This window comes from Humulus lupulus, chromosome 7, assembly GCF_963169125.1.
Source record: "Humulus lupulus chromosome 7, drHumLupu1.1, whole genome shotgun sequence".
Taxonomy (NCBI): domain Eukaryota; kingdom Viridiplantae; phylum Streptophyta; class Magnoliopsida; order Rosales; family Cannabaceae; genus Humulus; species Humulus lupulus.
Genome location: NC_084799.1, coordinates 199,804,591 through 199,876,679, shown reverse-complemented (window position 1 = coordinate 199,876,679; position 72,089 = coordinate 199,804,591). Strand labels below are relative to the sequence as shown.

Below are 72,089 nucleotides of genomic sequence, written 5' to 3'. Positions count from 1 at the left end.
AGTGACACTATCAATGAGACACAAGTCGTCTCAAAGGTACTTGGTCAACGTTGTAGCCACAAGCGAGGTATTGGACGAAAGTTGAAGGGCACTAGTACACTCAAGCGCCACTGGATCCTCTTCACAATCAAAGGCATCACCATTTCCGTCCACCACAGTTAGCTCTTCAATGTTACCACCTGAGGTTTTCCAGTCCATGATTCAACACTTCAGTCAAGCCTTTATGATCCAAAACAACAACTTACAGCAAATGCAACAATATTTGCAAACAACAAATCTGAACATCCAACCTCCACAATTTCAGCCTGTCATCTAGGACATGAACATGATACAGTCCATGATGGCAAGCTTTCAACCACAACAACCACAGTAGCCACAACCACCACAGCCACCTCAACAGCCCGACGATAATGACTTTGGAATTAATTTTGATGACATTTAGTTTTATTAAATTACTATTTTTAAATTATTAATATTTTATGTTTTCTTTTTATTTTGGAGACAATACTACTTATGTTTTGTTATCTTACATTTTTTAGACTATGGACATTGTTAAATTGGTTTTATTATTTAATAATTTTATATTTTATATTTTATTAAATAAATTTTAATCAATATAATTAATTAAATATATTTTAAAAAATTGTATACCTACAACGATGCCATGTCGTCGCTGAAGGCATATAGACCCACGCATTCTTCAACGACGACATGGTGTCATTGTAGATGGAGCGGTTGATGGACCTACAACGATGACATGTCTTCGCTGTAGAAGTTTTTTGAAATTCAAATTTTCAAATACTGCACCACCAATAGCGACGACATATTGTCGCAATATCCCAGTCCAACCGAGGAAAAATATTTCCTACTACGACCGACATGTCGTCGCTGTAGTAAAACACTACTGTGACGACTACGCACTACAAGAAAAAATGCTTTTAATAACACCAAAAATGTGTTATCAAAACATACCATAACATTTTTTGATGTGTTAAGACCGACTCTGTTATCGTGGGTCAGGGTACTTTACATAAGACTTTATCATTGTTATACAGATGTGTTATTATACTGTCAACGATAACACACTTTCTGTGTTATTTTAATAAATAGATAAGTGTTTAATTATATTATTTATAGTCGATTATATAACACATTTCAATACATATAAATTTGCGTTATACTACACTTAATTATAACACATTTTTTGTGTTATACTACACTTTAGTATAACACATTTTTTGTGTTATATAATGAAGTTTGCATAACAAAATTCTTTACTTATAAAAAGTGTTATTGTAATAGATATTATAACACATTTTTCGTATTAATTTAATATTTAGATAAGTTTAAATTCTCATTATATATTCATTTATATAACACTAATTTATTCTATTATATTTTTATTTTTTATTTATATAATTAAAATTAGCTTTCTAATATATACTAGCATCATCAAATGAACTTGATTTTCAAATAACAAAAAGAAAAAACATTCAACATTGTATTAACAATCCACAAATTAGTTTAAAACATTCAACACTTTCATCAACAACAAAATGTTCTTTAAGTATTCAAGGAGTCTTAAATATTCAGCATAGTGAAAAGTTACTACTTTCAATACAAAATGTTCTACAGCTACCCAACACAAAGCCTTCAAAATTAAGTATCATTTCCTACTTCGCTTGTCACATCTGCAAAATAAACAAAAAAATATTTTGTTGTTATTATCTAGCATCACAAATTACTTCAAGAAAAATGCTGTGGAAATTATATCCAAGAAAGGACACCACATACAAAATAATGAATTCATAACTACACCAAAGCAAACAAAGAAACCAAACACTAAATTATAAGACATGGTTTATTACTTCAAGAAAAATGCTATGGAAACTTGAATCTCAAACTTTATGAGAGCAAACCACATGTCTGACCATTTGAACTACCCAAGAATTGATGATATATACATACAATGAGTTTTCTAAATATTGAATGTTCAGCTCTGTACCTGCAGCTTCTGCTTGTTTTGATAGGGTGCTGAAAGTGGTTGGATTTGGGCACCCTGGCTTAGATAATATTGCAGTAATGACTGATTTAAAGAGACTGAGAATTGGACTATCTCCACCATCTTGGGAATGTAATACTTGCAGTCAAGGGGCTATTTACATGAAGTGTAAGGTATCTACTTCTCCCCGTTTAGCATGTGAGATGGCAGCAATAAGATTCAAGTGGCCAGAAACACTTATTTCAACTTTAACTAACCAATTAGATGGTATACATCATGTTTCAGGCATCTCCAGTTCATTTTGAAGACTTCAGTAAAATTATATCAAAAGCAAGGACAACGACAACCTTAATTTTATAAACAAACTCTAAAGAAAAGTCTTCAATTTCAAGTATGATAATATCATATACCTGCCACACCTTCATCAAAAGGAAGCAATCCAATGGACTTTGGCAATAATTCTTGCAATCCAGTGATCATTGGTTCAAGTGTTGTTAGCTAAAGCAAGCAGGAAGAGATCATTATGCTAAATAAAATTTATTTTGTTTTGAAATACTGGATGCGAATAAGGACTTGTAATGGATAAGAGGAACACTGTAACGACCCAAATTTCCTAATAAGGTTTAGGACCTTGATTAGGAGGCCGGGAGGGCCATAATTGATTTATTGTTCCATTATATGATTATATGCATGATTATGTGGGTCATATTATTGTATGATGATAAAGGCATGCATGGGGCTATATACTCTGCTGTGAGGGTATTTTGGTAATTTGGCTCATTGAGAGCGTAATTGTGTACTTGTGTATATATTGGTAAGCTAATGTTGAGACCACATTATTATGTGGATATATCTGTGATCTGTGACTTGAGACGATCCTAGTGAGCAGATTAGCGAAAAAGTCATGGCGAGGATTTATACCCGGCTCGGGGTGAGCCTGGGGGTATAAATTGGAATTTAGTAAGTATATTGGGGTTTATTTTGACATCGAGGAATATTATTGGTAGTTAATTAGGTATTGGGTAGTAAGCGGTGAATATTAGAGACACTCGAGGAGTTAGCGGGAATTTGGGTGAAATGACTTAAATGCCCTTAAGTGGATTAAAGGGTTAGAAATAAGAGGGAGGGCATTAAGGTCATTTGACTTTTTAGAGATGGGTATTACTGAGGCCTTGTGTTAGTGGAAGTAGTAGAATACTATATAAGTCTGAAGAAGGAAAAGAAAGAAAAGAGAAAGGAGAGGAAAACAGAGAGTTTTCTCTAGGGTCGGTTTGTGGTTCTCTCACCACTTTTCTTTGGTTTTCTTGGAGCAAAGCTCAGAGGGGAGCTGGGCTAGGCTGAGCATCAAGGATCCTAAGCTAGGTTTGAAGAACTGGCAGGGGTTTAGCAAGAACACACCAGCACGTGAGGTAAGACTTTAGAGTTCATCAGTTTCTGGTTTGGGTTTTTGAAACTATGGTGTTTAAGTTGAATCTGATGGGGACTTTAGGGAATTCAGGCCAAAGGTTGAGGGAGAGAAAGCTAAGGTGGTGTAGAGGCTGTCTTGAAATCGAAACTCCATTAAAGGTATGAATTCTAAGCCTCTAACTCTGATGTTTTGACTGGTTTGGCTGAGTTTCTGAGCTTAGGGACAACTATGGTGAATTTTGGGATTAGAGATGCATGTGATTGGGTTTTGAGTATTTGGGGTGCTTGGCATGAGTGGAGTGTGTCAATAAGGTTGTTTTTGAGTTTGGGAAAGGTTTGGAGAGGTTTTGGTTGAGTTTGGCTCGAGGAAATCGCAGGAGGGAAAACAGGGGTATTGCCTGTCTGTGACTAGCACTACAGCGCTAGCCTTTGGGTGCTGTAGCACTAGGCCAAGCTTTCTGGGGGAATTTTTTTCTGTTTGTAGCGCTGTAGCGCCCTCCTAAGAGCGCTGTAGCGCTGCCCTGTTCTCAGAAAGGGATTTTAGGGTTATTTGCAAGGGTTTTTGACCAAGGGTTTGGGGTTTGGTTCCACCACCTTGTTTGGTGGAACTAGAACTTCCCAGGGGCTCGAGATTGGTCCCGAGGCTAGGTTTTGGACTTGAGGTTTGGTGATGACTTTGACCTATGGTTGTGTTTAGGTGAGCGCTAGGGCTCGAGAGGGATCGTTCTCAAGGAGTCAAGTGATCAAAGCTAGCGAATCGAAAGGTAAGAAAGCTGCACCTGATTATGTGGCTAGGTTGGGACTAAGTGTTCCCTATGTTTGTATGCATTGTTATGTGAATGTGATTAACCATGTGGACACGATGGGACTAAGAGCTCCCTACATTTGTATATCATGTCATGAGGTGGTATTATTATGCCATGGGACATGCGATAACCGGCCTAAGAGTGTCGGAATCAATATTTGCGCATAGGGCGTGGCTCGGCCACTGGTAGCTGAGGCAGCTTATTTATCACTGAGCTCGGTTTAGCTGGCCAGAGTCAGTGAATATTACACTGGGGGCGGTCCAAGAGAGCCGAAGACAGTGTGTTAAATAGAGGGTGCGATAAGGGCGCTGACCCTGAATATTATTTGATGGATGTGATAAATTGTTGATTGTGATCGTGAATATTGTGTTATGAACATGATTTGTTGGCTGTCTGGATGACAAACTGTTAACCTATTGTGTGTCATCACTGATTGAATAAATGCTATGAAATGCTGAATTCCTAGTTGTGCATTGTGGGATATTTGATAAATGATGTTGATCTTGCTATGTTATCATGCTTTCTTGCTAGGCCTCGGCTCACGGGTGCTACGTGGTGCAGGTAAAGGCAAGGGTAGGCTGAGTTAACCATGAGTTGGAGAGCTCTGGGGGTGAGGTGTACATTGTCAGCTGCTCGGCCGCCACAGTCGAGGAATTGTACAAGGACGGAAACCTAAAATGCATATTTTCCCATTAGAGTGGCTTGAATTATTTGTAACTCTTGGAATTTGTGGTAACTAAGACGTTTAAACTCTGTTATGAGTTTCCATGTGTTAAACTGCCATTTTTAATGAAAATAGCCTGTTTGTGACCAAAATCTTTTATTCCTAATCTGTTGATGACATTGAATACACACTTTGTTTAAATGACTTGGTTAGCAAGTCTTGCACTATTTTAAGTTGTAACACACAGTGTAACGGTCTTGGTTATCCAGGGCGTTACAAACACCTTATTTGATATATGATCGAGAAGTGCCCTAATAAGCCAAGGCAGATATCTCAATCCTAGAAGCTTGACAATGGAGAACAAATGAGGAATTCCAAAGAAACCACTATGAAGCCTGTAATGACCCACTACTCTAGACTTTTGGACCATTAATGAAACTATACATACAAACCTTAATAAGACTTACATTTGCAAAAATACCATAAATATATTAGAAACTTGTAAAGACAAAAGTTACTTTCATAAAATAAGTAGGATATGGGTACCCATTGTCTTTAAAACAAAACATAACTTAAAGTAAAAAGGAGTTACATAGAAAGTGCGGAAGATACATGTAAAACCATAAAAAGTAAAACAAAACTACATCCTCGAGAAATCGAACTCTCGACTCCTTGCCTCCATTCACCATCGATACACATTCTCTAAGCGTCCACGAACCTTACCGCCTCTAAGCTATTTTCCTGCACATAAAACAAAAATGAATGAGCCTAATGCCCAGCAAGGAAAATCTAACACATAGTCATAAACATAAATTTCGTAAGAAACATAAAGACTTAACATAATACTTATAACATACACTTATTATAATGGCCATTATTACTTGGGGTTCCATAGACTAAACAAGTCATATGCCCATGAGATTAGTGGGGTCCTACTAGCTAAGTAGGTCATATGCCCATAATCTTTTTGGGGTCTTGTTAGTCATATGGGTCATATGCCCAAGCCTACAAACATACACATTTCATAACATATTTATAACATATTTCATAACATATCACATAAGATAACACAAGCATAAAACATATAGATTCTATCCTATTTTCCTTACCAAAGTTACCGGGATATGTGGACTGAGTTGGGACTTTTGGAACACTCCTAAAACCATATATCATAGGGTGAGTCTAATGAAGAAAAAGAGATGAAAAGGAATGGGAAGACTAAACCATTGAAAAACATACTTACCAAAACTTATGTGCTCAAGAACTTAGATTTCCTAACCAAAATAAGAATGAGGTTAGAAGACTGAGTAGAAAACTAAGAGAAGGGTAACATAACATAAAACCAATGAACTAGAGTGTGTTGAATACCTTGAGGACTTGTAGATCAATCTAACCCTCGAACCGAAATACTATGAAATCTTACTTCCCACAGTGTTTGATAAGCTTAAGATGATTAAGCTTATGATTTCCCCACCCAAGTGTTTAACTCTCACACTCTCCTAGCACTTGCAGCTTCTGAACTTAGAGTAAAAGGTGAATAATGGCTGGGTACTAGGTCCTATTTATAGATTTTGGGAATGAAGGAATCTTAATTTTACTTGAATAAAAATAATAGCTTTTTAGGTGAAATTAATTTGAATAATCGTTCAGCAGAGGCTGAAGACTCGTTCAAAAGATGCTGGACTTATGAAGAAGTTGAATGGCTGAAAGGAAAAAGAATTCAAAAACATTTGAATTATGCTGAAGGAGGCGATATATCGCCCCCTGTAGGCGATATATCGCCCCCTGTAGGCGATATATCGCCTGGGCCAGTATGCCCGAGGCGACTGTGCATTGTTTCGTGTTTTCCGTATCTACGTGCTGCGATATATCGCCCCCTATAGCTGCGATATATCGGCACACGCTGAATATTTAAACACGAAATTACACATTTTTAGCTAAGTTTGAATGGAAGAAACAGCCTTGACTAAGCCCTCAACGTATTCAAAGCTGCTGACTGACCTTATAACATTCAAACTTTACTCCTTATTAAATTTAATCCTCAAAATACTTAATTCTTAATCATCCATTCATAACATGTGCTTAAAATCCTGTTGGTCCTCATCTAAACCTTATAGTATAACAAATATTATCCTTAATATCAGTCATATAATCAAACCTTAGGTTATACTTAATATTCTTAAACTATAGGTTAAACTTAGAAAATCTATAAGTACTACTATGAGTGTCCAAATAATTCCCGGTCTGAACCAAAAATCCACAATTACAAAGATAATACTATACATACTATAATACTACTAAGTAATTAGCTAAGTAAAGTTCATGGACTCTACAAAGCCGTGCAAAGCTTTGATGAGCCAAATTTAATTCCTATCACGCCAAAAGCCAATGTAGCAGAAAATAAGATTATCCAGGGAAATCAAATATATGATGGAAAACATTATTATACTTAGTTATTAGTAAAAAACATAAAAGTGGATCTCTGATATTACTTGTGGTGCATGGGAAATAGATTAGTACTTGAGTGCCACAATAGAAATTAGACTTTGCATAGGGAACTAATGGCTATTGCACAGGAACATGTGGAACCTTCGATGATCTAATAAAACGCTGGGTAGTGTTGCAAAGGATAAACTTTGGCAAGAAATCATTTTGCATCTCTGACCATATCTGAAAGACAAATTGATTAAGAGAAAACTCACAATAAACGCTCCAATATTTTAAAAAAAATTGCGTCTTATATTTTCCCACACAGTAAATAAGATCCTTGTGTGTGTGTGTGTGTGAATACTCGTTCTATTAATTTGATGCTAAGAGAAACTACCTCTACTCGTTCTATTAATTTGAAGCTAAAAGAAAATGCCTCTCAAGATATGTTGATAGCAAATCATGAGCATGCTTCAAAATATCTACTAACTTTTCCAACTCCTAAAACCATAAAATCACATTTAATGAGCAAAAGAAAGAAAGAAAGGAGGTGTCTCTCAATGCTCCATGACAAAGACAAATAAAATCAATCAACTTTGCATCAAAAGTAGAAAAAATTACTTTAAAAAAGAAACCAATTTCTCTTATTATTAATTACGATATAGCTTAGCGTTGTTTTTTACATTTGAACTTTTGTAGGTACGATATACCTGCAGAAATCTGATTCAGAAACTCATTTCGGCCAAGTTGAGTGGTATCTGATTTTAAACAAGAAACTTGGAGAGTATTGTTTACTATAACATCCTCCTACTCTCGCTCTTGCTCTGGCTCGTTCTCTCCATTTCCCATTCCAACTATTTCATATATATATATATGTGTGTGTGTGTGTGTGCGTGTGCTTACAGATTCATATGGATATATGCTTGAAAATTATACAATATAACAAATAGGTTCAATCTATGAAAAATAATTCTTGCAACTAAACAAATAAGATGTCAAAACCATTATCTTACCATAAACAAATAAATGCACATAAACAAGAGACTATGGAGGTCACCATGTATCAAAACAGATATACATGCTTAATAACTTCAAAACTAGAAGATGCTTGTGGTAAAAATATAGTTTTTGTTTTTTTGCTCAAGTGAGCACATCAAACACAGGGGGTCACAAAATCTATTTCAGCAACACAGACGCATACAGCTTAGACAATACACTACTTGCTTTACATACATTAACTTTCAAAAAGCAAGAGAAAGCATAAAAGTATATGAAGCCTATTTAAGCTAACCTACTACAAAGCACATGCTTGGGTCCAATCAAATGCAGAACAACATTAGAAAAACCTTATAAGCAGAGGAAACTAATCACATCTTAGTGCCAGAAACAAAATAAGAAAGAAAAAATAGAAACTAATTTAAACAACATATCTAGACAAACTCTGGAAAATACAAATAGAAAATAATTTAAACGAAGAACTTAGACCAAATAGAAATAATTTAAATGGAAACTAACCCAAATATGGAAAATACAATGAGAAGAGTACCCATACAAGTGAAATGAAACCCTTTTCCACAAAGACAAAGAATAATAAGAAATTTCCAAAAACAATTAGTAGAACAACATATGATATTTGCGTACCTTTTCTAATAGAACAAACATTTGGAACATGCCTCATTTGATTTTATTCGCTACTAAAAATATGCTGCAATCACCATGGAGCTCACTGAAATAGTCACATTAGCATACTAAAAGACATCATCAAAATATCTATATCTTCAAAGACAATCATTTCCAACTACTAAAAATTAAATCCATTATAGCCTTTGATTAGAACAAGCTATATAATTTTAACTCTAAAAAGACTTTGTTCTATAATTTTGTGGTTCATCTTTATAATGCATGAAATATGATGATGAATGAGGCATCACTGACACAAGTATAAATTAATAAATAAATGCAATTTCTTGTTCATTCATGAAATGAAAGATTAATTCATAAGAAAGTTCCATTAGAATATTTTTTTATTAAAAGTAGTCATCTTTAGTAGCTATACTAGAAATGGTAACTTATTAGGACAATAATAAAAAATAATGGTGGTGTTAAAGCAAGATTACACAGTGCACAAACTCCCATGCTTACACATATATATGTTAGATATTATGTTTTTCAAAATGGCTAATTGTACAATTACAAATAAGAATGAAGAATGAAAACAAAAGAGTACTGATTTTAACTCAGACTTTTCCTCAAATAGATGGTATGCAACAACACTTTGAGTATACTTTAATGACTTAATCGATGCTATAAACGTAAACACTAACCATGCCAGGTCAATAATTCAACAAGCAAGAAAAGATCTATAGACAACATATATATATACATATAAAAATTTATAAGGATAGCTCTGCCATCTTTTGCTTAAATAAAACCCCTTTATTTTTGTTTCTTTAGATATCACTCATAATGCAAAACAGGGGCAATAAGAGGAAAAAGAGAAGAAACTTGCAGATGGCATCATCTTAGGAACATGGACTCGATAAGTTAGTGCACTTTTCATCTAAACAACTGGAATGACTATTTGAACATAGTGTTCATTTTCATCAAAAAGAACATTCTAGGTTCCAATTCCTTCAAAACCCAAGTCTATGATTTCATGTTATTTCAAATATCAAGAATTCCATATTACAATTAGTATAGATATAAACTCTATAAAAATAAGTAAAATTTGTTTTGATAATTCAAACTACCACAAAGCCCTCAACAATTTTAAGAATATCAATAATAAGAAATATGTGTTCATGTCTATATGCGTGAGAGAGAAACTTGGGGAAAAGGATAGAGAAGTTAAACAAAATTTACTTACAATACTAATCCAACCACAACAGTATTAAAATTATTGAGATTAGCTTATGGGATATAGTAACAATAAAAAAGAGATAGTAATTATCATAATATTGTACAAATTAAAGGCACCAAAATCATACTTTCGCGGGTTGATTAGAGGTGAAAAGTGCAACTTTATTGATCGTAAATGTCAAAATAAGTTAAGTTTTGATTATTATTTTCATTTAATTAATATGATATATTTTATGAATGAAAATATTTGATTATAATTTAATTTATTGTTATTTTGTAGGAATTAAAGTTGCATTTTGGCATAAATAAAAGGAAAGAAGAAATAAAAAGATGAATCTGAAAATCAATTGAAAAATGGCATTTTTGAAGCCCAAAAATAGGCCCAGAATTCGGCCCAGCAAGCTCAGGCTTTTCCCTCTCTCCCAGCACCACTTGGCGCACTCAAGGCTCGCCACACGTCCGCCTGCCAGCCAACCAGAGGCCGCCACGTCGCCAGCCAGCCAACCTGCTCACCTCAAGCCCAACGTCATCCTCCTTTTCCTTCAGCAATTCTCCAGCAGCCCAAAATGTAGAGTCCAAGAACTTTACTTAGCTAAGTAGATAGTAGTATTATAGTAAAAATAGTATTATCTTTATGACTGTGGATTTTTGGCTCAGATTGGGATTTATTTGGACACTCATAGTAGTACTTGTAGATTTTCTAAGTTTAACCTATAGTTTAGGAATATTAATTTTAACCTAAGGTTTGATTAATATGACTGATATTGAGGATAATATTTAGTATACTATAAGGTTTAAATAAGAACCAATAGGATAATAGCACATGTTATGTATGGGTTTATTAATGATTAAGTATTTTGAGGATTTAATTTATTAAGGTTAAAATTTGAATACTCTAAGGTCAGTCAGCAGCTTTGAAAACGTTAGAGGGCTTAGTCAATGCTATTTACACAATTTAAATTAAGCTAAAAATGTGTAATTTCGTGTTTAAATAATCAGCATATGCCGATATATCGCAGCTATAGGGGGCGATATATTGCAGCACGAAGATACGAAAAACACAAAACGATGCACGATTGCCTTGGGCATACTGGCCCAAGCGATATACCGCCTACAGGGGGCGATATATCGCCCCTTTTAGGATAATTTGAAAGTTTTCGAAATCGTTCTCCATTCAAACCTTCAACCTCTTGATAAGTCCAACATCTTTTTGAACGAGTCTTCAGCCTCTGCTGAACGATAATTCAAATGTTTTTCACTTAAAAAGACATTATTTTTATTCAAGTTAAATATGGATCTCTTCATTCCTAAACTCTATAAATAGGACCTAGTACCCAGCCATTATTCATCTATTACTCTAAGTTCAGAGGCTGCAAGTTGCTAGGTGAGTGTGAGAGTGTAAACACTTGGGTTGGGAATCATAAGCTTATCAAACACTTGGGAAATAAGGTTTTATAGCATTTCAATTCAAGGTTTAGATTGGTCTTACAAGTCTTCAAGGTATTTCCACACTCTAGTTCATTGGTATTATTTTATTTAAGTTCTCATAGTCTTCTACTCAGCCTTCTAACCTTATTCTTTATTTTGGTTAGGAAATCTAAGAACTTGCACATAAGTTTTTGGTAAGTATATTCTCAATGGTATAGTCCTCCCATTCCTTTCATTTCTTTTCTTCAATATACTCACTCTATTACAAATGGTTTTTAGGAGTGTTCCAAAGTCCCAACTCTGTCCTTATATCCCAGTAATTTTGGTAAGGAAAATAGGATAGAATTTATATGTTATATGCTTTTTATATGTTATCTTATGGTTTTTATGTTATGAAATATGTTATGTTAAATATGTTTGTAGGCTTGAGCATATGACCTATATGACTAACAAGCCCCAAATAGATTATGGGCATATGACTTGCTTAGCTAGCAAGACCCCACTAATCTAATGGGCATATGACTTGTTTAGTCTATGGGACCCCAAGTAATAATGGCCATTATAGTATGTATGTGATATAAGTGTTATGTTATGTTTTTATGTTTGTATGAAATTTATGTATATGGACTATGTGTTAGATTTTTCCTTGCTGGGCATTAGGCTCACTCCTTTTTGTTTATATGAGCAGGAAAATAGTCTTAGTGGCGGGAAAGGTTCTAGGAAGCTTGGAGAATGTGTATTGAGGCGGAATGGATTCAAGAACCGAGCGTTTCGATTCGAGGATGTAGTTTTGTTTCTTATGGTTTTTACATGTATTTTTCCGCATTTTGTTATGTAAATCTCTTTTTAATTATGTCATGTTTTGATTTTAAAACAATGGGATCCCATATCCTAACTTGAATTTTATGTAAGTTTAACTTTTATTTTTACAAGTTTCTTAACAAAGTTATGGTCTTTTCACTTGTAAGTTTTATTAAGGTAGAAAAGATACCATTTTGGAGGAGTTTGAAGAAACAAATCTCTATATGTGAACAATCGTGGGTACTGTTGGGGGACATAAATGAGATACTCTCGACTAGTAAAAAAATAGGGGGTCGATGAATATCAGGTAGTGATACTCATATCCCCAGAAGTTTCCTTCATGACACAACAAGAGTTGATTTGGGTTTCAAGGGATGCCATTTCACAAGGCAGAAGAAGAGGTTTCAAGGAAAGATGATAAGAGATCGTCTGGATAGAGAGATTGCCTCTTATGATTGGATAAACACCTTTCCAAAATCGGGAGTCACTAATCTTCCTGTTGCCGTATTTGATCTAAGCTCGATCATTCTAGACACCATTTTGAATGGATCAAAGGGGTATAGTCTGTTTCATTTCTTTGAGTTCTAAACCAAGGGACCATCTTGTAAGTAAACCATAATGACTGCCTAGACTGCAGCAAACAGGAAAAACGGTGGGAAACTAGGAAGATATATGGAGAGCCCTTCAAGTGTGGAACAAAGAGGTATTTTTAAATGTATATGAGAGGATCAAATTGATTAAAAATAGACTAGGTTTTCTGCAAAACCAACAAGATAGTCTAGAATCCTTTACAGAAGAGTCAACGCTTCAAAAAGAAATTGAAGAACTGTGGATTCAAAAAAAAAAAAAGTGGCGCCAGTGGTCTCGCGAGTTGTGGATGCTAAGAGGAGACCGCAACACAAGATTTTTCCATGCATCAACCATAATTTGAAGTTGAAGAAACCACATGTGTTCCATTAAAGAAGAGACCAGGAAACTCCAAGACAAGAGAGAGACAACGAACCAAATTCTTGACAAGTATTTCATGCATCTATTTGAATTAGATTACACAATGATTCCAAGGAAATTTGATGAGCTATTCCAGGAGAAATTTTTTGTCGAGGAAAACCAAAGATTGGGCATGGTATCAAATAAAAAGGAGATAGAGGTGAAAATTGCGAGTATGCATCCTTTGAAGGCTCAATGATTAGATGGGATGTCAGGGTGCTTTATAGAAATTACTCGGAGATTCTTGGTGGTGAAGTGATTAGGATTGTGTAGGAATTCTTTACCACAAAAACTTTTGATCATAAACTAAATTACACATTCATTTGCATCACCCTGGAGGAAGAGAATGCCAAACAGGGTGGATAGATTTAGACCAATCAGATGATGCAATTTTGCCTGGAAAATTATGTTAAAAATTATCACGAACCGATTGAGACAATTAATGGAAAAACTAGTGTCTCCTCTGCAATCAACATTTATTTCAAGGCAGTGGATAGGTGAATCATCAATCCTAACATAGGAGATGGTGTAGACAATTAAAAAGATGATAGGGAAATGAGGACTCATGGCGATTAAACTAGACATGCTTAAAGCATATGCATATGGAATGGTGTTTTCTACTTAGAGTGTTAAAGGAAAATGAGATTGGGGACCACATTTTCAACCTAATCATGGCATGTGTCAAAAGTTTTTGGTACTCAGTGATTCTGAATGGACTACCACTAAAGAAATTTCATCATAGATAGGGGGACCCACTATCTCCATTCCTGTTCCTCATATGTAATGCAGTCCTATCGAAACTTATTCAGAGGGAACAAAATAGGGGGTCTAAACACGACATTTCCATTATAAGAATGCCGAACCTATATCACACCTCATGTTTGTAGATGACACTATTTTCTTCACGAGGGCAAATGAGAGGGAGGCCCAAAACCTAATGAATTGCATCTAGACCTTTGAGGGATGATCATGTCAGAGACGCAGTAGAAAAAAACCAACTGCACTGTTCTCAAATACTCTGGACAAAAATGTGAAGCAAAGGGTTCAACATATCCTAGAAGTGTCACCCTCTTCGGGTGATGAAAGGCATTTGGTAAACCCTTTTGTCTTCAAAAGAAGTAAGAGAAAGGAATACTTAGCACTGAAAGAGAAGCTTCACAAAAGATTGGAAGGGTGGAACTAAAACTCTTGTCGTATGTCGAGTGAACCATATTATTGAAAGCATTGGATGCAACAATATGAAAGTTTTGGTAGATAGGAAACATGGCAAAGGAGAGTTATAGAGCAGCTAAAAGCTGGGATAAAATTGTGCCAGCCTAAAACAACAAGGGAGCTTGGATTCAGAAGGTGTGAGGACATGAACAAAGCCCTCATGACCAAATTGTCTTGGAGTCTAGGTAGAGGTGAGAACAAGCCATGGGTCAATAGCCTTTAAAAGAAATATTGTAACAGAGGATCATTTTGGGAAGTTGAAAGAAAATCCAGCTACTCGACAATCAGGAGGAGTATTTTGGATGCTCGAAGTATTTTAAGGAAAATTTTGTCATACTGTGGTGAGCGATGGGCAGTCTGTAGATGTTTGGAAACACTCATGGATACCATGGCTGAATTATAATGAATTTAGAGGATTGATGGAGATACACAGAGTTAAAGCACCAAATTTAAATTCAGTGGTCGATCTATCAATTAAAATATAATGAGTGGAATAATCCCTTACTCAAAGAGATCTTTGGAGAGAGTATGAGAAGATGAATATCAGAAATTGGTAGACTTCCTGAATCCATCAGTGATATCTTAATTTGGAAGAGTCATAGGAATGGAAGATTTTTCTATCAAAGAAGCCTATGTGGAAGATAAAAAACATAGGTTCAGAGAGGAGAAATGGATTTGGAAGAAAATATGGCACTCTCAGATCCATATGAGATTAGCATGGCATTTTGGAGGAGATTGGATGATGCTTTTCCGATATGAGATAAACTGGAATTTGTGATGGATAAACATTGTCTCTTTTGTGATAAGGAGGTTGAAACAAATATGCATGTATTTAAGGAATGTCCTATGACTCGGGCTTTATGGTTCCCTGGTCCTTTTAAGATCGTGACAAGAAATATAGCAAGCAGGTACATGACAGATTTCCTGGAAGAAGTGGCAAAGCGTTTAAAGAGGATGAAATGACTCGGTTCATGCCATACGGGGGATGCCTAGTCCAGACAATTTTTTGAATTTGAAATAAAGTGTTGATGTATGGTAAAATGGTCTCAATCCAGGTCCTAATTCAAAAGATAGAAGGTAGATGTCAAGAATTTGTCATGGGAAAGATCGACCCCTCAAAGATAAACTTAGAAGATTGCTGGTGGAATTGATAGGATCTTCTTCACAGATGCATCTTGTTAGGAGCGAATAGAAGGAATCTTAGTGGTGGATGTGAACAAGGACACAAGGGCTTGGGAGACATGCTCTAAAAGGATTAGTGCAGGGTTAGCATTTGAAAGAGGCTAGGCGATCCAACTTGCTCAAAATTTCTTAGCCCAGCTATCTGCTCTCCAAATTCAATATATTTGTTGGTTAACTTCTATGACATGCTAACAAATCATACATCTTATTTCCCTCATTAACATATTACATCATAACATACATATGATTTTAAATTGTCTTAACATCCTACGCCATTCTAGGCATCTCGACTCTACACAGTCAGACATATCGTAAAGGGTAAGCTAACGCAAAAATACAAAACATTAAAGAACAACCTTACAGTGCAATCTACTGAGGCCTTCCCGATCTTCATATGCATACTATGAGGGTCCACATGACCCTAAACAACATAGGCCACTAATACCAAATCTAACGACGCAAAATCCTAAACAATTGATCCACTAGGAAACGATATTGTTTACCTAGTGGTCAATTCACTCTTAAAAGTCAACTTTTGTAAACCAGGCCATTAAAAATGTAAAATACTTTCATAATCTATAGTAAAGCATATAAGTAAACCATATTTAAAACATAATTGAATTTGAGATCTCAGTAATTAAAAACAAAATCCTGTTGATAAATGGTGAAAAATAAAGTACTTGGCCAATTGTTCATCTTGGCTTGTTTAGAAACATGAAACATACGTAATAAAGACATATGACATAAAGCAGAATTCTCTTGGATACCCAATCAATCCTACAAGTCGGTTGAACAACATATGCATACTCGGACAAGATTCCCTCTAGCCCACCAACACTAAGGACATGTGTGCCTTATTCTTACCTTCACACACAAAGTAGCTGATTAGCTATAACACCTTATTAGGAAGCAAAAACATACATCTAAACATAATGCTAGCATAAAATAATATTAAAATTCGACAACATATCTTCTTAGCATATCATACATACATAAATAGTCTAATAAAGATAACATCAAAATATATGAGTACTTGTAACCATAACATAATCTCATAGTTAGCGGATTCAGTAAAACTTAATCTGTTTCTCCACCCAATACTGCAATATATATAATATCATGTAACAGAAACCACCATGTTCATATCATATAACATAACAAAACATAACATAGGGATCACATCAAAACATAGGGTATGGTTGTTAAATTTTGTGGCTTTTGGCTTTTGGGCTTATAAAATATCTTTTAGAAGAAGCCACAAAGTTTAGCTTCTTGTAAAAGAACTTTTATAAGTAAAAATGCTATTTTAGTTATGCATCCAAACAATTCTATAAAAGTGTTTTCAAATAATAAAATAATTTTTTTTTGCCAAAAAAGTCAAAAAGTAATTTTGGAAGTGTTCCCAACCAAGGACATAATATATCATAACATAAGGATCATATCATATCATAACATGGCAAAACATAGGGATCATATCATATCATAACATAAAGCCATCGAGATCATAACATAACATAGACTAAGAAGGTGATCAGCCTCAATACCTCCGTAGTCAAGAGAATAACCACTACTCGCACTAAGTGGTAAACTCTGCGATGACTTCCCTATAAACTGAGTCTACCGTAGTACAATTTCATGGTCACTTACAATTACAGAACCTTAACATACATAACACATAGCATTTGTATTTATAACATATCCTGCATTCAGAGAATTTCATAATCATAACAAGACCATATAAAACATATATACATACATACATATATATATATAATCTCATAACATTTTTAGCATCATACATAGCATTTCAAAGCATATTGGTTCTACATATCCTAACTTACTCTTGGTACAAAACTTCCTTACCTCGAGTCCTTCGCTTCCTTTTCCTTTTTATTAGTGAGATTCTTAAGTTCCTATAAATCCAACCAAGATGCATAGCATAGCTTATAATCATGCTACATCTTATAAGAAAAAAATTTAAAGGACATAATTATCGCAAAATCCTATTCTTGACACTTGGCCCAAACCCGAGCCCTTAGGGTAAAATGACCAAAATATACACCTAAGAAACCTGAATCAAACATAGAAAGATATTAACCTCAATAATTTATTTTTAATCTATGCTTGAAATCTCGAGCCTAAAGTCCAAGTATTTCTCAAGTTATGAATTCCCGAGCCCCGAGTTCAAAATCTTGAGCCTTGATGTAACTCGAGTACTAAACATAAATCATGTCATTACTTAATTATTAAAGTATTTTCTAAACCTAGAAGATACTTCCCAAGCCTTATGTCTAAAACTCAAACCTCAATTATCATTTAGTCTAAAGTCCTCAAGATCCCATCTGAGCAATCCACTCATTTTCCTTTAATTAAAATAATATACCCAATATTATTTTAATTATTATAACAATTTCATTCACATATTTAACTAACAATTAATTAAAAAAAATTACACCGATAACATCTCACACACCTCTACAATTGATTCTCATTTTTCCTCTTCTACTCTTAGCATCTTTCATGAACTATTTCGAGAGAGACTCCTTAACTTCCCACGAAAGGCGGTACCACCTCTAAGTCCACATAGGTGAAATTATTACAATGTCTTTGTTACCCTTATAGATGATTGTTGCACTGAACTAAATTTCATTAAAATCTTCTTAGGCTTAACCTTCTTTCAAGTAATAACTAACAATAAGCTCTTGGATGGGACCTAATTTTTTTAAGTTAGTGTTGCACCAATTCACTTATTAATGGCTTTTTACTATCCATTGAACTCTAGATTAGGTTTCCTTAATTTTTAGTTGGTTGCCATTAATAGTCAATATTGTTCTAGGAGTTTCAATATCATCCCTTGTGTTGTAGAACTCACTATGTCCTTTGTGAGTGGCTTAGTAAAGGGATCCACTAAATTCTATCTAAATCTCACATAAGATATAGAAATAATTCCATCTTGAATCAATTGTCTCACATAGTCATGTCCAAGACTTATACATCTATACTTTCCATTATATACACTATTATAAGTTCTAGCTAATATTGTTTGAGGTAATAAGTGAATGCCTCACGTAGTACAATCTTTAGGGTACTTATTTCATTGACAATAATTTGTAATTCATGATGGAATTTGAGGAAGTAATAGCTTATCATCATAAAACTTAAACTCCATATACTGAGTAATTAGGAACTTTTTGGTACCTTCTTCTTCAACTTTGTATTTGTTCTCAAGAGCCTCCCATATTTCTTTAGCACCACTAGGGTTCGAGTTGAGATCATAGAGCTTATATGATAAAGTGTTGAGAATGTGACCCCTAGATATGAGCTCATCCTCCAAGCTTTCCTTCTTAGGAGTTTGGAGACCTTCCAATTCCATATCGAAAAAATAGGATACTTTGAGAGTGGTGAGGAGAAACCAAATCTTGTCTTGCCAACACACAAATTTTCTCAGTCAAAGCGATCCAATCTAACCTAGTCTTGATGCATGAGTTTGAGAGCCACAATACATGTAGAAACTTCTTGCATCGTTAATGATGATGGAAATCACAAGAGTAGAGCATTAAAGATTTTGATTGTTGGGGTTAGGTGGTATGAATCAACACTGGGGTTCGTCAAAACTTAAGAATAATAACACAAAAGTAATGGAAAACAGTAACACAAAATCTTGCACAAGATGAGAATCTTTGTCCAAAACATTTATTCCTAAACCGCCATTAAAGTTGCTTGAGGTTTCTATAAGCACGAATAAGGAATGAGATATAACAAGCCTAGGAAATTCTCAAGTCAAGTAATCTTGATGATACTTGGAGAGAGAGAGAGAGGGAGAGAGAGAGAGAGAGAGAGAGAGAGAGAGAGCGAGAGAGAGAGAACCATTTAAATAGGGTAGTAACCACCATTAGGTCTAACAATTAGGATTAGAGCTTTTTAAATTGAGTTTTTGAGCACACGAATCTATATCTGGTCTTCTCAGGTGACATGTCACCTGGTAGTAAGCTACATGTGGCCTGTCAGGTCACATGGCACTTGTCACCTTTTCTTGAGTAGGTACAAGCAAAATGTCACATGTAGTTGTTTAGCAAAAGGTGACCAGTGTCGTGCGACTTGTCGCGATAAGAGCTCCAACATCTCACGGGTCCCTTGGTCAAATTACTCAAAATAACCCTAAATTGCTCCAAATGTTCCCAACTTTTGGGAAACTTATATACCTCATTGAATCATTTTACACCCAAAAAGACAATTTTAAAGTGCCTATAACAAAAAATCAAATTTCACACACCAACATTATGTAAATTTATTAAGTTTTTTTCACTACTTTGTGAATTTACACTTAACCTTATATTTGACCAATCATAACATATACTTATTTTTCTATTACTTCAATTATTTTGATTTACAGACGTGTGAAAGATTTGAATCTCACTGGCATGCTTCCACTTGAACTTGTTAATCTTCCTTACCTTGAAACAATGTGAGTTTTTTTTTTAAATTATTATAATTATATTATTATTATTTATTGTTGATGTACTGTGCTTACCCACTTTTTATTTGATAAATTCTCCAAACAAATATAGTTGTTATTTAAGATTTTCCTAATAATCGAAGTAATGGCTGATGTATTTCTGCCTTGATTGATAAAGAGAAAATATAAAGAAAAAGGAGAAGAGAGCAGAGAGAATGAATAAACCAGCTCAAGGAAATATGGCTGGTGACCTTTTGTATTTATAGTGCACAGAATTGGTACAATCATTACAATCATTACACAATAACAATATGGGAATATTCTAATAGAATTCCTGCCACCTAATCATTTGGTTACAACAGAATGGGACCACTAGAACAAATTGTATACACCAGAATTACTAAAACTAATTAGGCAGAATACTATTTCTTAACATCCCCTCTCAAACTAAGTGGGGTGTCAACCACACCTAGTTTGCCTGTTAGAAACCGAAACCTTTCACCACTGAGGCTCTTTGTAAGACAATCCACAACTTGATCATGGGAAGGCACATATCTGATTTGTAATGACTTCTGCAGAACCTTATCACGTACAAAATGAACATCAAGTTCTATATGTTTCGTTCGCGCATGATAAACCGGATTAGTAGCTAAAGCACTTGCACCCAAGTTGTCACACCAAGTTACAGGTACACACGGTAAGGGGAAACCAAACTCAGCCAATAAAGCTTGAATCCAAGACAGTTCGGCAGAAACCTGAGCAAGAGCTCGATATTCCGATTCTGTGCTTGAGCGAGACACCACAACTTGCTTTTTAGATGACCATGACACCAGGGTATCTCCAAAGTATACACAATAACCAGCAACGCTTGATCTATCATCCGGGCAACATGCCCAATCCGCATCAGAAAACCCTGTGAGAGCAAGTCTGTCAGCATATTTGATGTGAAGTCCTCGATACACAGTACATTTCAAGTAACGAAGCATTCTCTTGACATCATTCCAATGAACCGTGGTAGGTGCATGTAGGAATTGACTTAGTTTATTCACAGCAAAACATAAGTCAGGTCTGGTATGTGTTAGATATTGTAGTCCTCCTACTATGCTTCTGTATACTGTGGGATTTTCAAGTTCATTCCCATCTGATTTTGACAGAGGATTACCAACGATCATAGGAGTATAATAAGGTTTCAAGTGTAACATACCTGTTCTAGATAACAATTCTTTAATATATTTACTTTGACTAAGATATAGGCCTGTAGAATCTCTGTGAACCTCGATACCTAAGAAGAAATGAAGAGGGCCTAAATCTTTCAGAGCAAAAACTTCATTCAATCTGGTGGTGAATTGTTGAAGCTTCTTAGCATCGCTGCCAGTGACTATTATGTCATCGACATAAATGAGAACCATGATGATTAAGGTAGGGGTCTTGTAGAAAAACAACGACGAATCAGCTCGTGAATTATGAAAGTTCCAATCCAGTAAGGTAGCTTCGAGACGATCGAACCAAGCTCTTGGTGCTTGTCTTAGGCCATAGAGAGACTTGGTAAGTTTGCAAGCCCACTCCTTTATGTTTTTATCCTCAAAACCGTGTGGTTAGCTCATGAATACCTCCTCCTTAAGCATCCCATTCAAGAATGCATTATTAATGTCCAACTGACGAATATCCCATGACTTAGCAACAGCGATAGTAAGGACAATGCGGACAGTGGCAGCCTTAATAACAGGGCTGTAAGTTTCACAAAAATCAATACCATGGCATTGTGTGAATCCTTTGGCCACCAAGCGTGCTTTAAATCGTTGGAATGAGCCATCTGAGTTCCTCTTGGTTTTAAAAACCCATTTATTTCCCACAATATTCATACCTTTCTGCCGAGGGACCAAGATTAATGTTCCGTTTTTTTGTAAAGCAGTAAACTCCTCATTCATGGCTTGTTTCCAACCACTATGTTGTAGAGCCTCTTCAACCGTGGTAGGTTCAATGTGTGTGTCTGTCCAATTCGCTTGACCAACATATACTTTTGGTTTGAAAAGGCCTGACTTAGATCGAGTTGTCATAGGGTGTGTTGATGCAATTGAAATAGGACCTGTTGGTTCAGGTTCAGCTGGTTAAGAATCAAGTGAGGTGCTGACCTGAGATGTTTCAGCTGTAAAGTGAGGACTATGGTGGTCAGATTCAGATGAGTCTGGTTGTGTTGGTGAGGTAGCAGATGATTCTGCAATGGACTCTTCAGAATGGATGCCTGGTGTGTTATTCGGATTTGGAGTCTGAGTGGAGTTCACATCTGATGAGTGTTGAATGGGTTCAGTAAAAACACACCACGATGGGACCATGACAGAGATAGTTTGCTCAGGATGTTTAGTATTTAGGAAACCTGACTTGAAAGGAAAGTGAGTCTCATCAAAAACCACATTTCGAGTAATATATAATTGACCACTAGAGCTGATGCATTTATAACCTTTATGCACATCACTATACGAAAGATTGACACACCTAACAGAATGAAATTGGAATTTATGGGATTGGTATGGTCTCAAGCATGGGTAACATGCAACTCCAAAAACTTTAAGAAATTTATAGTCAGGTTTCTTTCCAAACAGAGTTTCAAAGGGTGTTTTATGATGGAAGACTAGTGTGGGAAGTCTATTTATTAAATAGACAGCAGTTTGGAATGCATCCCACCAATACTTAAGTGGCATAGATGCTTAAGTGAGCAGTGTTAATCCCATTTTGATGATATGTCGATGTTTACGCTCTGCTCGTCCATTTTGAGCAAAGGTATGAGGACAAAAATGACGAAAGATGATGCCATGATCAATCACACACTGTGAAAAAATTTGGAATTCTCCTCCCTAATCTGTTTGGAGAGATTTGATTTTACAATCAAATTGATTTTTATCCAAGGTTTTAAACTGGACAAAGGCAGCCAAGGCACCACTCTTAGCTTTGAGTGGATAAATCCAAGTGTATCGGCTGAAGTCATCAACAAAGTGGATATAAAAGCGAAAATTAGTGTTGGACATGAAGGGGGCTGGACCCCATAAATCAGTATGAATTAATTCTAGTTGTTTTTGAGCATGGCTGGAACTAAGATTAAATGGCAAAGAATGTGATTTGCCAAATTGGCATGCTTCACAGAAGCTTTCTTTTTCATTTCTCAAAAGTTTTACATCAACACAACTCAATACAGATTGCAAAACTTTGTTAGACGGATGGCCTAATCTCCTATGCCATAGATCTTTCTTGGAACTAGAAAACTGGTCAGTAACAGGTTGGCTTGACACAGAACTGGAAAAACAGTGAAAGCGGCTGGAATTTGGATGAGATCTTGAAGTGCTTGAGGCTGTACTGTTGAGTTGATAAAGTCCATCTTTAAGACTCCCTTGCAGAACCACCCTCCGAGTTGCTAGGTCCTTCACAAAACAACAATTTGGAAAAAATTCAACAGAGACATCATTATCTGAGGTTAGTTTAGATATGCTGATAAGGTTTTTGGTAATAAGAGGAACATGTAATAAATCATTTAGAACCAGATGATGATCATCATTTGTAGAGATATGTCCTTTCCCAACATGAGCAATATTTAGCTTATGACCATTACCAACAGTCAGATATTCCTTACCATTGTAATCATTTTTCTTGGTCATATGGTTTGTGGTGGCAGTGATATGGTTACTAGCCCCGCTATCGGCATACCAAGCATCGTCTGCAACCATTTCAAGTGTAGCAATAAATGCAGTAGCATTACTTGAACCATGTGAGAGCCCTTTGTTTTGTGAATTTCCAGCATTAGGAGGAATCGATCCCATATAGTTCTCATCGAATCGGTTGTAGCAGTGGGCAGCAGAATGTCCATATCTCCCACATATTTGACAAGTGGGTCTGTCTCCACTCCAACCACCACGACCACGTGAACGACCACCACTATTGTAGCCACGTCCAGGTCGGCCTCCTCTCTGTCCTCGTCCACCATGTGAGCCACGACCAGATGATAATGGCGAAGAAGAATGACCTTGAGGCTTCAATGCCAGATTTGCAATAGGGCCACTCAACTTGGATGAAGCACAAAAAGAATTGAGGCGCTCCATTTTGCTATTGAAGCTCAGAAGGATGTCCTGCAATTCCTGCCAAGTAACAGATGAACGAGCCTCAATAATGGACACAATGGTGATATACTCAATATCTAATCCAGATAGCACATTTGTAATCAGATGGCATTCTGGATATGGGTCACCAGCTAGAGCTAGAACATCCGCCCATTGACGCTTTTGACGGAGATAATCCACCATACTCATTGATCCCTTGCGAGATGTCTGAATCTTAGTGCGATACTCGTCCATCTTCTCCCTAGAATGAGCCCCAAACAACATTTCCAAACCTTGCCATAGAGAAGCTGAGGAGTCACAATCCATAACATTTGTAGCGACACTCTCAGTCATTGAACCATACAGCCAGCCAAGGAGTGGCTGGTCACTAACAATCCAGTTTTCAAACTCAGGATTGGGAAGCAGATCGGTCGAACCAGCAGCAGCAGGAAGACATTCTTCTGGTCGACGTCGGGTTCCATTTAAGAAGCCGTCAAGATGATGCCCTCGAACAATGACATACACCATTTGTTTCCACAGAGGAAAATTGTTACGATCCAATTTGAGGGCAAATGGTTGAGATAGTGTACTGCCCACCGGAGATACCATAGTAGACAAAGGAACAACACTGCTAGGGGAGCTGGTATGAGTGGTCGATGCAAAATTTTGAGGGTTCGCAACATTGCTACCATGGGAAGGTGATTGGTCAAAAGAATCTTGTTCTTTTCCAGATGACATGAGGCACACGCCTAGCCGAAACTCTGATACCAAGAGAAAATATAAAGAAAAAGGAGAAGACAGCAGAGAGATGAATAAACCAGCTCAAGGAAATATGGCTGGTGACCTTTTGTATTTATAGTACACAGAATTGGTACAATCATTACAATCATTGCACAATAACAATATGGGAATATTCTAACAGAATTCCTGCCACCTAATCATTTGGTTACAACAGAATGGGACCACTAGAACAAATTGTATACACCAGAATTACTAAAACTAATTAGGCAGAATACTATTTCTTAACAGATAATATTGAGAGGCTTTGTGTTTGTGGAAATGACTGAGTTGTTGGTGAGCCTCAAAATCATACATCATTGGTTTTTATTTATATTTTACTGTATTGGAATTTGTAGTGAGTTCACTCGTACCTATCTTCAAGGTCAACTTCCACCAATATGGGGTACCATGAAGAACTTGAAGACCATGTAAGCATGATATAAGTGGGACAAGGAATGACTTAATTTGATTATTTTTTTTCTCGCTTTCCGTTTTGATGCTCACCCAATAATCCTTGTGCAGTTCTCTCACTGCAAATCGCTTAACGGGAAATATTCCGAAAGAGTGGGGAAATTTATCGAGTCTTACGTACTTGTATGTTTGATTTCATATCTCTATTTTTGAATAAATATAATTTTTTTGGTGATTATATTTCATTTTATAAAAGTAGTGCTTGTATAGCTTACGCATGTTTATTATTTCAAATTCTTCCCATCACAAATTGGTTGAAAACTAACAAATATGCAGAAGTCTTGAAGCCAATAATCTTTCTGGTAATATTCCTGAGGATCTTGGGAAATTGGTCAACCTAACTAACCTGTATGTCATCATATATAATTCATTAGGTTATTTTTTTATTATTCTTTATCATTTCAAAATCAGATTTCATGTTAGAATAATGAATGTGATTTTTTTTATTAATCTCAGGTTCTTGTCCTCTAATAAGTTTGTGGGAAGGTTGCCGAATACATTAATGAACCTGAGAAATTTGAAGCAACTGTATAGTTTTGGCTGAACTCATCTTTAGAATGTGTACTGTTCTCTAGAAATTTTCTAGTGGTGCTAATTTAAGATGCATATATAAAAGTAGACCCTTTTATTTGTCATGTGCAGTAAGATAAGTGATAATAGTTTTGAAGGCCCTATACCAGAATTCATTCAGAACCTCACTCAACTCCAGAAACTGTACGTAATGTTCCCCTTCATAGCCTTATAATTTCATTGAAATAGAAATACATAGTGGGGTTTATGAATGTAACTTTCGTTTTATATTCTTACATATTCACACATCAATGAAGGGAATTATATGCATCTGGACTAGAAGGACCTATCCCTACTGCCATTTTTCAAAATTTAGAGAACTTGAATGATCTGTGAGTAAACAAAACTTGTTGATTTTATTTTTACTTCTTAATCATTACCATGAACTAATTAATCATTTATGAACTCATTATAATAGGAGGATCACTGATATGGCAGGAGAACAGTCTGACTTTCCTACCCTAAACATCCAAACCTTTGGCAAAAACAACAAATTGTATGAAACTTACATTCCTTCCTACGTCATGTCACTGATGTAGAATATTTGTTATTTGTAGCATATTTCAAATATTGACCTAATATGAAATTTTTGTCAGGATCTTGAGAAATGTGAGTTTATATGGACCTCTCCAACCTAAAATTTTGGGTATTATTAATGCAGAAATGGAGATGTTGTAAGTGTTTCAAACTTCTTTCATTTGATTTGCTTTGAAATTGTAAAATAACCTAGGAACTTTCTTATTGTTAGTAATCATGTTGTCTGTTTTTATTAGCTGATACAAGAGAAAATGAATCAATTTGTGTTGATCTGAATGAATGACCAAAGTTACATAATGACTTATATAGCCATGATACAACTTATCTGTTAGTAACAACTTAACTAAGTATTAACTAACCTAATTAACTAACTAAAAGAACATAAAGTAAATCTAACATAATCCTCAAGATGGAGTGTATAAATTTACTAAACCCATATTGGATATAAGCTGTTGGAATTAAGCTGGGAATAAAGCTTTGCTCATTAAATTAGCTACATTATTTTTAAAAGTGACATGAAGGAGTTTTAGGTGGTCAAGTTGAACCTTCTATCGAACAAGATGACAATCTATCTCAACGTGTTTGGTGCGTTCATGAAAGATTGGAATTTTATAAATATGTATTGCCGGTGTGTTATCATAAAATAAAGTTGTGATAAAGCCACGTGTTCTCACATATGGCATTGGCCATAGATCTATATTCTCCTTCAGCTGATGATCCAGATACTGTGTTTTGCTTCTTGGATTTACAAGAGATGAGAGAATTGCCAAGAAAGATACAATAACCAGAATTTGATCGGCGAGTGTCCACACAAGAGCCTCAATCAGCATCAACATAATTCTTAACTAAAAATCAGCATCGATATTTGTTTCTTCATATCCAATCAGCTAAGAAGTCGATGATGTAGGAGAAAAGAGAACTTGTCCAATTGTTCCTTTGAGATATTGCAAGATACGTTGAGCAGCTTGATGGGGAAGTCGTGGTAGCTAAAGAAATTGACTTAGACGATTAATAGAATATGAGATGTCTGGTCTTGTGATGGTGAGGTATGTGAGTTTGCCAATCATGCTACGATATCTTGTAGGATCAGAAAGAAGCTCGCCTTCGTCTTTGCTAAGTTTGATGTTGGGATCCATTGGTTTAGTGACCGATTTAGCTCCAAAATAACATGAACCAGTAAGCAATTGGAGAGCCAAAGTTCTTTGAGAGACAATTATTCCCTCATTAGTGCGACCAATTTCTAAACCAATAAAGAAACGTAATGGACCTAAGTCTTTAAGTTTAAATCGTGTATCTACTGAAGTTTTAAATGTAAAGAGGCATCCTTATGTGAATGCTAGCTATTATAATATCATTAACATAAACTAGAATTGCTAAGAATGCACTTGGTTTTTTTAAATGAAAAGTGAATGATCAGATGGTGACTACTTGAAATCATCTTGGAGAATAGTAGATCTGAGTTTGGCATACCATTCCCGAGAAGCTTATTTTAATCTATAGAGGCTTTTGTTGAGTTTGCAAACTGGATTGTTAGGAACCACCCCTTGTCGTTGATATCCTTTTGGTAATTTCATAAACACATTTTCATCTAAGTCACCATGAAAAAATGTATAATTTATGTCCGTTTGATGTAAAAACCAATTGTTAGTAGAAGCTAAATCATGAAGTATTGTAAGATTATAAACTTGCTATCGGGGCATAAGTTTCAAAAAAATCTACCCCATGTTCTTGAGCAACTAATCTTGCGTTGTAACGATCTCACCATTGGCTTTGTATTTAATTTGGTATACCCATTTACTACCTACTGAGTTGCAGCTAGAGGAAGAGAGATGATTTCATGAGTGTTGCTAGCCTTTAATGACTGTAATTCTTCATCCATGGCATGTTTCCATTCAGGTATTTGACAAGATTTGGAAAAATGCCTTGGTTCTTCAATCTTTTGAGTTACTCAGACATCAACTTTGTAAGAATCATGTAGTTTATTATAAGAAAGACAAGATTGAATAGGGTAATTAGTAGAAGCTTTAACAAGGACATAACCACATAAATAATAATCCAAAATGAGCTGGTTTGGTAGAAATAGGTCCTGTTCATGCAATTACTAAAGACTTTTTTTGTGTGGATACATAAGAAGAAGCTGGATTAGATGTAATTGTATGATGAAGATATATAGTACTAGAAAATAATTGATCAAGAAAGTCATTTGTATCAATATTATGATATGGAAAAATATCTTCATAGAATTGGACATCATGGGAAGAAAAATTTGGTTGCTTTCAATAACAAGGTATATATGCTTTTATGTTATCAGGATTCCCAATGAAAACACATGTTCTAGCTCGTGGAGAAAATTTGTGTCTAGTTGAATCTAGTGTGAAAGAAACTTCTAGATAGCCAAATGTGCGTAAATGCATGTAGATAGGCCCTTTTTCATATAATAATGTATATGGAGTTTTAAATTACAATAGCTTTGAAGGAGTTCTATTGATTAAATACACGAAAGTGTGTATCAGGGGCATTGTCAGATCTGGTAGCCTTTATATTGACAGAAAATTGAGTATTAATAAATGTAAATTAAAATATGAGGAATGATAGTTTGCCCTTTAGATTTGACTTTCAACATGTATATCCATGTATATCGAGTATTATCATTTACAATAGTTCAAAAATATTTGTATCATTGGACATATATGACATGAAATGTACCCCACATATCAGCATGAATTAAATCAAAGAGCTTGGCAGCAAGATTGTTTTGAGAAATGATTGGTAATCTATTTTGTTTAGCTAAATTGCAAATGTTACAAAGAGTCTTATGAGCTATTGTAGAAGAAAAATATAATTTTTTATTTATATTTGAAGAGCTAGACATGGATGGGGTGACATAGGCGTAAATGCCATTGATTTCCACTAATATGAGTATTACATGCTAAATCAGAAAGCAAACTTGGAGATTCCTGATGGAGGATGTAGAGATTTCCACATTTGTTAGCCATCCCAATCTTTGAAATCCGAGAAGGATCCAATAAAATACATTGAGAGGAAATGAAAATAATGGAAAATTTGTGTTTTGGATAAAAGATCATGTATTGAATAAAGATTGAAACAAAACTGAGGTACATATAAAACACGAGTAAGAGAAATGTGTTCATTTATTTCAACAGTACCAGACTTGTCAATTTTGTATTTTAATCCATTGGGAAGAGTAACATAATTTCCAAATGTTAGATTTATCAAAAGAGGAAAAAGTATCAATTTTATGACATATATGGTGGGTAGCTCCACTATCAAATATCTAGATGTTAGAAGAGAATGGGTAGGGTTTACTAGATAAATTAGTTACATTTGGTTGAGGAGATTCCTCGGCAATAGTTTCTTTGTGCAATTGTTGATTCAACAAAGATATCAATTGATGATAATGTGTGTTGGGCAGAATAGTAGAATTGGGCGTGGCTGGAGTGGATTGTTGAGAAATTATTGCTGAGGAGCATTGTTAAAAGATTGATGGATGGAAGCATGAAGTTTTTCTTGGTATTTCTTTTTGTCTCCATATCCCGAGGGAAACCCATGTAGAAAATAACACTTGTCAACATAGTATCCTAACATCAAACAATGAGTGCAGGTGGGCCTTGATTTCTTTAATCATGATGAAGGGTTTGTATTGGGGAGGTGTGATGTGGATGGTGGATTTATAAGATGAGTTGTGAGGAAAAAGAAATTGTTGCTGGAATAGTGGGATGAGTTTTAGGAATGGAGGGTAAGCTAATATCATGTTGTCTTTCTTCTTGAATCGCCATGGAGAAAACTTTAGAGATGGCGGAGAGGGGATCAATGAGTAAGATTTGTGTTCGGATAGAGGTATAAGATTCATTGAGGCATGTGGGGAATTGAAGAATTTGATTTCGATTAACGATAATACAACCAGGGTAATCTCCATTGTTCAAGAAATAAGGACTCGAAGAGTCTTCATGAACAGGTTGATCAAATTGCTCAAGTGGTTGAAATCGGTTTGAAGAAGAAGGATCAGTTGGGGAGGATTTGTGGGATGATCTCCATGATTGGTTTCAGTTGCATCTGAAGGAGGAATTGGGGATTGACAGGGGTTACTCCTGAAGTGGAGCTTTTGGTTCTTGGACGTGCCGTGGAGAAGAAGAAGAAGAAGAAGAAGAAGAAGAAGAAGAAATGAGATTTACTCTGATACCATATTAGCTAATACAAGAGAAAATGAATCAATTTGTATTGATCTGAACGAATGATCGAACTTGTAGAATGACTTTATATAGCCGTGATACAAACAACTTAACTAAGTATTAATAACCTAATTAACTAACTTAACTAACATAATTGAAAGTAAAACTAACAGTTTTATATTTTTTATATGTAGATTTATTTATTTTGTATCAGTGATCTTTTCCATCTTTCGCATTTTTTAAAAATGAAGAAAGAAATATTGAAAGTTTAATGTAAGCTATTAAATTTAGAAGATCAAATCATATAAATATGTATATATATATATATAGAGAGAGGGGGGGGGGGGGGGGGGAGACTACGGTGCAACCTGTTACACCCAGATTTCGAGACTTGAGGTTGTGACCTCGAAAGCTGGGTTCGTCAGGTGTGAGCTCGCGATAACTAAAACACATGTTCGTAATCTAGACGCCAAATCCTCGAAGATAGGTAGCCCCGAAGTCCTTATAAGCTCGAAAGACAGAACATCAGAGTATATCCATTGTCGGGTAGCCTTGGATCAAGTGGCCCGAGCTTGGCATGGGTGTGAGCCCGAAATAAGGCGGCCTCGGTGGTATTTACCCACTCCGAGGTGGTCTTGGGGAAAGTAATACTACTCATAATTTACTCAGAGACCTAGACTGGCATGATGCTGATTGCTAATCTCGAATGGCTTAGTGAGTCACCTGAGGAGACGCAGTCCATGCATTCAAGAGATATTTATTGTTGTAACTTCCCTACAATAAAGGGATATTAACTAGTCGGTTATACGCCCCTGGTCTTCAGGGGACGTTTCCTTGTATATAGGAGTTACAAACTTTAAAGTAATTAAATTTATTAATGTAGAGAATAACTTCCCAAGACGTGTGTGATTGGATTCTGAGATCTCCTCTATAAATAGAGATGTCATGTACCTTTGTAAATGACCAAAATTTTGTGATCTTGAGAGAGAATCTCTGGAGAATTCATCCCTGAAGAATTTCCAGAAATTTCCTATGTCCTAATAAAAAAGATACGTGGACTGGGCAGAGTTAACTGCTGAACCACGTAAAAAACTCTCATTGTTTTACTGTATTATTCTTGCCATAGTTTTTGCTGTTTACGTGCTCTACATTTTAAGTTGACGAAAAACGGCGTCAACACAACCAGTGGGTTATTTTCTACACTTTGATAATTTTTTATATGACTGTATACATTGTAGTCATTTAAGACATCGAATTTATAGTGTCGAAAACAAGGTTCAAACAGTTGAATTTTGCACACGTATTTTTTTCTGCACAGTCCGTGTGTAAAATTCAATTGTTTGAACCTTGTTTTCGGCACTATAAATTGTTCAAAATTTCTTGAAAATTTGCAGAATATCTTAAATGTCTACAATGTAGACCGTCATATAAAAAAACTATCGAGGTGTAGAAAATAACCTACTGGATGCACCGGTGTAGCCTAAAAAGTGGCTTCACCGTTGTCTTACCCTATATGTATATATATTCTTCGAGAGTTCAGCGAAGACGTGGACTCCATTTAAGGGAGGTGAACCTTGATAAATCTATGTTCATTTTCTATTTTAGTTCTTGGAGACTTGTGTGTTTGTATGCCCGGTTGTGTGGAGGACGTAACTCGAGTTGAAGAAAACTCAACAATATATATAAATATATAACACAAACTATAGTCTATGGTATACTGTTTTCATATCAAAATTTAAGTAGAAAGTGATAAAGGAGGTAGTAAAGTCGATGCAAATAAGGAATTCAAAACAAAAAAAGAAAATTGAAGCATTTAAGACATCCTCATGCAATAGTATTCTTAATGTAGTACATGTATCTTTTTCACTTTTTAAAAATTTCTCTCAGGGACCTGAGCTTTAATAACTTGGAAGGAGAGTTACCTGGTGATAATATAGGTGGAATAAAACATATGTAAGCATACCAAATTTTTGTCGAACTTTTCGCTTTGGATTATTGCTTCAATGTTAAGATATAACTGTCAGCTTTTCATAAAATAAAATAAAGGATAGCTATTATCTGTTGTTGATTGAATTTAACTTCATCGTATTATCAGATTTTTAGGAGGCAACAAGCTTAATGGAAGTGTCCCTAATAGGTTCAGCTTCAATGATAAGAATGACAATATGTATGTTTCTAATCTTGGATATATTTTCTTTTTGTTTAGTTAAGAAACTTGATGTGCCCCTTCTGTGTTTCACATGTTGATCTTTGTAAGACTAAAATATTAACTTTCTACTTTGTTATTATATATGACAGGTTCACCAATGTGAGGCTCATGTTATTAGCGTTAGTGGCCGAGTGTTTGTAACTATTGAGTTAGTTAGTTAGAATTGGTTGTTGGGCTGATCATAAACTAGCCCCACTCCACCACCCAAGTACATGTTTTCCCTGTGTGCAAAGTTATACTTATTTTAGTTATTAATTTCGAGATTAAATGTAGAACGTTTGGACTGGTTTAGCATAGCGGCACATTCAACATTTCTTGTCACTTTATCCTATAGTAGTTCAAACACATATGGGGAATATTATAAAATAATATTATCTTGGTTTAATTTTCTTAACTCTCTGATTATTCTTAGCTACTTCTAAGTATATTGACTTAAATTTCAAAGGATGTTTATTTATTTTTATATGCATTTTTCTCTTTTCTTTCTATGAACTTGTTACCTCATCATCATTTTCTTTTGTCTTCAATAATACATTCCATATATCTTGAATGAAATAATTATATATCTTGGATGAAATAATTATATATTCAATTGTCATGTACAAGTTAACACTCTTAAATTATTGTTGATGCCGGGTTACAAGATTGAAAAATAAAAAAGAATTATTATAATTTAAAAAAAAAAAGGAACAAGTAAAAAGCTACAATACTAATATATTTGTTACTCTTTTTCAGTGATCTATCTTACAATAACTTTAATTGGTCAGCTGATACCTGCACAGGAGACAAGTGAGAATATGCTTTTAAAATCATTATATTCCTCTTAAATTTTTATACATAACTTAGCATTTTCTTTTCTAAACCTTTCAGGCTTGCTCATGTAAACACATATCGAAGTTCTTACTTGAAGAACAAGTAAGTTTTTATTTCTATTGATCCTTATTATGAGCTTATTTCTTAACTTTTATTTCGTACGTATTTAAAATATACTTATCGAATAATACATCCAATCCTTATTTCAAGCAGACTTCTACCTTGTGTCGATAAATTCAGCTGCCAACAATGTACGTTTCCTATCATTCTTCTTAAGAAAAAAAATATATGAATATTTATTTTACAATGAATATCATTTTATTGAGTTTGTATGAGACGCTTACTAGTATGCAATTGTGGCATCATTGTAAAATGTTATGGTTTGTAGACGAATGGAAAATGAAAACTTTTCTTTGAATATCCATAGGAAACATTTAGATAATTATTTCATTTAATGATTGCTAGCTTCTACAAACCTATCAAATCCTCATAAATTACAAATAGATTAGAGTTTGTTTTGTATTCGATCTTATTACAAATAGCCTATGGCTTTCTTTTTTTATCCAGCACAATAGGGGTTTGTTAAAAAAAAAGGTCTATCTGCTTTGGTTTGGAGTGAGCCTAAATGATTAGGAAAAAGTAATGTCAATAGTTACCGCAGTTGACAAAGAAGAGTCAGAAGAGATGTCAAAGTCAATGTCCTTGTATCCACAGTCATGGCTATTTTATCCTTGATTTTGTCTCAACTACTCTGGCTATGTTTGTTGGAAAATATTGTTTTAACGCTATTTTAAGTGGCATTTTGAGGTATTATTTTTATGAAGACACTTGCAATTAGTGAGATGTCTTAATTTGGACATTTGTGTTTTTCCTTCACGAGTACATAAAAAATATCTACTAATATGCTAAAAATAGTAATGGGGTTATTTAGGAATTGTCAATTAAAGTTGGTAACATGGGAAGGAAAAGTAGTAGGATTTATGGTAGTCTCACCTGGGTAATGCAAATTATTATGAAGAGAAAGTAGCGCATGTGACTCTTGTGTGTCCTGCCACCATACAGCCATAGACATCGTCAAAATTCCGATGCACCCCAACTAAAAAACCATGTACCCATTAACGCGTCAGCTTGTTGGTAAACCCCCAGTCAAGTTTGTCTACAATAGGAGGCCACGTTATACCTAGTTTAGCATGGTTATGTATTTAAATTTATGTATTTTCATTTCTCTTGCTGTTTTTCCTGTTTTAGTGCTGTTTAGTTTATATTTTATTTTTAGTCCTAGGTGGCATTATCACTTAACTTGTATATATAGAAGGTGTTTTTCTTTTTGTAAGGATATAGAAAAAAGAGAGTTTTAAACGAGGAACTGAGGAGAGAACAACCCTCTTGAACTGGTTGTATTTAGGAGAGACTAGCCTCTTGAATGCTAGCCAATTTATGTGTATTTGTTCATCATTCAATAAAGATTTCAAGAAGTATATTAATCCATTATGGGCTTAACTACTGATAGATTGTTCTCTACTAAGAAAAGTCTATCAATTGGTGCGGTGAGCTGCGGACATGGGACCCAAGAAGGTTGTGGAGAAGAGCGACTCCACTACTGTATCCGAGGAGGACACAGCGATTTTGAAGACCGAGTTCTCTGAATTTAAGAACTCCATGGAGGAGATGGCAAGGGAGATTCAACAATCTCAGAAGGATTTCCAAGAAAGTATGCAGCAACAATTCAAGGCTCTTTTAGACATTCAAGAAAGCTCAAGAACTCATCATCACACCATTGGGGAATACAACAATGGGGGATCAGGCAGCCAGAAGAAAGGGAAATCGAAGGAAGAAGCCATCCCAGTGGAATCCTAGCATGGCGGCATGAACCCAGGTTTCCAACGCGAGTCGGCGGGCACTTCACCCATGGCTGGAATTCGAGGGACATGACACACGGAGCGAACTTCCTATGATCGGGCAACACGAGACTAAATTTCGGCATGAAAGTTGTCTAAAAATATTGAAGATGCCTAATTTTGACAGTGAAAACCTAGACGATTGGGTAATGCAAGCAGAACGTTTTTTTTTTGTGCCAGGGGTATGATGAAGAAGAAAAGATTGAAGTAGCTTTCATATCTATTTCTGAGGATGCACTCTGATGGTACCAATACGAAAATATCAGGAGGGAAATTCTAAGCTGGGAACAACTAAAACGAATGCTACTTCGCCATTTCCGAGACACCCAAGAAGGCTCCCTCCATGATTGATTTTTGACCATCAAGCAGGAGGGATCTATTTCAGATTAAAAGAAAAAGTTTATAAGGCTATTAGCACCTTTGACAAATGTGGATTCTGCGTTACAGTTAAGCACTTTCATGAATTGCTTAATCCCATCACTGAGGGCAGAATTGCGAATCATGAGACCTGAGAATGTTGATGAAGCTATGGAAATCATTCAAGACATCGAAGACATGAATAGGGTGGAACGAAAACGTTACAACCATTCAATTAAGTCTAGCTTCAGCGACAAATCAGTGAGAAATGACAGACCCTCGTCAAGTGCAAACCCAACACAATCAATCACAGATATTCGGAGACATACTGATTCCGAGGTCCAGCAAAAGAGGCAAAAAGTACTGAGTTTTAAGTGTGATGACAAGTGGTCCCCAGGCCACTGTGGTAGGAAGAAAGAGCTGCAAGTAATCATGGTACCCGAAGAGATTGAGGACAACCTTTTCAACCAAGAAGAAAACGATGACAATTAGGAAGAGGCGACATTTTACTCTACCGAAGTACATGACAATGTGGCTGTTTCATTCCAGTCGGTGGCTGGTCTATCCACAAATTCGACCATGAAAATCAAAGGAAATCTTGGATCTAGAGAGGTAGTACTCCTCATCGATTCTAGGGAAACTCAATTTTATTTCAAAGGTCCTAGTGAATCATTTACAGTTTCCCATAACCAAAATGAAGACATATGGAGTTACAATGGGAAATGGGGATTCGCTAAAGTGTGATGGAATTTTGTAAGAACCTGAATATCCACTTCCAAGGTGTGGAAGTAATAATGATTTTTTACCACTACCACTTGGGAGCGTTGAAATAACTTTGGGGTTACAATGACTGGCAACATTGGGCACGATAAAGATATACTGGAAGCTACAAACCATGGAGTTTCAACTTGGCAAACACACAGTCACTGTCAAAGGGGATTCATCGCTAGACAGGTCAATGGTGTTGCTGAAAACCATGATTAAGACTCTACAGGTCGAGAAACAAGGCCTCATTTTAGATTTCAATTACACTAGTTCGGAACCCAACTAGTTGGACCGCAAGTACCTGAATTTTTGTCCAAAATAATTGCTGAAGTTTATGATATTTTCAATATGCCTGCGGGTCTCCCTCCAATCCGTTCCCATGAGCATTCAATTACATTACAATCTGGAACAACACCAATAAGTGTGAGACCCTATCGCTACGCACACTTCCATAAATCAGAAATTGAAAAGCTAATTTCAGAAATGCTTACGGTGGGAATAATCCTACCCAGCACCAGCCCTTTCTCAAGCTCGGTTCTACTCGTAAAAAAAAAGATGCTCATGGCGATTTTGTGTAGATTATTGAGCTCTTAATAGATTTACCATTCCAAATAAGTTTCCAATACCCGTCATAGATGAACTATTAGATTAATTAAATGAAGCTCTAATTTGTTCTAAATTGGATCTTATAACAGGCACTACAAGAAAAAATACTTTTAATAACACCAAAAATATGTTATCAAAACCTACGATAACATTTTCTGATGTGTTAAGACAGACTATGTTATCGTAGGTCAGGGTACTTTACATAACACTTTATCAGTGTTATACAGATGTGTTATTGTACTGTCAACGATAACACAATTTCTGTGTTATTTTAATATATAGATAAGTGTTGAATTATGTTATTTATAGTCGATACTATAACATTTTTTTTTTGTTATACTAAACTTTAGTATAACATTTTTTTTGTGTTATACTACACTTTAGTATAATGTGGAAACACTTGCCAGATTTCGAAGAAACCTGGAACCGTTCACCACTATACAGAACCAATTCCCTTTATTCCACCTTGAGGACAAGGTGATGGTTTTTGGGAGGGGTATTGATAAACCTTAGTAAAGTTCGTCTACAATAGGAGGCCATGTTATTCCTAGTTTAGCATGGTTATGTATTTAAATTTATGTATTTTCATTTCTCTGGCTGTTTTTCCTGTTTTAGTGGCTTTTTAGTTTATATTTTATTTTTAGTCCTAGGTGGCAATATCACTTAACTTGTATATATAGAGGGTGTTTTTCTTTTTGTAAGGATATAGAAAAAAGAGAGTTTTAAGTGAGGAATTGAGGAGAGAACAACCCTCTCGAACTGGTTGTATTTTGCAGAGACTAGCCTCTCGAATGCTAGCCAATTTCTGTGTATTTGTTCATCATTCAATAAAGATTTCAAGAAGTTTATTCATCCCTTCTGGGCTTAACTACTGATAGATTGTTCTCTACTAAGAAAAGTCTATCACTTGCACCATTGTTTGACAATACACTTAGCACAATATGAGTCATCATTAGTAAATAGATTTGATTTTTTCAATAAGTCATAGAGATCATAAACGTATTGAGTCACTGAATATTATCTCTACAATATGGAACTTATATACAATAAAAAACCATAACTATATCCCTAGTAAGGCTTCTTCTCCAACCTCTTTCTGCTCCAGATAAGGCGTGGGACGATATTTCCAAATGCTATAACTGTCTCTTGGTTGTGGTGGATGGTTGACTAAATGCCCTCAATTTTTTCATGTTAAACATCCATTTATAGCTCCGATGATTGCTGGTGTTTGTTATGCTTTGATTCAATTGTATCCCTCACTTCTTTTGCATTGGATTACATAAGTTTTCTCTTAGCAAATTATGAATTATTTTGTTTGTTGGGTATTTCCTTGATTTATATTTCACTTCATTATCCTAAAGTGATGGGTAGACAAAGGTAGTTAATGTTGAAAATTAAACTGGAAAATAGAGACAATAATTATTATTGTATAATTTGGTTATATATGTTTCAAAATCTTATAGTTCTTTAAACAATTCGGCATCCCAATGACTATAGTTTTATTCATCCAAAAAAATGAAACCCTTCAAATAATACACAGAAAAATCTTTGGGAATAATTAGTAGCTAGTTGGATATATAATGACATTTCTTGTTTGAGGGTCTTGTATATTTAATTTTAATATTGACTCACACTAACAAGGATACCTTAATATTTTATACATGTGGCAGCTCAACAATCTTCACTTCATATAAATTGTGGTGGGCCTCCAGTAAAAGTGACAAACGTCAATGGGAGTCTCTTATATGAAAGTGACTTGTATGATTCCTACGATTCTACAGTGAGTAATAATAATCCTGGAACATATTGGGGATTTAGCAGCACTGGAGATTTTATGGATGATGATGAAGATATAAAAAGTCATATTATAAGTAAAGACCAATTCAAGAATTTAGGAGACTTGTATATAACAGCACGAAGATCACCTTTGTCTCTCACTTACTTTGGTTGTCTAAAAAATGGAACGTACACAGTGAAACTACACTTTATAGAGAAGGAGTTTGAAGAAAATACTGTTGGTCGACGTCTGTTTGACATTTATGTTCAGGTAATTCATTAACTTATTAGTCTTCGTATATATGTACATATCAAGATTATAGATAACTAAAACATTAATGAAAAAAAACGATACATTACTAACTTTGTTTTTCATTTAGGGAAAGAAAATGTCGATGGATTTTAATATAGATGAGGAAGCCAAAAGAACTGGTAATAAAGTTGTTATCCAACAATACTTTAATGTCAGCGTGACGGATAATACCTTTGAAATCCTCTTTTATTGGGCTGGAAAAGGGACAACGGTTGTCCCTAAGAGGGGACACTATGGTATTATTGTATCGGCTATTTCTGTGTGTCCAAGTAAGTTATTTATCTTTGGAAAAGAACTTTTGTATATATATATATATATATATTTCACCATTAACAAGATTGGAAACAAAATAAAACATTATGGAATGTAATTATGTTGCACAATACACTAAATAAGCACTCTAGAACTAAAAATATAGAGTTGTAATAAACGGCATTAACTATAAAATATAGATGTGATACACAAGAGTTGTAATATACGGCATTAACTATAAAATATAGAGTTGTGATATAAGTCATCGACCATTAATGGTAGATTTACATTAAAACTATAAAGCGCATAGAGTTGTGATACATGTCTGATCCACTATTAATAATGACAGATCTCCCAACTCCCCTAATGCTAGAGAATAGAAGTTAATCTTTCCCTACTTATCTACCATGTCTTCTAATTAAGTTATTTATTGGCGAGCCATTGGTTAATGACACTGAACTAGGAGAAGCAAAATCAAGCACTACTGAAGAAACAGTCTGACCTATTGAAAATGTACCCTCTAGGCTGATTACATCGTAATTTATAGACTTAATTCACACATCTAAATCTCTGATTTTAGGAACAGAACATGTAATATGCTACACCTGAAAATAATCTAATGAATTCAAATAATATATATATAAGACAATCCTAAAGAGATAAGATCAACTTAAAGGACAAAAAGAAATTCAAATGTTGTTGAAAGAGCCGACATTCTTTATTAGGATTTCAACAATTAATATACATATCCACTATATATGCTACTTTATTAAGACAGTCTTATTTTCTCCTTTATGAAGTGTTAGTCAAATTTTATATGTTTAGTTACACAAATCATTCTATATTGAAAGTTTTGTTAGTAGCAGCTTAAGATTGTCATATTGAATAAAAATTTGATATATTGCTTAAATGTGTAATCACTACAATAAAAATGGTTTTTAGGGGCGACGGGTTTCGTCCCTGAAGACCCTGAAAGTCGCCCCTAATAGTTATTAGGGGCGACCCCTAATAAATTGCATCTAATAATGTATATTAGGGGCGACACACCTGTGGCCCCTAAAAGTCCATTATTCGGGGTGGTGACGTCACTCCTAATGTTTTGAGATGTTGCCTCTAATGTTTATTACATATGACAATATTTATTTCAAATCTAACAAAGCATTTATGTCATCATTAAAATAAATGTCCTCATCTTGTTCGATAATAGCCTTTGCCTCCTCATGTGTCTTGTGACTTGCAAATTCGTTCTATGTGTCCAAGTTTTTCACATTTTTTGCAGTTGATGACATCAGGTCTCCACCAGCACTTACTTTGTCGATGATTTATTTTCTTGCAGGATGGGCATGTTGGATATTTATTTGTGTTGTTGTTGTGGCCTCCTCTTTCTGCTTTTTCTTTGAGAGAACCCTCCATCACATCTTGTGTTTTCATCATTATCCTTTGCTCTTGTGTTTTGTTTGCAATATCGAGAAGTTTGTCATAGTATTCTTTGATCATTTCAAAATCTTTCATTTTTTAAGTTCAATTTCCTTGATCAGGACTTGCATAGCTTTAATTCTTTCATCTCCTTCATATTCTTTCTTGAGATACTCCTATATCTCTTTTGATGACTTGAAAGACATGATGTGTGTGAATAATGGTGGTTGTAATTGAACAAATAAAGCATGCCTTTTGCTTTTATTTCTTCTTCTTTTTGTCTTTATGGACTTTAATATGTGCCATAGTGGGATTGTTTGGATGTGCTGGAACTTCATAGTCTTTTTCCACAACATCCCATAGATCTAATGCTTCCATGTATGTCTTCATACGTACTGTCCAAAGATGGTAGTTGTTTCCGTCTAATATCTCCAGAGCAAATTTCGATAAATTATTTGTTTCGGCTTCCAGATTTTTGTTTATGGATTGTGTTTATGGTTTTAGGTTATATGGATTTTTTGGTCATTGTAGTTTTGTGTTTTTCTCAACTCACAGGTCCCTCAAGAATTAGCTCTGATACCATCTATTGGTTTTTTGTGAATATAAAAATCTAAAAATAATAAAGACAATTAAAGAAATAGATATTTAATGAGCCGAAAAATCTTATACTCTTTATTCAGATCATTGTTATTTAAATAGAGCTTAACCATAAAATATTTTTAAAATTTAAAATATTTACTAATATCAAGAATATCTAACAAAGAAACTAACAACCTAAAGACTTGGTCTATTGACCAATTATTTGAATAATTTTTAATAGTTGTTTGGGGTACACTATATCCTTCAACTCTTTCATTAATTTCAACACATTGTAGAAATTCATAATGTTGATAAATTATAAATATTATAGCAAGAAAGTTGGCGCAAAAGTATCCTAATTGTAAAACACTTAAAATGTGACAAAAAAATAATCACCTTAGTTGTTTATAGATTTTAGTCCTTTCATTTATTGCAAAACCTAAACCTTTATCAAGGGACTAAATTCGACGTGAGATTATTACTTAAGTTGTGTCACTCATTTGTAACATTTTCATTTATTGACATGAATTTGTTTTATGCATTTCAGGTAACAAATCCCATTGTGAAGGTAAGAAGTGTTAACACTATTGAATTTGCAATATTTTATTTTATAGGGTTTATACAATTTTAGGTATTTTTGTTATTTTAATAATAGTTGGACACTCAATTTTAAACAACTACAAACATGATCATTTTTTCTTGTCAATTATAACAAAATGGTTTCCGCAACTCAACAAATTAAACTCTTTTGGCCTTAATTTGCAAATAAAAGGTCCCGTTTGTAATTGTTTAAAATTGAAGATCTACATTGATATCAAAAAATGGACCCAAAATTGTATAAACCATTTTACTAATGTTCTCTCTCCTTTTCTTTCTTGTAATTTAGTTTTCAATTGCTTGTTGTAGTTCCTACTAAACCAGATAGAACACCCATTGTGGTTGGCGTTGTCACTTCAACTTTTTGCCTAATTCTGTTAATAATTGGTGTCATCGCTTGGAGAAAATATCAAAGGAATAAATATAAAAGGGAAAGAACAGGTACGTAGTAAACCAATTTTGTAATTGAATTTTTACTTGCTTGAGCCTCTAAAAACAACTATTTATAAATATGTCCTATTGACTTCTCTATATTGTGGGCAGACCTTACAGGTTTGGAGCTCATAAAAGGCTCCTTTACACTGAGACAACTACGAGCTGCCACAAATGATTTTCATTCTGAAAACAAAATTGGACAAGGTGGTTTTGGAAGTGTTTATAAGGTATAAGTCATTATTAGGATATTCATGTTTTTCTGTCCAACTCAATCTGGGATAGAGTTATATGTGTATGAAGAGGGGGTCTTGGTCCACAAAAATTTAAATACATATAATATATATATATTTTTAATTTATATGGTTTTCATGTCCCCATAACCATTTTTAACCTTTTGCTCCCTCTAATATCATATCGAGCTTGTTCTGCATATATATTTGAAGATGTAATTTTGAATGTGTTTAAATGTAGGGTCACTTATCAGATGGTACAGTTATTGCAGTGAAACAACTGTCTTCTAAATCAAGACAAGGCAATCGTGAATTTGTCACTGAGATAGGCATGATATCTGGTTTACAACATCCAAATCTAGTCAAGCTTTATGGATGTTGTGTAGAAAAAAATCAATTACTACTAGTATACGAGTACATGGAAAATAATAGTCTTGGTCAGGCACTTTTTGGTAAAAATTGTTATCATTTGCGCTTCTTCTTTTTTCTAAGACATTTTGATTTGTCAAAATTTTATTAATTTACAAATACTCTATTTTAAATGAATTTACTTTGACTGTGTTTATTCGAATGTAAAGAAGCGAATGCTCTGAAACTGGATTGGGCGACGAGGTTCAACATATGTGTTGGAATAGCCAAAGGTCTTTTGTTTCTTCATGAAGGGTCGCCTCTCAAGATTGTTCATAGAGACATCAAGGCTACGAATGTGTTACTTGACAAAGATCTTAATGCTAAGATATCAGATTTTGGATTGGCTAAGCTTCATGAAGAGGATAACACCCATATTAGCACTCGAGTTGCTGGAACTGTGTGAGTAATTTTACATCCTTCAACTCCAACCTAAGGTCATGTTTAGAAAATAGGATTGGATTGAATAATTTTTATCATGTGATTTTTTTTTATAATATATAGAGAAGATATCAATAAAATAATCTTTATCTAATAATATAAATAATCCCCCTTATGGAGTTTTAATTTAATCTCATTAAAAAATTTGGGATAATTTTATCCTATCCAATCTCCCATACATCTTTAAGTTCAATGGTAGGAAAAAAATTACAACTTTGTATCCAAGTTTTATTCATATAACTTATTCTATATATTTTTTCTTATATTCCTTCATCCAATCTATTCCTATTTTCTAAATTGTGACTTTATTAACTATACAAGAGTAAAGAATTTAGATTTTAATGCTCTTCTTTTGTTGTTTATTCAGATGATATATGGCTCCAGAATATGCACTTTGGGGTTATTTAACTGAAAAAGCAGATGTTTATAGCTTTGGCGTAGTTGCATTGGAAATTGTTAGTGGGAAGAGCAATACAAGCTACAAACCTGGAAATGAATGTGTTTGCCTTCTTGATTATGTAAGGAAACAGTTATCTTATGTTGTATTTTTAATATATTATAGACTATGTAATTGAGTCTTTGTGGGTGTCTTTAATAGTTCATTCATTTTGTAGGCCTTTCTTTTGCAACGAAAGACAGAATTATTGGAGATAATAGATCCAAATTTGGAGGGTAAATTTAACAAGGAAGAGGTTGAAAGTGTTCTCAAACTAGCTCTTTTATGTACCAATGCATCTCCAGCGATAAGGCCTACAATGTCAGAAGTTGTTAATATGCTTGAAGAACAAACAACCATTACTGAAAAGGTGTCTGATCCTAGTATTTATGAGAATGATTTGGAAAATGATTTGAGGTTTAAATCCCTCAAAGCCTACTATCAACAAAGTGAGAGAAAGGATAGTTTGGAAACCCTAGGTTCCAATTATTTGAAGAAAAAATATAACGAACCTTCTACAAGTGGTTCCGCTGATCTATACCAAATTAATCCTGAATCCTTAACCATTTCTCATCATGATCTATATGAGATCAATCCCGATAGCACAAGTACTAGTGAAATTTCTTCTTTGGTGTCACGTCGTTCTGCAACTTAACATTAAAGTTTTGTAGGAGAGTAATGGTTTATGTACACAAAATATATGCACCAAAACATTTCAAAGTGAGACATGGTATGTATATTTAATTAAATAATGTGATTGGTTAAAAAAATTCATTCATAGGTATTTGTGCATAGTTTTGTGTGAACATCATCATTACTCTTTGCTGAATAGCATGATTGGAACTATATAATATAATGAGTAACTCTATGGTGAATCTTTTGATTTGTAAAGACAGGTTATTTCTCATCAAATGAATACTATATTTGCTCTATTAAGTGATAATGATTCAACCATCACTATGTAGATAAACAACAATGATGATTTCTCTTTTTAACTAGACATATGGTCATCACTATGTAGATAAACAACAATGATGATTTCTCTTTGTAACTAGACATATGAATGACATTACTAGCACTAATAACATTGCTCACAATATTAGGGCGACGTGTCGCCCCTAATATATTAAAATGTCGCCCCTGATAGTCTCAGTAAATTTTGACCACCCCCGAGAGGGAAAAATTTCGCAGTCTTCTTTTTGGGAAATTTAGCCAAACGACGCGTTTCAATAATAGGGGCGACTTTACCCATCACCCCTAAAAATATTATACACTCAGACCTATCGTCCTCTCCATATTCCTATCTTCCCGAAACCAAAAATTAAAATCCTGCGCAGACACCCTTGTTTCTCTCTTTTTGTGTCTCTCTCACTCTGTCTCTCTCCCTCACCTATTCTCTCTCTTTCATTCTTGAAATCCATTTCCCCTTTCTTTCTCTTCCTCACCGATTACACCCATAAATCTAAAAAAAACTCCACCCACAAATCTCAACTCTCTCTCTCTCTCTCTCTCTCTCTAGTTGGAAACCACCACGCTGCAGTCGGACCTAGTCGCCTCGCTGGACATCGACACCTTCACTGGACCACACACCACGCCGGACCATTAGCCACACCAGCAGCCTCCATAGGGTATATATATATATTTATATTTGTTACACCCAAATTTTGAGATTAAATAGATAGTCTTGAAATGTAGGCTCAAAAAGGTTAAGCTTGGGATTGAAAAGTGTTCGCAGTGCACTTGTACGAATTGTTAAGTGGTTCTAGATATGCTATCAATGCTTGAGCTTGAGTTGTAGCGCTTGAGCAGGGGTTGTAGGCTCGAGGATGATAACCTTCTCTGAGGAAAGAGCTCGATCGACTTAGTGAGGGGATGAGACAACAACTGGAATGATGAGCTCGAAGCTTGGCTAGTCTCAAAAAGTGCGTTAACCCAATGTTTGAGCTTAACAACGCGTTTACCACACAGAAAAGCTGTTAGGAAATCCTTATTTCTTGGGGATTTGTTAAAATCAAGTATTGAATTTATATTTTCATGGGAGATTACTTAATTAACGCATTAAATTTGTATTATGAATGCAGATATTTATTTAAAATTAAACATTTGATTCTAACTTCCCTAAATCGGAGGAAATATATTTCTACAACCTGGTCTATAAATAGCCTGGACTAGGTTACACTACAAGAAAAAGACTCTACAACAACGAGATCTATTGCGACGACTCCACATTTGTTGCTGTATGTAAGTAAAATCAACGAAAATTATTTTTTCTCAATTTAGTAAAAAAATAAGCTACAGCAATGACATGTCGTCGCTGTAGGGTCCTCAACAACAGACGATCAGGCCGCGTCGTCGTTGTAGGGTTCCAGGATTTGGAGGGAACACGAGGCGGGAACTGACTCTACTGCGATGACAGATCGTCGCTGTAGGTTCTTCGTAAAAAAAAAAAGAGGGAAATATGTTTGTCTATAGCAACGACATGTCTTCACTGTAGGATGCTCAGGGAACTCAACCACCTAGAGTTGGTTGCATATTTGCAACCCCTATAGCGACGACATGTCGTCGCTATAGAGTATAATTTAATTCACTGGTCAGTTATTTTGTACTCTACAGCAAGGACATGTCGTCGCTATAGGACCCAAAATAAAACGTGGGAGCGTGAACCGCCAAAAAAATTAAGTCAAATTTCACTTCCTGCAGTGTGACATGTCATTGCTTTAGAGTGCAAAAATAGCACACGGGAGTATTCGTGTACTATTCACTATCCTACAGCGACGACATGGATCTCACTGTTTGAGTGAAATGCTGTGTTTGATATCAACGACGACGTTCTTATTTTCTATAGCGACAACATGTCGTCGCTATAGGTTCATGACATAAATCCCTCAACCCGAGCCTTCTTCTTTAGTGCCCCCAGTCCGATTTCGGGCCATTTCTTCTATGTTTTTGTATTATAAACCCAATTTCTATACATTTTAGCATTTAAAATCAATTTTTTGTTAATATATTATTCTATTTAGTATTTGGTAGAAATGTGTTTTTGAAATGTTTTTTTTATTTTTTTTTATTTTAGATTGGAGTAGTAGATCCTTAGCCACAGACGCGTTTGGATAACCCCGAGCCTTGGGTATTATTTTTATTTTTTTGTGTTTGATTAATGTTTAAATTATGTTTTTAAGTGTGTGATTGATTTGTTTATATAGTGTTGAATTTTGTTTTTCATTTTAGATTTGTATATTTTAGATAATGTTAAATATGTTAATTTAATTAAATGTTATTATATATGTTAATTGTGTAATTGATAAATATGTTAATTGTGTATTGTTGGTAATATTGAATATGTTAATATGTCAGTTGTGTAATTTGTTATTTTAGATATCTAGTGTTGAATATGTTATTTTATTTTAATTTAATTTAATTAAATGTAATGTTAGATATTAGTTGAATATGTTTATTTATATAAATGTGAATGTGAACATGAATGTGAATTGTATTTAAAAATTGTATGGTAGGTTATATTAATATAATTAGTATATGTATGTTCTGGGACTGATTTTGTAGTTTTTATGCCGATTTTAAATTTTTGGATAGGTTAGATTACAGTCGTTATGCTGTCGAAATTTTAGTAGATTTAGAAATATTAAACATTACAAAATAATTTTAAAGTTAGTGTGACTAATTTTTTTAATTAGTTTTAAAGCAGCTAATAAAAATTTATATAAAAAAAATCATAAATTGGAAATTAAAAAAAAATTACAACTATAAAACAATATTTTTATTTTTGAAAAAATAAAAATTGAAAATTAAAATAATAAGTTGATAATTATTAAAGAAATTAATAACAATCACTAATAAATTTTTAATTAAATATTTGTATATATAATGAAACTTTGTAATACATTCTTTAAATTTGATAATATATATTCATAAAATTATAAAGTGGAAATTAAAATAATAATTTTACAATTATAAAACTCTATTGTTATTTTTAAAAATTAAAAAGTGGAAATTAATAATAATCATTAATAGTAAGTTTATAAATGTATAATTAAATATTTGCATATTTAATTAATTTTATAATAAATTATTAAATTTTATAATATATATTCATAAAATTTAATAATTTATTCATAAGATTTCACAATTTACTTGAAAAAATTAGTGTTTTGGTGATAAGCATTATTATCAAATAAATGTAGTTTTTTTATGTTTATCACATTGTGATAATTTATTTTCCACTAGAATCAGTTATTACGATTGACAGGAGTTGGATAACTAATAGACGACGTAACTCTGATGATTTTTGGAATGGTCTTCAAGCATTTATACAAATGGCTAAGAATCATGTGAATGCTTTGGGAGAAGTCAGATGCCCATGCGTTCAGTGTGTCAAGACGCTGAATCAGAAACTGGATGTGGTGGAGGCTCACATACACAGATATGGGTTTCTGCAGCGATACGTGAAGTGGACCTACCACGGTGAAGTTGATATGCCTCCAGTAGTGGATGGCGGGGCTCCAGTGATTGATGAGATGATTGACATCATCAATGATGTTATTGGTGAACAAGAAACTAATGAAGAAGGCGTAAATGAAGGAATTTCAGATGGTGGTGGCAATAGTGCGAAGAATCAATTTGATGATCTATTTCAAGAGGTCGAAGCTGAGTTATGCCCTGGTTGTACATGGTTGTCTTCCTTGAACTTCTTGGAGAAGATGATGCACATGAAGGTTATGAATAAATGGACAAATAGTTCCTTTGATGAACTTTTGAAGTGTATGAAATTTTCATTCCCGAAGGAGAATAAGATTCTGGCTTCATTCTATGAGTCTAAGAAAAAAATGAGGAAGTTAGTGTTGGGTTATCAATCAATTTGTGCTTGCAAGTACGACTGTTTTTTGTTCTGGAAGGAGAATTCCCAAAAACAGAGTTGTCCTATATGTGGTGAGAGTTGATGGGTTGACAAAAACACAAAGGGGAAAAAAGTTGCCCACAAAGTGTTGCGGTACTTCCTTTTTACTCCTAGGTTAAAGTGTGTTTATGGTTCAAGGCATACAACAAATGATATGACCTGGCATAGTATGGGACGGTCGAAAGAAGATGGTGTGATGCACCATCCTATTGATGGGGGTGCTTGGAAACAATTTGATTCCAGATATCCTGATTTTTCCAAAGAACCCAGAAATGTTAGATTGGGTTTGGCTGCTGGTGGTTTTAATCCATTTGGTAACATGAGTCTATCTTACATCATGTGGCCGGTAGTATTCTGCACGTATAATATGCCTCCTTGGTTGTACATGAAAGAGTCATCATTCATGCTGACCTTATTGATTCCCAGTCCGAAATCACCTAGGAAGGACATGGATGTCTTTTTGAGGCCTGTGGTAGACGAATTGAAGAAGTTGTGGGATGAGGGAGTTCAAACCAGAGACGTTGCAACGAATAGTGTATTCAGAATGAGTGCAGCACTATTATGGACCACCAATGATTTTCCAGCTCGTAGTAGTTTGTCTGGTTGGAGTGGCCAAGGATATATGACATGTACTTCATGCAACGAAGACACTCCTTCATGTCAGGTAATTGGGAAGACAGCTTATGTTTGTCTTATAAGATTCTTATCTTCTACGCATAAGTGGAGGAAGAGTCACTTGTTTGATGAGAATTATGAAAAAGGATGTCCTCCAAGAAAATTCAATAGTCAAGACATACTCGAACAATTAGCGCATGTTCCAAATCGTTTTCTGGGTAAATATCTCAGTTTCGAGGGTGTGAAAAGAAAGCGAGATTCAAAACAACTTAATTGTATGTTTAATGTGTATGTTTTAATTTCAAGACTTTTCAATCAATATATGACTTTTCTCAACATTGTTTGTTTTTCAATAGTTTCAACAGAATTACTGAAATTATTTAATTTATGTCATTAACCTCCAACTATAACTGAATTTAAGTTAATAATTATTTAAAATGCAAAGATATGTCTGCTACTGTTGCTCATTCTCATGGCAGTGATGGAGCGGATCCTCCTCCTTCTCCAGATCCCACCCGAGTTCCTACTTCCTGTGAGACAGGTAATATACCATAATTAGTCTATCTTTTATCAATAAATGACAAATTGTTATTATTTTATTCAATTTAATTGTATTTTTTAATTAACATATCAAAAAAGAAGAGGTCGGTCTCGATTAAAAAATTTGCAGTAGCTCGTCAACGACAATAAAGGTCTGTTGGCTCTACAATTTGATCTAAAAGAGGGAACCTACAAAGCAATTGGTGATTTTGGGACGTTCACGACACTTGTTGGCAACCTTATTGGTCACCATATCTCGTTATATTATGACTTGTGGCAGAGTGTTCCGGATAAGCACAAGATTGGATTGATGCAAAAGCTTGAGGTAAATTTATCTACTTATTCACATGTAATGTTTTTTTTTATAATTTAAAAAATCTCACCATTTTTTTAAGGAAGTTTTCATTCTTCCCCGAGCTCTCCCTAAGTGGTGACTGATAGAGATTGGGATTGAGCGAGAGTTTTAGGATCGCTACAAGGATAGAAAAGACACTTTGATGAACATGAAGGGTATGATGATATCGAGACAGCCAAAAAGAATCCACCGAAGGACACTGACAACGAGAGTTGGCAGAAGTTGGTTGACTTTTTCACTATTCCACAGTTCATGGCACGCTCAAAGGAAAGTGCTGGCAACAGAGCAAAACAGAAGTATCCAAGTCTCCATGGATCTACTTCTTATGCTTCTTCTCGATTTAAGAAGGCAAATAAAAATATATAGATAATTTGAAATATTTTAAGTTATCTTCATAACAATTTCAATATTTAACTGAGATTTTGTTAAATTTTGTTTTCTAAAGATGAATCTTCATACTAAGGAACTGCCCAGTATTATCGATACATTCTATGACATGCACAATCATCCGGCATGTGGATGGGTGAACACGAATGCTTAAGCAACTTTCTAAGTTTTGTATCTATGTATACTATTCAATTATTTTATGTATTAATTGTCTTGTTTCTAAACCGCAGGATGCCTTGCAGCAAGAAGTGTAGACACAATCCCAATCCCAATCTCAATCTCAATCTCAATCTGAAGCAGGAAGTGACACTATCAATGAGACACAAGTCGTCTCAAAGGTACTTGGTCAACGTTGTAGCCACAAGCGAGGTATTGGACGAAAGTTGAAGGGCACTAGTACACTCAAGCGCCACTGGATCCTCTTCACAATCAAAGGCATCACCATTTCCGTCCACCACAGTTAGCTCTTCAATGTTACCACCTGAGGTTTTCCAGTCCATGATTCAACACTTCAGTCAAGCCTTTATGATCCAAAACAACAACTTACAGCAAATGCAACAATATTTGCAAACAACAAATCTGAACATCCAACCTCCACAATTTCAGCCTGTCATCTAGGACATGAACATGATACAGTCCATGATGGCAAGCTTTCAACCACAACAACCACAGTAGCCACAACCACCACAGCCACCTCAACAGCCCGACGATAATGACTTTGGAATTAATTTTGATGACATTTAGTTTTATTAAATTACTATTTTTAAATTATTAATATTTTATGTTTTCTTTTTATTTTGGAGACAATACTACTTATGTTTTGTTATCTTACATTTTTTAGACTATGGACATTGTTAAATTGGTTTTATTATTTAATAATTTTATATTTTATATTTTATTAAATAAATTTTAATCAATATAATTAATTAAATATATTTTAAAAAATTGTATACCTACAACGATGCCATGTCGTCGCTGAAGGCATATAGACCCACGCATTCTTCAACGACGACATGGTGTCATTGTAGATGGAGCGGTTGATGGACCTACAACGATGACATGTCTTCGCTGTAGAAGTTTTTTGAAATTCAAATTTTCAAATACTGCACCACCAATAGCGACGACATATTGTCGCAATATCCCAGTCCAACCGAGGAAAAATATTTCCTACTACGACCGACATGTCGTCGCTGTAGTAAAACACTACTGTGACGACTACGCACTACAAGAAAAAATGCTTTTAATAACACCAAAAATGTGTTATCAAAACATACCATAACATTTTTTGATGTGTTAAGACCGACTCTGTTATCGTGGGTCAGGGTACTTTACATAAGACTTTATCATTGTTATACAGATGTGTTATTATACTGTCAACGATAACACACTTTCTGTGTTATTTTAATAAATAGATAAGTGTTTAATTATATTATTTATAGTCGATTATATAACACATTTCAATACATATAAATTTGCGTTATACTACACTTAATTATAACACATTTTTTGTGTTATACTACACTTTAGTATAACACATTTTTTGTGTTATATAATGAAGTTTGCATAACAAAATTCTTTACTTATAAAAAGTGTTATTGTAATAGATATTATAACACATTTTTCGTATTAATTTAATATTTAGATAAGTTTAAATTCTCATTATATATTCATTTATATAACACTAATTTATTCTATTATATTTTTATTTTTTATTTATATAATTAAAATTAGCTTTCTAATATATACTAGCATCATCAAATGAACTTGATTTTCAAATAACAAAAAGAAAAAACATTCAACATTGTATTAACAATCCACAAATTAGTTTAAAACATTCAACACTTTCATCAACAACAAAATGTTCTTTAAGTATTCAAGGAGTCTTAAATATTCAGCATAGTGAAAAGTTACTACTTTCAATACAAAATGTTCTACAGCTACCCAACACAAAGCCTTCAAAATTAAGTATCATTTCCTACTTCGCTTGTCACATCTGCAAAATAAACAAAAAAATATTTTGTTGTTATTATCTAGCATCACAAATTACTTCAAGAAAAATGCTGTGGAAATTATATCCAAGAAAGGACACCACATACAAAATAATGAATTCATAACTACACCAAAGCAAACAAAGAAACCAAACACTAAATTATAAGACATGGTTTATTACTTCAAGAAAAATGCTATGGAAACTTGAATCTCAAACTTTATGAGAGCAAACCACATGTCTGACCATTTGAACTACCCAAGAATTGATGATATATACATACAATGAGTTTTCTAAATATTGAATGTTCAGCTCTGTACCTGCAGCTTCTGCTTGTTTTGATAGGGTGCTGAAAGTGGTTGGATTTGGGCACCCTGGCTTAGATAATATTGCAGTAATGACTGATTTAAAGAGACTGAGAATTGGACTATCTCCACCATCTTGGGAATGTAATACTTGCAGTCAAGGGGCTATTTACATGAAGTGTAAGGTATCTACTTCTCCCCGTTTAGCATGTGAGATGGCAGCAATAAGATTCAAGTGGCCAGAAACACTTATTTCAACTTTAACTAACCAATTAGATGGTATACATCATGTTTCAGGCATCTCCAGTTCATTTTGAAGACTTCAGTAAAATTATATCAAAAGCAAGGACAACGACAACCTTAATTTTATAAACAAACTCTAAAGAAAAGTCTTCAATTTCAAGTATGATAATATCATATACCTGCCACACCTTCATCAAAAGGAAGCAATCCAATGGACTTTGGCAATAATTCTTGCAATCCAGTGATCATTGGTTCAAGTGTTGTTAGCTAAAGCAAGCAGGAAGAGATCATTATGCTAAATAAAATTTATTTTGTTTTGAAATACTGGATGCGAATAAGGACTTGTAATGGATAAGAGGAACACTGTAACGACCCAAATTTCCTAATAAGGTTTAGGACCTTGATTAGGAGGCCGGGAGGGCCATAATTGATTTATTGTTCCATTATATGATTATATGCATGATTATGTGGGTCATATTATTGTATGATGATAAAGGCATGCATGGGGCTATATACTCTGCTGTGAGGGTATTTTGGTAATTTGGCTCATTGAGAGCGTAATTGTGTACTTGTGTATATATTGGTAAGCTAATGTTGAGACCACATTATTATGTGGATATATCTGTGATCTGTGACTTGAGACGATCCTAGTGAGCAGATTAGCGAAAAAGTCATGGCGAGGATTTATACCCGGCTCGGGGTGAGCCTGGGGGTATAAATTGGAATTTAGTAAGTATATTGGGGTTTATTTTGACATCGAGGAATATTATTGGTAGTTAATTAGGTATTGGGTAGTAAGCGGTGAATATTAGAGACACTCGAGGAGTTAGCGGGAATTTGGGTGAAATGACTTAAATGCCCTTAAGTGGATTAAAGGGTTAGAAATAAGAGGGAGGGCATTAAGGTCATTTGACTTTTTAGAGATGGGTATTACTGAGGCCTTGTGTTAGTGGAAGTAGTAGAATACTATAGAAGTCTGAAGAAGGAAAAGAAAGAAAAGAGAAAGGAGAGGAAAACAGAGAGTTTTCTCTAGGGTCGGTTTGTGGTTCTCTCACCACTTTTCTTTGGTTTTCTTGGAGCAAAGCTCAGAGGGGAGCTGGGCTAGGCTGAGCATCAAGGATCCTAAGCTAGGTTTGAAGAACTGGCAGGGGTTTAGCAAGAACACACCAGCACGTGAGGTAAGACTTTAGAGTTCATCAGTTTCTGGTTTGGGTTTTTGAAACTATGGTGTTTAAGTTGAATCTGATGGGGACTTTAGGGAATTCAGGCCAAAGGTTGAGGGAGAGAAAGCTAAGGTGGTGTAGAGGCTGTCTTGAAATCGAAACTCCATTAAAGGTATGAATTCTAAGCCTCTAACTCTGATGTTTTGACTGGTTTGGCTGAGTTTCTGAGCTTAGGGACAACTATGGTGAATTTTGGGATTAGAGATGCATGTGATTGGGTTTTGAGTATTTGGGGTGCTTGGCATGAGTGGAGTGTGTCAATAAGGTTGTTTTTGAGTTTGGGAAAGGTTTGGAGAGGTTTTGGTTGAGTTTGGCTCGAGGAAATCGCAGGAGGGAAAACAGGGGTATTGCCTGTCTGTGACTAGCACTACAGCGCTAGCCTTTGGGTGCTGTAGCACTAGGCCAAGCTTTCTGGGGGAATTTTTTTCTGTTTGTAGCGCTGTAGCGCCCTCCTAAGAGCGCTGTAGCGCTGCCCTGTTCTCAGAAAGGGATTTTAGGGTTATTTGCAAGGGTTTTTGACCAAGGGTTTGGGGTTTGGTTCCACCACCTTGTTTGGTGGAACTAGAACTTCCCAGGGGCTCGAGATTGGTCCCGAGGCTAGGTTTTGGACTTGAGGTTTGGTGATGACTTTGACCTATGGTTGTGTTTAGGTGAGCGCTAGGGCTCGAGAGGGATCGTTCTCAAGGAGTCAAGTGATCAAAGCTAGCGAATCGAAAGGTAAGAAAGCTGCACCTGATTATGTGGCTAGGTTGGGACTAAGTGTTCCCTATGTTTGTATGCATTGTTATGTGAATGTGATTAACCATGTGGACACGATGGGACTAAGAGCTCCCTACATTTGTATATCATGTCATGAGGTGGTATTATTATGCCATGGGACATGCGATAACCGGCCTAAGAGTGTCGGAATCAATATTTGCGCATAGGGCGTGGCTCGGCCACTGGTAGCTGAGGCAGCTTATTTATCACTGAGCTCGGTTTAGCTGGCCAGAGTCAGTGAATATTACACTGGGGGCGGTCCAAGAGAGCCGAAGACAGTGTGTTAAATAGAGGGTGCGATAAGGGCGCTGACCCTGAATATTATTTGATGGATGTGATAAATTGTTGATTGTGATCGTGAATATTGTGTTATGAACATGATTTGTTGGCTGTCTGGATGACAAACTGTTAACCTATTGTGTGTCATCACTGATTGAATAAATGCTATGAAATGCTGAATTCCTAGTTGTGCATTGTGGGATATTTGATAAATGATGTTGATCTTGCTATGTTATCATGCTTTCTTGCTGGGCCTCGGCTCACGGGTGCTACGTGGTGCAGGTAAAGGCAAGGGTAGGCTGAGTTAACCATGAGTTGGAGAGCTCTGGGGGTGAGGTGTACATTGTCAGCTGCTCGGCCGCCACAGTCGAGGAATTGTACAAGGACGGAAACCTAAAATGCATATTTTCCCATTAGAGTGGCTTGAATTATTTGTAACTCTTGGAATTTGTGGTAACTAAGACGTTTAAACTCTGTTATGAGTTTCCATGTGTTAAACTGCCATTTTTAATGAAAATAGCCTGTTTGTGACCAAAATCTTTTATTCCTAATCTGTTGATGACATTGAATACACACTTTGTTTAAATGACTTGGTTAGCAAGTCTTGCACTATTTTAAGTTGTAACACACAGTGTAACGGTCTTGGTTATCCAGGGCGTTACAAACACCTTATTTGATATATGATCGAGAAGTGCCCTAATAAGCCAAGGCAGATATCTCAATCCTAGAAGCTTGACAATGGAGAACAAATGAGGAATTCCAAAGAAACCACTATGAAGCCTGTAATGACCCACTACTCTAGACTTTTGGACCATTAATGAAACTATACATACAAACCTTAATAAGACTTACATTTGCAAAAATACCATAAATATATTAGAAACTTGTAAAGACAAAAGTTACTTTCATAAAATAAGTAGGATATGGGTACCCATTGTCTTTAAAACAAAACATAACTTAAAGTAAAAAGGAGTTACATAGAAAGTGCGGAAGATACATGTAAAACCATAAAAAGTAAAACAAAACTACATCCTCGAGAAATCGAACTCTCGACTCCTTGCCTCCATTCACCATCGATACACATTCTCTAAGCGTCCACGAACCTTACCGCCTCTAAGCTATTTTCCTGCACATAAAACAAAAAGGAATGAGCCTAATGCCCAGCAAGGAAAATCTAACACATAGTCATAAACATAAATTTCGTAAGAAACATAAAGACTTAACATAATACTTATAACATACACTTATTATAATGGCCATTATTACTTGGGGTTCCATAGACTAAACAAGTCATATGCCCATGAGATTAGTGGGGTCCTACTAGCTAAGTAGGTCATATGCCCATAATCTTTTTGGGGTCTTGTTAGTCATATGGGTCATATGCCCAAGCCTACAAACATACACATTTCATAACATATTTATAACATATTTCATAACATATCACATAAGATAACACAAGCATAAAACATATAGATTCTATCCTATTTTCCTTACCAAAGTTACCGGGATATGTGGACTGAGTTGGGACTTTTGGAACACTCCTAAAACCATATATCATAGGGTGAGTCTAATGAAGAAAAAGAGATGAAAAGGAATGGGAAGACTAAACCATTGAAAAACATACTTACCAAAACTTATGTGCTCAAGAACTTAGATTTCCTAACCAAAATAAGAATGAGGTTAGAAGACTGAGTAGAAAACTAAGAGAAGGGTAACATAACATAAAACCAATGAACTAGAGTGTGTTGAATACCTTGAGGACTTGTAGATCAATCTAACCCTCGAACCGAAATACTATGAAATCTTACTTCCCACAGTGTTTGATAAGCTTAAGATGATTAAGCTTATGATTTCCCCACCCAAGTGTTTAACTCTCACACTCTCCTAGCACTTGCAGCTTCTGAACTTAGAGTAAAAGGTGAATAATGGCTGGGTACTAGGTCCTATTTATAGATTTTGGGAATGAAGGAATCTTAATTTTACTTGAATAAAAATAATAGCTTTTTAGGTGAAATTAATTTGAATAATCGTTCAGCAGAGGCTGAAGACTCGTTCAAAAGATGCTGGACTTATGAAGAAGTTGAATGGCTGAAAGGAAAAAGAATTCAAAAACATTTGAATTATGCTGAAGGAGGCGATATATCGCCCCCTGTAGGCGATATATCGCCTGGGCCAGTATGCCCGAGGCGACTGTGCATTGTTTCGTGTTTTCCGTATCTACGTGCTGCGATATATCGCCCCCTATAGCTGCGATATATCGGCACACGCTGAATATTTAAACACGAAATTACACATTTTTAGCTAAGTTTGAATGGAAGAAACAGCCTTGACTAAGCCCTCAACGTATTCAAAGCTGCTGACTGACCTTATAACATTCAAACTTTACTCCTTATTAAATTTAATCCTCAAAATACTTAATTCTTAATCATCCATTCATAACATGTGCTTAAAATCCTGTTGGTCCTCATCTAAACCTTATAGTATAACAAATATTATCCTTAATATCAGTCATATAATCAAACCTTAGGTTATACTTAATATTCTTAAACTATAGGTTAAACTTAGAAAATCTATAAGTACTACTATGAGTGTCCAAATAATTCCCGGTCTGAACCAAAAATCCACAATTACAAAGATAATACTATACATACTATAATACTACTAAGTAATTAGCTAAGTAAAGTTCATGGACTCTACAAAGCCGTGCAAAGCTTTGATGAGCCAAATTTAATTCCTATCACGCCAAAAGCCAATGTAGCAGAAAATAAGATTATCCAGGGAAATCAAATATATGATGGAAAACATTATTATACTTAGTTATTAGTAAAAAACATAAAAGTGGATCTCTGATATTACTTGTGGTGCATGGGAAATAGATTAGTACTTGAGTGCCACAATAGAAATTAGACTTTGCATAGGGAACTAATGGCTATTGCACAGGAACATGTGGAACCTTCGATGATCTAATAAAACGCTGGGTAGTGTTGCAAAGGATAAACTTTGGCAAGAAATCATTTTGCATCTCTGACCATATCTGAAAGACAAATTGATTAAGAGAAAACTCACAATAAACGCTCCAATATTTTAAAAAAAATTGCGTCTTATATTTTCCCACACAGTAAATAAGATCCTTGTGTGTGTGTGTGTGTGAATACTCGTTCTATTAATTTGATGCTAAGAGAAACTACCTCTACTCGTTCTATTAATTTGAAGCTAAAAGAAAATGCCTCTCAAGATATGTTGATAGCAAATCATGAGCATGCTTCAAAATATCTACTAACTTTTCCAACTCCTAAAACCATAAAATCACATTTAATGAGCAAAAGAAAGAAAGAAAGGAGGTGTCTCTCAATGCTCCATGACAAAGACAAATAAAATCAATCAACTTTGCATCAAAAGTAGAAAAAATTACTTTAAAAAAGAAACCAATTTCTCTTATTATTAATTACGATATAGCTTAGCGTTGTTTTTTACATTTGAACTTTTGTAGGTACGATATACCTGCAGAAATCTGATTCAGAAACTCATTTCGGCCAAGTTGAGTGGTATCTGATTTTAAACAAGAAACTTGGAGAGTATTGTTTACTATAACATCCTCCTACTCTCGCTCTTGCTCTGGCTCGTTCTCTCCATTTCCCATTCCAACTATTTCATATATATATATATGTGTGTGTGTGTGTGTGCGTGTGCTTACAGATTCATATGGATATATGCTTGAAAATTATACAATATAACAAATAGGTTCAATCTATGAAAAATAATTCTTGCAACTAAACAAATAAGATGTCAAAACCATTATCTTACCATAAACAAATAAATGCACATAAACAAGAGACTATGGAGGTCACCATGTATCAAAACAGATATACATGCTTAATAACTTCAAAACTAGAAGATGCTTGTGGTAAAAATATAGTTTTTGTTTTTTTGCTCAAGTGAGCACATCAAACACAGGGGGTCACAAAATCTATTTCAGCAACACAGACGCATACAGCTTAGACAATACACTACTTGCTTTACATACATTAACTTTCAAAAAGCAAGAGAAAGCATAAAAGTATATGAAGCCTATTTAAGCTAACCTACTACAAAGCACATGCTTGGGTCCAATCAAATGCAGAACAACATTAGAAAAACCTTATAAGCAGAGGAAACTAATCACATCTTAGTGCCAGAAACAAAATAAGAAAGAAAAAATAGAAACTAATTTAAACAACATATCTAGACAAACTCTGGAAAATACAAATAGAAAATAATTTAAACGAAGAACTTAGACCAAATAGAAATAATTTAAATGGAAACTAACCCAAATATGGAAAATACAATGAGAAGAGTACCCATACAAGTGAAATGAAACCCTTTTCCACAAAGACAAAGAATAATAAGAAATTTCCAAAAACAATTAGTAGAACAACATATGATATTTGCGTACCTTTTCTAATAGAACAAACATTTGGAACATGCCTCATTTGATTTTATTCGCTACTAAAAATATGCTGCAATCACCATGGAGCTCACTGAAATAGTCACATTAGCATACTAAAAGACATCATCAAAATATCTATATCTTCAAAGACAATCATTTCCAACTACTAAAAATTAAATCCATTATAGCCTTTGATTAGAACAAGCTATATAATTTTAACTCTAAAAAGACTTTGTTCTATAATTTTGTGGTTCATCTTTATAATGCATGAAATATGATGATGAATGAGGCATCACTGACACAAGTATAAATTAATAAATAAATGCAATTTCTTGTTCATTCATGAAATGAAAGATTAATTCATAAGAAAGTTCCATTAGAATATTTTTTTATTAAAAGTAGTCATCTTTAGTAGCTATACTAGAAATGGTAACTTATTAGGACAATAATAAAAAATAATGGTGGTGTTAAAGCAAGATTACACAGTGCACAAACTCCCATGCTTACACATATATATGTTAGATATTATGTTTTTCAAAATGGCTAATTGTACAATTACAAATAAGAATGAAGAATGAAAACAAAAGAGTACTGATTTTAACTCAGACTTTTCCTCAAATAGATGGTATGCAACAACACTTTGAGTATACTTTAATGACTTAATCGATGCTATAAACGTAAACACTAACCATGCCAGGTCAATAATTCAACAAGCAAGAAAAGATCTATAGACAACATATATATATACATATAAAAATTTATAAGGATAGCTCTGCCATCTTTTGCTTAAATAAAACCCCTTTATTTTTGTTTCTTTAGATATCACTCATAATGCAAAACAGGGGCAATAAGAGGAAAAAGAGAAGAAACTTGCAGATGGCATCATCTTAGGAACATGGACTCGATAAGTTAGTGCACTTTTCATCTAAACAACTGGAATGACTATTTGAACATAGTGTTCATTTTCATCAAAAAGAACATTCTAGGTTCCAATTCCTTCAAAACCCAAGTCTATGATTTCATGTTATTTCAAATATCAAGAATTCCATATTACAATTAGTATAGATATAAACTCTATAAAAATAAGTAAAATTTGTTTTGATAATTCAAACTACCACAAAGCCCTCAACAATTTTAAGAATATCAATAATAAGAAATATGTGTTCATGTCTATATGCGTGAGAGAGAAACTTGGGGAAAAGGATAGAGAAGTTAAACAAAATTTACTTACAATACTAATCCAACCACAACAGTATTAAAATTATTGAGATTAGCTTATGGGATATAGTAACAATAAAAAAGAGATAGTAATTATCATAATATTGTACAAATTAAAGGCACCAAAATCATACTTTCGCGGGTTGATTAGAGGTGAAAAGTGCAACTTTATTGATCGTAAATGTCAAAATAAGTTAAGTTTTGATTATTATTTTCATTTAATTAATATGATATATTTTATGAATGAAAATATTTGATTATAATTTAATTTATTGTTATTTTGTAGGAATTAAAGTTGCATTTTGGCATAAATAAAAGGAAAGAAGAAATAAAAAGATGAATCTGAAAATCAATTGAAAAATGGCATTTTTGAAGCCCAAAAATAGGCCCAGAATTCGGCCCAGCAAGCTCAGGCTTTTCCCTCTCTCCCAGCACCACTTGGCGCACTCAAGGCTCGCCACACGTCCGCCTGCCAGCCAACCAGAGGCCGCCACGTCGCCAGCCAGCCAACCTGCTCACCTCAAGCCCAACGTCATCCTCCTTTTCCTTCAGCAATTCTCCAGCAGCCCAAAATGTAGAGTCCAAGAACTTTACTTAGCTAAGTAGATAGTAGTATTATAGTAAAAATAGTATTATCTTTATGACTGTGGATTTTTGGCTCAGATTGGGATTTATTTGGACACTCATAGTAGTACTTGTAGATTTTCTAAGTTTAACCTATAGTTTAGGAATATTAATTTTAACCTAAGGTTTGATTAATATGACTGATATTGAGGATAATATTTAGTATACTATAAGGTTTAAATAAGAACCAATAGGATAATAGCACATGTTATGTATGGGTTTATTAATGATTAAGTATTTTGAGGATTTAATTTATTAAGGTTAAAATTTGAATACTCTAAGGTCAGTCAGCAGCTTTGAAAACGTTAGAGGGCTTAGTCAATGCTATTTACACAATTTAAATTAAGCTAAAAATGTGTAATTTCGTGTTTAAATAATCAGCATATGCCGATATATCGCAGCTATAGGGGGCGATATATTGCAGCACGAAGATACGAAAAACACAAAACGATGCACGATTGCCTTGGGCATACTGGCCCAAGCGATATACCGCCTACAGGGGGCGATATATCGCCCCTTTTAGGATAATTTGAAAGTTTTCGAAATCGTTCTCCATTCAAACCTTCAACCTCTTGATAAGTCCAACATCTTTTTGAACGAGTCTTCAGCCTCTGCTGAACGATAATTCAAATGTTTTTCACTTAAAAAGACATTATTTTTATTCAAGTTAAATATGGATCTCTTCATTCCTAAACTCTATAAATAGGACCTAGTACCCAGCCATTATTCATCTATTACTCTAAGTTCAGAGGCTGCAAGTTGCTAGGTGAGTGTGAGAGTGTAAACACTTGGGTTGGGAATCATAAGCTTATCAAACACTTGGGAAATAAGGTTTTATAGCATTTCAATTCAAGGTTTAGATTGGTCTTACAAGTCTTCAAGGTATTTCCACACTCTAGTTCATTGGTATTATTTTATTTAAGTTCTCATAGTCTTCTACTCAGCCTTCTAACCTTATTCTTTATTTTGGTTAGGAAATCTAAGAACTTGCACATAAGTTTTTGGTAAGTATATTCTCAATGGTATAGTCCTCCCATTCCTTTCATTTCTTTTCTTCAATATACTCACTCTATTACAAATGGTTTTTAGGAGTGTTCCAAAGTCCCAACTCTGTCCTTATATCCCAGTAATTTTGGTAAGGAAAATAGGATAGAATTTATATGTTATATGCTTTTTATATGTTATCTTATGGTTTTTATGTTATGAAATATGTTATGTTAAATATGTTTGTAGGCTTGAGCATATGACCTATATGACTAACAAGCCCCAAATAGATTATGGGCATATGACTTGCTTAGCTAGCAAGACCCCACTAATCTAATGGGCATATGACTTGTTTAGTCTATGGGACCCCAAGTAATAATGGCCATTATAGTATGTATGTGATATAAGTGTTATGTTATGTTTTTATGTTTGTATGAAATTTATGTATATGGACTATGTGTTAGATTTTTCCTTGCTGGGCATTAGGCTCACTCCTTTTTGTTTATATGAGCAGGAAAATAGTCTTAGTGGCGGGAAAGGTTCTAGGAAGCTTGGAGAATGTGTATTGAGGCGGAATGGATTCAAGAACCGAGCGTTTCGATTCGAGGATGTAGTTTTGTTTCTTATGGTTTTTACATGTATTTTTCCGCATTTTGTTATGTAAATCTCTTTTTAATTATGTCATGTTTTGATTTTAAAACAATGGGATCCCATATCCTAACTTGAATTTTATGTAAGTTTAACTTTTATTTTTACAAGTTTCTTAACAAAGTTATGGTCTTTTCACTTGTAAGTTTTATTAAGGATTAGTGTTTATGTATAGTTTTCGTTAATAGTCCATAAGTCTAGAGTAGTTGGGTCATTACACAAAACCAGGCCCATCTCCCTTCAAGAACACAGTTGAAGCCCAAATGTAGCCCAACACACCTCCTTCAACCTTTCAGCACCAGCCGCCTACGTGGCAGCTTTTATTATTGTTGAAAAAAAAATTAAAAAAAAACTTGTGTGTGTATTTAGTTTTTTTTTAATATTATTTTATTCTATTTTTCTCTCTTTTTTTATTTTAGTTAAAAAACAATAATAAAAAAAAAACAAACTTGAAAATATATATATATAAATTGGTTGCTTGACTATTTGTTAGTTTAGTTTTAATTTATTTCTTTTTTTATTTTAATTATTGGTTCCTTAGTTTATTGGTTGCTTATATTTGGTTAGTTTAGTTTTGTTGGTAAAATATTTCTTTTGTTTAATTTTTTTTATGTTATTTTCTATTGTTAGATTTGTATCTTTATTTTATTTATTTATTTTCTTTTTTTTGTTATTAGTTTTTTTTTAATTTTTAGGTTTTAAATCTTAAAAAACAAAAAATAAATCATAAAATACAAAAATATATATATAATAATAAAAACAAAGCTTGTTTTGTCAACATAAGCAATTTTTGCTTAAAGGCCAATTTGAGTAAAAGTTCAATCCATGCTTATTTAGTAACCTCGGGGAGTTATAGTAAGTATTGGTTGTAAGAGGACCGTTTTTATGAATTGTGACCCCTCCACAATTATCTAGCAACCTCGGGGAGTTCTAGATAAAGTGTGGGTTTTAAGTGGGACTGTTCTAAAACCCTCAAATCGACCTGGAAACAAGTAAAACAAAAAACAAATAATCAAAAATCAAAATAAAAATAAATCATACAAACAAAATTAGAAAAAAAAGAATGATGAAGAGAAGAAACGTTTCGAGATGTATTTTCCAATATATTACTCTTCATTCGGAAAAAATCATAATTCTAGTGCTACTGAAGGTACTAGCCATTTTAGGAGTGCATGCAAACTTAGTGTAAGAGAATACCGAGAACTTGAGGTCCTAGAAACTAAGTTTGAAAGAGAAAGTTACGAGGTTTCCGAGGTAGATTATGATGAACGTTATTGTGACTTTGCAAGAGTCAACCATAGGAATCATAATTCTAGTTGGACCAACGCTGTAGATTTTAGTTGGAAGCCTAAGTACAACCACCATGCACTGCCTCACATGAATTTTGAGAAAAATTTTCCTAACTTCCCACATGAACCTCCATATACTGTCTGCACTAATGCACATTCCTTAGATGACACTTTACACACATTTATAGAGGAGCAAAGAGAATTCAATAAACAATTTGTGGAAGATTTTAGGGAAACTAGTACTCAAATTTCATAATTGACCAACGCTATTATTTTACATAATTCAAGTCAATTCTCGTCCCAACCTGAGGCCATAATACCATCCCCTACTCCCAGTTCTAAACCCGATGAGGATAATGCTATTACCATTTGGAGTGAAACTCTTTCCCATACCGCAATTCTTCCAACCACTCCAACGAAAAATGAGAGCTATCATACTGATGTGATAGACTTAATCGTTGAGGAAATCATACACATATTTGCAATTACACATTCACCAAATTTCCTCCACGATTTTGAACCCGAACATTTTCTATATCCTGAAAATGTTACTAACGCTTTTATTTTTGAGACGCAGGATAAAAGAAAATTCATTTTCGATGCAGGATAGTACGCAAATATGCAGTTGGTAGACTTACCTGAGAGCGATGCTTTTGTCTACCAAAGACTGGTCAGGTTTTATCTTTCCTTTTAGTGTGCTTTATTTTAATTTGTGTCTTTATTTTATGTTGCGAATTTTACTTTTTGGGGTTTAGTTGTTGGTTATTATATTCCCTTTTTCTCGCACAATGAGCTTAAAGTTAGACATTGAGGACAATGTCTCATTTAAAGTTGGGGGTAGTATGCATATTCATGCGTTGAAATATATTTTCATTACCATTTTGAAATTTTGAGTTAATTTTTTGCAAAATTCATGACAACAAACTCTTGGTGAGATAGTTTTTGCTATTTTTACTATTAGGAAGTAATTTTTAAGAGTAATTTCATGCACAACTAAACATTGAAAAAAAATACACACATTCAATTGAGAAAAATTATAAAGTTTAAAATTTTAATTTTTGTGAGATGTGAGAATGAGAAAACAACTTTGAAAACTTCTATTGATCATTTGAGTTGGTAAAATTAATTTTTGGGATTTAAAATATGACATTTACTAGAGGGATAATTTTTGTTTTAAAGAGCCTATGTTGTATTGTAATTTCCTTTTAAATTTCTTGTATTTTTATGTTGTCTCTTGTAAAAAAAAATATAGAAAAAAAGGAAAATAAGAATTATATTAAAAAAATGAATGAAAAAAAAAGAGAACAATAGCAACATTTTTCATCTTTATCTCTTGTAGTTTTGTTGAAAAAAAAAAATTGACAAATAAAAAAAATATCGACATTACTACATTTGTTTTCAATTTATGTCATCAAAAACAAAAACAAAAGAAAAAAAGTTTGTGTATTTTATTTTTTGTTTTGTTATTTATTTTGGCTCTTAATATCATTTTGTAAAATCCCGAAGGTTCTTATGTCATTTAGATTCTAATTAATTGATTAGCCTATCTTTTGATCAATATTCGTTAACATTGTTTGTCCTAAAATGATAACATCAATTTTTTAGTGTTAATTGATTAATTTCCAACTCCAAGAGTGTCAACCTTCTCTCATAAAAATACTTTCAATACCTTTGTGAGGATTTGGAGTTGAGACTTTATTCTTTGGTAATTTTTCAAAATTATTTGTGTTGTAAAGAACAGTATGGTTGGGTGCACACACACAAAATTCTTGAATTACAACTTTGAAAGTTTTAAATAGCATTTTCTAAATTTTCACTAAAAATTTTGTTAAATGATTTTGCATAATTTAGCTCAATAATTCATCTTGGTAATAATTTTTATCCGTTTGAATTGCTAGGGACTAGCAATAAGCTAGTTGAGGGTTGTGATTAGAAGTGAAAAGTGAAACTTTATTGATCTTAAATGTCAAAATAAATTAAGTTTTGATTATTATTTTCATTTAATTAATATGATATATTTTATGAATGAAAATATTTGATTATAATTTAATTTAATGTTATTTTGTAGGAATTAAAGTTGCATTTTGGCATAAATAAAAGGAAAGAAGAAATAAAAAGATGAATATGAAAATAATTTGAAAAATGGCATTTTTGAAGCCCAAAAATAGGCCCAGAATTCGGCCCAGCAAGCTCAGCCTTTTCCCTCTCTCCCAGCACCACTTGGCGCACTCAAGGCTCGCCATGCGTTCGCCTGCCAACCAACCCGAGGCCGCCACGTTTCCAGCCAGCCAACCTGCTCACCTCCAAGCCCAACGTCATCCTCCTTTTCCTTCAGCAATTCTCCAGCAGCCCAAAACCAGGCCCATCTCCCTTCAGCAACACAGCTGAAGCTCAAATGTAGCCCAACTCGCCTCCTTCAACCTTTCAGCACCAGCCGCCTACGTGGCAGCTTTTCATTGGCTGGAAATGGGTCAATGGACCAGCTGCCACCAGCCACCAGCCACCTTCAACCCATATTTTGTGGGTATTGGGCTTTGCAACATTGCCATTTTGAGCTTTAAAGCTCATCTTTTTTGGTGTTGTTGAAAAAGGGCATTTTGATCATATACCAAAATAACTAGGTTAATATTTATAATAAGATTTGATTTTTCAAAATCATATTTTATTATTATTATTTCAAATTTATTTTGTAAATCTCATTTTGTTGTTTAATTTCTTTTTAATCCTTTTCTCCCTCTATAAATAAGGACTCTTTCTTCACATTTTCTATGTAATTTTTAGGTAGCAAAACTCTACCAAATTTTAGTCTCATTTCTCATATTTTCTCTCTAGAATTTCATGAGAATGTCTAGCATAATAGGCTAACCTGCTTAGGAAGGTTAGGATGATCCTATATGCACTATGACTTTGTTTGGTATTTTTGATTCACAATGTACTTAAAGCTTATATATTTGAGTGATTGATATTCTTTCATCTCTATCTCTTCATCTTATTATTTTTATTTATGTTTACTAATAGTATATAGATTTTGTCAAGCACTATCTATGTATTATCAAATTAGTGAAAATAATATAGATAATATCTTTATCATTTTCTCCATCTCATTCATATATATTTACTTTTACTAAAATCTATATAGAATTAGTCATGCTCTTTCTATGTATTTTATAAATAGTAAAAGTAATATTTGTGTTAGGTTTTATGTCCAATCTTTTATTGCATTATTGCCAATGGTATAATGTCATTTTTAGATTTCTCATAAGATTTATCCCATCCTTCCATGGTAAAGAATATTAATCACTTGAATGTATTTTTGTGAAATATATTTGTGTTTCAATGTTAAATCTTCCAAATGAATAGTTGGGATGTGAACTATACATTTGTGTAATTTTTGTGAATCAAAGATCCAAATAAATAAGTATGCATATTGATGACTCTTGATCATTCCTATTTGTTACTTATTGTTACATCACACTTTATTCTATCTTCATTTCTAATCTTTAAATTTCAAAAACAACAAAAATATCACTTGTTTTATTTGCCTCATATTATTTATCTCTAACCTTTATTTATTGATTACTTTACTTCTTTGCCTCCTTGTGGAATCGACCGCCCGATCTATACTACAACCACCGCTAAATGGAAGTCACGTTTGGGCGTTAAACACGGGTCAAATTTTGTGATCAATATATGCAAGGGATAGTGAAATAAAGAATTTGATCACTTGATTGTAGAGTGCAGAACAATAAAATAATAGATCTCATAAATTACTATAAAGTAAAAAATGGTTTAGAATCACAAAAGAATACAATATTTTGATCTCAAAAACCAACCTTCAAACCTTCAAAATCAAATTCAAGCGTGCCCTTTCTTAATTAGAATGGTGTATTGAAAGCATCACAGGAAGTATCATCCAAAGAAGCTATAGTTATAACATCAATCTGAAAGGAGAATAAAAGATTTAAATCACAAAAAACAGTTAGTGATTTTAAATTAGACATTTTCTATTATTCATAAAATAAGTTCTAAATAAATAACTAGCCTACACTAACCTTCAAAATTAAGACCCTAATACATGATACATGATACAAACTTACAAACATAACAAAGGTATGCTTAGAAGTTCATATCCCAATCTAGGGAAGGTCACAAGAGATTTAGAGAGATACACTGAGATGAGGGAGAGTAGTGAGGGAAATGTCGAAGATTATATATATATATGATCAGAAAACATGGCTCGTGAATGAAGTGATTCTAAAAAAAAGTATAGTAAAAAAAAAAATCAGCTAAACTTCATTTTTTTTCAAAAAAAAAAACATGTAAAAGTATATTTGTTTCTAACTCAATATGATGTAGTTTCAATTAGTTTTGTATCAAGAAATAATAGTAGAAAAAAAGAAAGATGATGTATATATAAAAATTGGCCTGTAAAACAAATTCAGTTCACTCATACAAAGCCTTATAATTTTATTCAATCAAGTTCTTCACAATCACATGTCTTGAAAAAGAAGAAAGAATATATATATATATATATTAAAGAAATAAACCCCAAACAAAAATATGAAAAATCTTGTTTCTTTTATAGTCTATAAATATATGGATATTTTGTTAACAAATATATACTCATAAAATTTAATAACACAACTAATCATGTGTTCGTAATAATTCAATTCAATTGAAATTTGTGATTTCTAAAAAAAGATGGCTTTTATCTATTACATATCAATAAAAAATATGCTAAAACCATCTCATGTAAAAAACCATACAAAATAAACTATGTATTTAACACCTACATAATTATGTATATGTTCAAGAAATTTGTTATAAATATTGATATTAATAAGTCTTACAATCTGTAATACCAACAACACATTTATTTATTTAATTTTTTTTGAGAAGACAACACAATAAAATTTGAATTAACATAAATAAATAAATATATATATATATACTCAAATGTGATGGAGAGATACATAAATGAATAAACAATCTACAAAATGGTAAGATATAAAAAAAAATTAGAATGGAATACCCATAAATGTAATCAATTAAATAATGCTCAAGTCAAGACTGTAGAAAATATCATCTAATAAAAAGACTATAGAAGATAAGAATGAAAGGTTGGGAACCACACAGGTAAAAAGTAATATAGATGTCTTTTGGAGCGACAACACATATACATAAAGTAATTGTGTGTCATGCATGTGATTCATGTGAACAAATAACCTAATTTAGAACACATTTTTATGCTCTCTTGCAATGTCAGATCAGATAAAGGCGGGTAGGGGACAGATAAGATTAAGACAACAACAGATAAGTATAACATCATAAAGATGAGTGCAGAGTACTTACACTTCTTGAATGGAATTGAAATATATTGAAGTGTCGGGTAAAACGAGAAAGAAAAAAGTGAGTAAAGCATAAACCTGTTAAAGACACAAAAATTCACAAGGGTCAGAAACATTGTAAAGACACAATACAAACAAGCATTATATAATCATTCAAGAACAAAAGTAAACAGAACACAAAACTATAAATGAAATAATTCAATGTGAATCAAACAATTAAAAAAATTTCAAAGTGGGTCAATGAAAACATGTTTGTATATAAGTACACTAATAAAACACCAAAGATGAATCACATTTCTCACTGGGGCTATAAAGATGATTCAAATAATATATCTTTAATAAGTGGGTTCAGTGTAAGTCATCATGTGGTTGTATATATGCAAAGCGACAAGATCAATGGCTCCACCAAGAACGATTATAATCCATTAAATGGTGCAACAAATTTCATATACATTTTCTAGAACAAACCATTAAGCAAAAGGAATACACAGATAAAAACCTAGCAGGGGATATACATAGATAAAGATATTTCATTTCTTTAGTTTGTTGAAGAATTCAAATTGGTTTTCAATTTAATATTTAAACAAGAAACAAATTTCAAACATTAAAAGGAAAAGAGAAAATTTTGAGCAAAACATTTGCTTTCCTTGTACGAGAGATTACCGAGGAAGATTTAAAAGCATGAAAGAGATTAAAGGTGTCATTTTGTTAAAAGAAAAAGTGAATTAATTAAATATTATGAAATTATCTTTCATACAAATACAAAGTAAATACAACCTAGAAAGTATAAACAACAAAGATCAAATTTTCAGTATAGGAAATCTTTTTGTGTCAATCATTTAAATATGCAAAGAAATCTAAGAAGGCATACATGACACCGAATAAAACATACCAATAGGAAAATAAAACTATTATGTTATAGCAAACCAGATCTATTAGTATCACCTCTATAAAACAAAAACCCATGTCATTAAATAATGCAAATATAAGATAATCAACTTTATAGATAGAAAAAAAATTTCATGTATCTCTCGAAGGAAACCACTATATGATTCTCTACAGTGACTAAAAATATCCATGAATAAATGGGACACTAATATAGACCAAAACTCATAGCTAGCCAGTAGTGGCGATAGATTACCCCAAAGAAAATAGCATATACATCTCAACCATCCTATAGCACAACCATAAACTAGAAATAAGATAATAGATCTGAAAAACAAGTATTCAAATATGTAATCAAATTAGGAATCTAGTGTACCTACACAGGGTATCAACCAGATCTGAACTTAGGGAGAATGTCCATGTTGTTGAATCATACTCAACTTCAAGGTAAGCCCCATATTTCCAGAAGAACGTCGTCTCTGAGAAGCTAAATTAATATGGTTGTCATTTTTGTTTCACTACTAATGCTCTCTTTCTTTCTTCTTTATTTTATTTTATTTTACATGTGAAAAAAGTAGAGAGAGACTATACTATAGTCAGACCAAAATGCTTGTTATTTCAATTTAGCGGGAGTTCCTAAAGGTGCCGCCTTTTTTTCATTTGGTTT

At 34.0% G+C, this 72,089-nt stretch overlaps 1 protein-coding gene, 1 long non-coding RNA gene and 1 pseudogene across 3 annotated transcripts; 2 read left to right on the top strand and 1 right to left on the bottom strand.

Moving 5' to 3' along the window:
* The first annotated feature begins 19,256 nt into the window (after window positions 1–19,256).
* On the top strand, window positions 19,257–35,144 carry LOC133792574 (probable LRR receptor-like serine/threonine-protein kinase At1g29720). Its single transcript, XM_062230482.1, has 15 exons — window positions 19,257–19,378; window positions 20,169–20,240; window positions 25,453–25,524; window positions 25,619–25,690; window positions 25,844–25,915; window positions 26,024–26,095; window positions 26,210–26,281; window positions 26,395–26,469; window positions 26,556–26,633; window positions 26,734–26,811; window positions 32,752–32,817; window positions 32,960–33,031; window positions 33,809–33,862; window positions 33,944–33,988; window positions 35,135–35,144. The coding sequence occupies exons 1-15, from the start codon at window positions 19,257–19,259 to the stop codon at window positions 35,142–35,144; spliced, it is 1,032 nt and encodes a 343-aa protein (XP_062086466.1).
* LOC133789110 (probable LRR receptor-like serine/threonine-protein kinase At1g29720) lies at window positions 33,815–45,173 on the top strand (annotated as a pseudogene).
* A 23,520-nt stretch (window positions 45,174–68,693) lies between these two features.
* On the bottom strand, window positions 68,694–71,985 carry LOC133790116 (uncharacterized). 2 transcript variants are annotated; one of them, XR_009873909.1, is made up of 3 exons: window positions 71,803–71,985; window positions 70,542–70,615; window positions 68,694–69,130 (listed from the first exon to the last, which is right to left on the bottom strand). It is a non-coding gene; the product is annotated as an uncharacterized LOC133790116 (long non-coding RNA). The 2 variants fall into 2 exon arrangements; XR_009873908.1 differs by having other exon boundaries at window positions 71,799–71,983.
* Window positions 71,986–72,089: the final 104 nt, after the last annotated feature.

Bases quoted from the DNA above. Each gene is read 5' to 3' on its own strand.
- LOC133792574 (XM_062230482.1), top strand. From the start codon at position 19,257: ATGAGTTTGAGAGCCACAATACATGTAGAAACTTCTTGCATCGTTAAT. The intron at 25,916-26,023 runs GTATGTCATCAT...TATTAATCTCAG, and splicing joins TTGGTCAACCTAACTAACCT to GTTCTTGTCCTCTAATAAGT. The intron at 26,282-26,394 runs GTACGTAATGTT...ACATCAATGAAG, and splicing joins CTCACTCAACTCCAGAAACT to GGAATTATATGCATCTGGAC.